Raw genomic sequence first — 51,767 nt, forward strand, 5'->3', positions numbered from 1 at the left:
TGCAAAATAGGGTATGAATGTGTCATTTATGGTGGGATTGTTGATGACTGTTGGGAATAGAGTGGAAAATGTGACCGTTGGAGCATAAATCGGAGAAAATTTTTAAATTTGATTGTCATAGCAAAAACTAGCGGTTGAAAATCAATGACCAACCGTCGGTTTTTGAGGGGTAGTTTCATCCACTTGAATACTAACAATCGGATCGCTGTTTTATTACTTTTTTGATAATTTCTCAAAAATTATTATATTTTTAATAATTATAAAATAATATATTATATTTTAAATAAAATTTTCATTTATGTATGGATCAACTCCTCTATATATGTAAGATTTTCAAAGAAGAAAATCAAGAAATCCAAGAAGTCCTATATGGTTCCACGTTGACGATGTGATAAGGGTATAGAGAACTTGGAGATCATCAAATTCAATCGAGTAAGGTACTATTTAAGTGGAATCGTCATTCGCAACAAATTGACTCAATGGCGGCAACTACAATTCCAGGTAGGTATCCAAAAACCTTTGGATAATTGTAGGTAAATATTCATCAATTAAAGAATCGATCCGTAATCATTCTAAAGTAGCCAATCGATTTAAATTATGCATAGTAATTTTGTGTAATTGTGTTAAAGATTATGTGAGCACGTGAATGATGAAACGAATTAATGCTTACACTTTAATCATTGACTAATGAATATATATATTTATTCCAAAAAAAAAAAAAAATGGTTAAAAAGAGAGAGAGAGAAGCTAAATATGGTTTAAAATGTTCGATGAGGCTAAAAATCAAAAAAGAAAATTTTGTTTAAGAAACTAAAGTTAAAAATGAAAAAGTAATTCTTAAATGCTGTTTTTCTTATTTATTTATTTTGAAAATTAAAGGAGAGTTAGGTAGACCCCCAACCAGATAATAGAAGACCTTTACATTCTTTCATAAATGTGTTAGTAGGCATCCTTACCACAAGGTGAAAAAAGCTCAAATTTGACAGCTCTGGGCTGTCAAATTTCATAAAATTCGATGGATAAAATGGTCAAATTGGCATCGAATTTTTCATTGTCAAATTTTCTTTTTAGACAAGTCGTAACTGTCAAATTAATGTAGGATGGGAGAAATTTGACAGCTCTAAACCATCAAATTTGAGAATATTTAGAATTTCGACGGTCCTAGACCATTAAATTTTAGTTTTTTAAAATCGTGGGCCTTGGCCTGTCAATTTTTTCTATCGAATTTTCTAATTTTCACGTAGTGTACATATGATCGTCTTGAGGAATTTTCTTAAATGGAGACTAATTTTAATTCTTAAATGCATTTTTAGAGTCTAGATTAATTGAAACTTGGTCCCCACCTTCAAAACCCATCCTCAATTGATGAAGATAATTTCAGGGTTTTCATGTCCACTACACTTTAAAAATGTAAGAAGAGCTTGGTCCCAAAAATTTACATCTCAAATATATTTAAAGCACGCATACATATATAATCAGGTGAGACCTTTTTTTATTATTAAATAACACCGACACCTTAAATTGTTTTTTTATTCCAACTAGCGTTATTAAGATAGTAAAGAAAAAAAAGGCCTTATTAAGTATCATCCACCGTCAAAAGGCCCCAAGATTTGTAAAATAAGTCCTCTTCTCAAGGTCTTTTTGAGGCTTAGTAAGGTCTTTTTCCACATTTCTCTGTTTTTTATTTATTTAATTTTATTAGATCCAGACCATTAATTCGTCCTCTACATTTACCAGAAACAAGCCAAATAAGTGACATAAAATCTGATGTTTGGTTGGATACTGAACTAACTAAAATAAACTAATAAAGATTATTATTAAACTATAAAACAAAGAAAGAAGAAATTTACGAGGCGACTATTATCTTGGGGGGTGGATCATGGGACATATGTAAAAAACAATGGTTTTTCAAAATATGGGTTAGAGGTTTTGGATTGAGCTGATTTTTTGTGAGGATGGTCTCTATGATGAGATGATCATCCACATAAAAAATCAGCTCAATCTGAAACTAGTAAGTCCATCAAAAGTGATTTACAAATTATTGGTAAAAAATCATATTTTTTGTGGCTTTTGAGATTAAACTGGATTTAGTGCTACGATTTATGTTTGATAACAAAAACATGCTTTAATTTTATCCACTATTGACCGCGACTTTTACAAGTGGGTTATAGCAGCTTTTTACCATTGTGTTTGTGAGAGAAGTGAAGACCATAAAAACAGTTCAAGTGAAATAACCTTAATATCCTTCATCAAATAAAAAGTTTACAAACTACGTCCCAAGGCCTAAAACCCAAACCAAAGGCTCATTTGTTGTTTCAATAAATTTCCTTCAACAAAATCGAAACACAGTGAAGTCCCACCGATCGACGACATTGATGAAAGAATCTCCAATCGATGGCATTAACGAAGGCGATCTCTGATCAAGTATGTAATGTGTTGTTCTAATGTATTGTTTGCGATTTTTGTTACCGTTTGAAATGAAACCCTAACTCTAATTCATGTTAAATCTGTGATTTTTTTAGATTTTTTGTGTTATTTTTCAATTCATGTTTGATTCTTGAATTTAGAGAATTTCCTCATGTTTGATTTCATAAGTAAAGATGTTATTGAAAAAATGACAAGGAGTCCTCAAGGCAAAAAAAAAAAAAGCAATGGGAACAAAGAAGTAACACAAAGTAACTACTCCTTAATTGCATTTTCTCATCTAAACAAAAAGTCTTCAAAAAGCAAATCCTTAAATTCTCTAAATCACATTTGCATTGCTAACCATGAGAACATGATGCTATTAAAATATGGTCCAGTCACCAAATCACCTTGAAGCATCCGATGATGTTTTTTGGTAAGGGTAAGGGTGAAATCCTTACTAACTTAGTAAGGCTAGTCGAACATGAGCAAAATGACTCTTGGTAAGTTTTAAAATCTAACTAAATTAGTAAAGAGCGTGTTAGTGATGTGCTGATCTATTTGAGCTCAAGGACCCTTGGTAAGAATGTAAGAGTTCAAATGTTACATTCTGACTAAGGAAACCCCTTAAAGTGACCCATGTGTTTATTTCAAATAAATTAATTAACTACATTATCATAAAATAGTTTTAACAAAAGAAATAATACAGTACTTATAAAAGAAAAAGATAAAGAAAAAGAAATACAGTAAACTAATTTACTGTTTTGGTGCATGGATGATGATGATGATAATAGAGTATCCTAATTTACTGTTTTCAAATAACAAATAAAATTAGCAATATTGCAAAAGCATCGCAAACAAAACTATGTTTATTGTCTTTGACATTTTTTGAGTTGGACTAGATAACTAGAATTTATCCATCAAAATCTATATTTGAGGATCACAATAACATAACCAAAATAACATAGGAACGCAACAGTGCAAAACTAAAGCACGGGGTACAAGAGCATCTCTTTCAACATGACCAACCCTTATTTCCAATTTTGGTACAAAGTGGTGATACCAACGTGAACCCTCTAGCTTGTTAGCTACAAACCCGACACAGAATAACCAAAATAACTAAAGTGTCGCTAAAAATTCATTTTCACGTAGAGATAACTTTGAATTGTTCAATTTATAAGGAACGCAGAACATAATCATGAAAAAAATCCAAAACATTAAACAAATGTAATTCATGTTGGTATACTCCAAATACTACTCATACATAACAACCTATAAATTAAGACCAAGTACCACACTAGTACCATAAATGTTCTTAATTAATTTTTATCCAACCTCTAGATTTCATCAAAATAAATAAAAAAAACTAATAAGAACATTAACAGCTCCCATACACAGAGATTTGAAATCAGAAGTTCCACGCATTTGTACTTCTTGAAGAGTCCCTTCAGATGCAACCTGTAGAATTCAAAGGTAATCAATTAATTACTAAAATTATAACAATTGAGAACCTCATGACCTACTTATGAATCATCTATCATATTAATTTTAATGGGTAAATTTGACTCAATGGTAGAACCATCCAATTTAGAACTCAACTTGTTTCCAAAATTAGTTCTTAGTGTTTTACGAACTGGTTTGAACAAAAGTATCAACTTCAACGAAGTCGGTCTGATTCACAGAGCCATAATTTTTTAAAGAACTGTTGATTTGTTCAACCACTGGTCCAAGTTATTCATTTTAAATTTATAAAATTCTAAATTCTCTTTTCCAAATAAGAATTTGGAAAAGAAAATATGATTTCATCAACGAATGATCCTTTAATAATCAAACCTCATTAATATATATTTAATGTCGTATTTTAGGAGCTTAAATGAAGATAAAATTTTGTGATTAAAATTTGCACGATCTTTTTCAATTTCTAATAAATATGAATTGATCAACAAAAATTGAACTCGGATGCCACAGTCAGTCCCCCCCCAAGTCACCTTGAAATCTCAATGATCGAGCCGACTCTAGTCAACTCAACAAGTTTCAAAACTAAGGTTACAACTTCAAACTATGTCAAATCTGTATTTTCAGCCATACCTGTTGAGAACCGCTTGCACCAACACTTGAGGAATTATTATCTTCTGAAAAATCCAATAAATTCCTGAAAAAGAAAATTATTAGCTTCTAGAAATGTTTAAAATATTGTATCGATTGAATGTGAAGTTAATGAAATAACCAATACGATATCAGCCGATACATTTGATACAAATTAATACATTCACAGAAAATTCATTCTTTCGCTGTCAATGTTTCGTATTGGTCTTGGCTGATATCGGTACGTGTCGACCGATAAATTTTGATATTTTAAACCATGGCTTCCAGTGTAGCTAATGACATATGATCACTAGAAAATTTAAAAGATTAATGATATATGCAACTCATGACTGTAACCATTCTTTGTCTAAATCAAAAGTTAGAATTTAGAATTTGAAAAGTTGAAGAATGGAAAGTGGTATAATTTAATTAAAAATAAATAAATAAATAATCAAAATTATTGCAAAAAAGTTCAGATCTGATTTTTCGTTATGTCCACAAGTTGATATAAGAGTAATTAAGAAAGAAAAATATGGTTCCAAAAAGAATGGTTTGAATCACAAGCTTAAAACTCTGATTTGACCCGAACTTCCACCAAATCAAGTAAAAAATATATTAAATTATAATATCAAAAAAATATTTCTTAATATCTTAAAATAAATAAAATATTTATTTTTTGTTTTCCTTAAAAATATAAGTTGATTCCATCGAGTTTGGAGCTGAGTTTGGCAAGTTACAAAATCATATTATTCACAGGGATAATAAATGTTACAAATTATACGCAAATTCGATAAAAAGTGATTTTGAAAAATAAGAGTCTTTTTTTTTTTTTTGAGCTGAGTTACAAAATCATATTATTCACAGGGATAATAAATGTTACAAACTATTTGTAAATTCGATAAAAAGTGATTTTGAAAAATAAGTGTTTTTTTTTTTTTTTTAAAAGAAAAAGAAAAGAATTAAAGGTTTTAAGGTAAAATTGTGATTTTGCCCGTACTGTCCGTTAATGCGCATAGATAATTAAGGGGTGTTTAGGGTATCTTAGTATATTAAAAAAAAAAAAAGACATACCGTTCTTAAGTTGGGGATGTATGATATCTTTGGCCAATATTCGCCACTCTCCTTTTTACATTGTTCCGCTAGCAATGGACATCTGCGAATGCAGAGAGTTTGAAGCGTGGTGGGCAGTCCCTCCTTCATAAAAGGATAAGAATTAAAGGTTATAAGGTAAAATTGCGATTTTGACCCTATTGTCCGTTAATGCGCATAGATAATTAAGGGGTGTTAAGGGTATTTTAGTGTATTAAAAAAAAAAAACAAAAGGCATACCGTGTTTAAGTCGGGGATGTATGATATGTTGGGCCAATATTCGCCACTCTCCTTTTTACATTGTTCCACTAGCAATGGACATTCGCGAATGTAGAGAGTTTGAAGCGTGGTGGGCAGTCCGTCCTTTGGCAAGGTCGCGAGGCTTTTACAATGTTCGGTAGACAATTCTTTAAGGGAGATGAGGTTTTTCAATCCATCTGGCAAGAATGTGAGTTTAGGAAGTTCGAAAATAGACATTCGTTGAAGAGATACTAGGTATTGTAGACCCTTATCTGGTAAAACCATAAGTTCAGGACAATGACTTATCTCTAAATGTTCCAGAAAGGGGAGGTATTTGTAGTCTTCATCATCCTCTACCAATGATACCAACTCTTTACACTCAGAAATAGTAAGTTTTTTAAGTGCTTTTAGGTTCTTGAAAGACCCACTGGGTATTACCTTTAGATTTTTAAAAGAGAAAATTGTCAAGGAGGAGAGAGAGGTGAAGTAAGACGGAGAGCTAAATATCCTCTCATTGCAGTTCGTCAACGATAACTGACGAACAGATGTTAAAAATCTTGGAAGAGTAATCAAACTCTCACAGTTATGAATTTGAAGTTCACCAAGGCAAGGGAAACAATCTTCTTCTTCTTCTTCTTCTTCTTCAATGCCACCGCTCCATTCTACTAAATTTGGGAATGAAGTGATAGAAAGTTCTTCCAATGATGGAAAAACAACCTTAGTAACCATGATGCTATCAACAGTAAAACCAATTAGACTAAGTTTCTTGAGGGAAGGTAATTGCCAGAGAGGAGGGAGGGTTTGGCATGATGGACAATAGAATAAAGTAACATCCACCAGTTTGGAGAATGAAGGATACCCTATCCAGCTCGGAAATCTTTCACCATTGTAATAACTGATATTTAGGATTCTGAGATTATGGTGAGGTTGGAGCCTTTCAAGTACTTCCTCCGCAACACTTGGATCCATAGCATCATAATCATCACCACGAGTCTGCTGCCACGAAAGATCCAGTTCCTCAATGTATTCTTTATTCTTCAATATGGCCTCTTTTGCATTGACCACATTTTCAAGCCCTGAAATCCACAATCCACCTCTGAGGTTAATCAATTTCATCAACTGCCCTATCTCATGCCCATTCTCTTTACCAACAATGAATCTTGACAGTGTTCGTAGACATGTTAATCCCCCAATTCCCTTTGGTGTCGAACTAATCATACTGTACTCCTTTTTCAAGATAAGATGCCGTAGGTTAATCAAGTTTCTTGTGTCTTTTGGTAACTCAACCAAGTCACCACAGTAACTAAGATCTAATGTCTGCAGATTATGAAGGTTGCTCACTGATTCAGGTAATCTTTGTACCCGGGTATAAGAGAGATCAAGGTATCGTAGGTGTTTCAAATTGCCAATTGAATCAGGCAACTCTCTGATTTTTGTATTATTCAAATCCAACACATGGAGGAATTTCATTTGCTGGAATAGGTTAGTGGGGAAACTTATAGTTCCAGCTGCTCTCTTGGATACTAGTAGAGTGTGTAGCCTTTCGCATTGAAGATACAGCTCAAAGATTGTTAGATCATTTTCATTATGAATGATGCATGAAGAATACCGAGCCTTTTCAGAAAAATGATTTAATTTTTCGTCCTCTTTTCTAAAACATTCACCTTCCGAAAGTGACTCTGCTAGATCATGAATCAGATCATGCATCTTGTACCTCCATCTGCCAAACCAATTTTTCTCATACTGCTGGAAGAATGATCTCCATAACAAATCATCAAAGTAATCACTACCCACATCTTCCATTGCCCTTTGCCCCACCTCGGATGTAATAAAACCTTCCGCCATCCACAATTTGACTAATTTATCCTTGTCAAATTCATAATCCTTGGGAAATATGCTACAATACAGGAAGCACTGCTTTAGATGTGAAGGCAAATGATGATAACTCAATCTCAGAGCAGGTAAGATATCATATTTTCCTCCTTGTGGTAATTTCCATATTTCACTCCTCAAAATGTCATTCCATTTCGTTTCTTCTTCTGTATCTTGTAAGAGTCCTCCGAGTGTCTTGACAGCTAAAGGCAAACCCCTGCACTTTTTAGCAATTTTCTTGCCAACCGCAACCAAATCTTGATGTTCATCCCAGGTACCCTCAGTTGGAAATGCCCATTTTCCCAGCAATAACCAACAATCTTCATCTGACAAAAGTTTCAAGGAATAATCATGAATAGTGCCCATGATCCGAGAAACTTTTTTACTTCGAGTAGTGACAATAATTTTACTACCCTTTGCTCCACATCGCAAGGGAGCTCTGAGGATTTCCCAATCGTTGGGATCTTCGTTCCATACATCATCTAATACGAGAAGAAATTTCTTCCCACTCACTATTTTCTGAATTTCTTCAGTGAATGGGTTTAATTTCTCAGAATCAGGTGATATATTGGAAGTACTCGCTATAATGGCCTTTGACAGTCTTTTCAAATCAAAATCATCGGATACACAAACCCATCCTCGTAGTTCGAAATGCTTCTTAACGTTTTCGTCGTTGTAGATAAGCTGAGCAAGGGTTGTCTTACCGACTCCACCCATACCGACTATGGGAATAACAGAGAGTTCCTTTGAAACAGACCCATCAGATACCAACATATTTATTAACTTCTCCTTATCTTTTTCTCTACCGAGAACATCTGATTCATGAACCAAGGAGATAGTTTCCGGTTTCTTCCTGATCACTTCTGATTGGCGCGAACCTCCATCTCCATCTCCATCACGAAGATGAAGATCCTTCCTTTCTTTTGCAATCATTTTTAATTTCTCATTGATGTTCTTTATCTTACGACTTATCTCATATCGAAATTTCAGCGATTTTAAACCCAAACATGACAAGAAGAAATTGCATACCTGTTTCCACTTACTATTTTGATTTTCATCTTCCTCCAATAATTTAGATCGTAAAGCTTCTGTTGCAAACTCGTCCAATACGTCTTCGGCATCGTAAGCGGCATCTTTAAGCTTTCTCATCCAATCTCTCACCTGGTATGAGTGGATTTGCTTTTCCTCGGCATCCTGAAGAACGGATTGGATTGCTGACAAGTAACTCGAGAATTTGTACAACTCGTCCTTCACACCCCATACCAATTCAAACTCTTTTACAATTTTTGAGCCAAGCAGCTGAAATACAGGTTTTAGGAAAGCAGATGCAGCAGATTCTGCCATGTTCAACATTATGTATCTTTTTAAGGAATCTCTCAAACAGATAGCAAGTGACAACTGATGATGCTTAAGAAGAAGAAGAACAAACTGATAGCAAGTTGCAACTGATGATGTTTAAGAAGAAGAAAGAAAGAGAGAGCAACAGCAGCTTTTGACTTGTTTTGGTGGGTTGCATGTGCTTACTGAATGATGAAGGAAAGTAACACCTTAATAATTTAGGTGGTTTTTCTGGTTGGGGGTCTGCCTAACCCCCCATTAATCGAAAAAAATAAAATATAATAATAATAATAATAATACTTTAGGTGGTGGTGGGATATAGTATAGTATACCATCAATTATTGAGAGTTATTCTATTGGCACCCCAGATTTTATTTATTACAATTCAACTAAATTAAATAAGCTAATGATAGTAGAATTCTCACTTTAAGAGAGAAATAAGTCTGATATTTTTCTCCCTTTCCTATAAAGAAATTGATAAGAGAAGAGCACAACATCATCATCATTAAGTTTTTGGAGAATTGGAGTAGATGGACGATTCACGTTGGTTGATGTTCTCTCTTATATGATTGTTGTTAGTGCTATTTTTTTTTTTTTTTTCTGTCTTGTACCATTTTAATCTATTAGTGTATTAAGAAAACATTATGATGTGGAAATGTTATTAATTGTAATTTTAAATAGCGTGTTAGGTTGAGTTGTATATGATAAATAATTTAGATAATTAGAGTGTAAGAAGTCGAAGTTGGAGTGCCAATAGAAATTCCCATTGTTAAAAATCTCATTTTTATAGTCAAGAGTCAAGAATAAGACCACAGTTTTAAAAGTTAAAACTCGTGTCGGGAAATGACCAAAATCAGGTCATGAAATAAGCTTAAAGCGCTTATATTAGTTTTATTTAATTAAAAGTTTGAAAATAATTTTTTAAATATTATAAATAACAGTTATACATATATATATATATATATATATATATATATATGGGAAATATTTAGCAACAAACATTTTGGCAAAACATTTTTCAAAACATAGGTTAGAGGTTTTGAAATGGGCTGATTTTTGGTGAGGATGATCTCTACGGTGAGGAGATCATCATCACCAAAAATCAGCCCATTCCAAAACTTCTAACCCCATCAAAAATGATTTACAAAAAATGGACGATTCACGATTTTTCAACTTGTAAATTGGGGCTAGAAGATTTGGAATGGGCTGATTTTTGGTGAGGATGATCTCCTCACCGTAGAGATCATCCTCACCAAAAATCAGCCCATTCCAAAACCTCTAACCCATGTTTTGAAAAATGTTTTGCCAAAATGTTTGTTGTTGAACGGGACCCTATATATATATATATATATGGGTCAGGTTCAAGGGCCATCTGAGAAACCGTCTAAGAAAACTTTCGTCGGTAAAAAAAATTTTAAAATATGGGTTAGAAATTTTGGATTGAGCTGATTTTTTGTGAGGATGATCTCTATGATGGGAAGATCATCCAAAAAAAAAATCAGCTCAATCTGAAACTTCTAACCCCGTTAAAAGTGATTTAGAATGTGGACCGTCGATTTTTTACCACTTTTTATCACTAATTTGTAAATCACTTTTGATGGATTTACAAGTTTCTGATTGAGCTGATTTTTTGTGAGGATGATCTTCTCATCATAGTGACCATCCTTGCAAAAAATCAGCTCAATCCAAAACCTCTAACCCTTATTTTGAAAAACGAAAGTTTTCTTAGACGGTTTCTCAGATGGCCCTTGAACCGCCCCCTATATATATATATATATATATATATATATATATATATATATATATATGGATCAGGTTCAAAGGACAACCATTTCAACACACATATAGACAACGTGTTTTGTCTTATATGGGCAAAAATGTTTGGAATGGACTGATTTTTTGTGAGGATGATCTCTGTGATGAGGAGATCATCCTTGCCAAAAATCAGCTCATTATGAAACTTCTAGACCGTCCAATTTTTGTTGAAAAATTATAGACCGTCCAATTTTTGTAAATCAATTTTGATGGGGTTACAAGTTTTGGAATGGGATGAGTTTTTGTCAGGATGATCCCCTCATCACAGAGATCATCCTCACAAAAAATCAGTCCATTCCAAACATTTTTGCCCATATAAGACAAAACACGTTGTCTATATGTGTGTTGAAATGGTTGTCCTTTGAACCTGACCCTATATATATATATATATATATATATATATATATATATATATGGGGACGGTTCGAGGGACGTCTCACAAACCAGCTGAGAAACCCATGTGTGGGCGTCGTTGGATTTGCTACATTAGATGGCTTGGATTTCGTTTTAAATAAAACGTGCAGCCAGCTGGAAAAAGTGTTTTGTTATTAAAAGAATTAATGTATTTTCAAAAAACTCCCTCAAATCTTTTAAAAGAATTGAATTATTTGCAGAAAACTTCCTCCATTCACCGCCCACCATTGTTTCTCTGCAATTTTAGCGCTTTTTTTTTTTTTTTTTAAATGGTTGGCTGAGGACTCTCTTCTCTCACTCTTCGCTGAAAACAAAGAGTGAAGCCCATCCTTTTCAATCACGAAGGTCGACGTATGATGAAATCCGTTGATTCAGATGACCGTCGCCGAGAGTTGACTCTCTCAAAATTGATGGAAACCAGAAGAAGAACAATGAGAGTGACGCTATCAATCGAGAGAGAGAGTGAGAACTCGAGAGAGTCTTGTACCTGATTCAGATCACTTGCTGCCCAATTTTGAAGATGAGATTTGAGTAAAAACTGGGTTTAGGCCATGTTTTGAGGCTTAGAATAGTTTTCCCTAAAAACAAATTTCGACTGTTTTTTTAATATTTAAATTTCCTTGCTTTATAAGGGATAAAAATATTAGGATTCCATACAGGATTGAAGAATCTGAATGGATCATTAGGCTTGAATGGATAAGCTCAAAGTGGGTAAGAGAAAAATAATGGAGAAGAAAATATCTTCATGGATTTTCATTTTGAGTAGGAGCTGAGTTCTAGAAGGGAAGAGTTGTAGGAATATAAACCAATTGTAGTGGCATGATGATGATGTGCAGTGGCAAATAAAAAAAATGATTCGGTGTAGATGGGATACACCTTATCAAAAGCACACATTTTCCCATGAACAAACCTCCTTGATTGGGAATGAATTGATGCTTCGCATGATGTTGGATTTGGCATACAAAAGGCTTTGAGGAAAAAGATTACAATGACAGTTACAACAACAATGGTCACCATATGAGAAGTGGAAGAAAGGCAACAACAAAGATGCTTAGTTTCTTTTGTCTTTCTTCCTCTTTATTTCTTTCCTCTCTTTCTTTTAAGGTGTTGTGCAACATGTTCACGAAGATGGAAGGTTTTAAAAATGCATGGAAGGTGTTTGTTGAATGAACCCAATGATTGGATATGGGAGCAGTGATGAGATCTTCAATACAGTGAGAGATATTGAGATTTTATTTAAGTTAAAAAAAGAAAAAATAAAGAAGGAAGGAGGTATTTGGAAATACCTCAAATATTTCGCTTCGTCCCAGCTGTCTCACAATTAACTCGAATAGGTAATCCAGGCCATTAATTCCCCCAGATCCAACGACGCTCACACATGGGTTTCTCAGCTGGTTTGTGAGACGTCCCTCGAACCGTCCCCTATATATATATATATATATATATTAAATAAATATTTAATATCGAGGAATTTAACAATCCAAAAAAGAAAGATTTCTATTTATCAAAAAAAGAAAAAGAAAGAAAGATTTCTAAATTACCATGGCAGTACGCATCTCAAAATATTTATCAAATCGTTTTTTATAAGATGGGATGTGAAATCAATTAGATACCAGATTGGACTTTTGCCGGATCAGGCTTTTACTACAATCTCAATATTAGGATCTTATAAAATCGGATAAGATCTAGATTGGATAAAATCCGATTTTGATATATAAAATCTAAATAAACTTCAAATATTAATATAGTTTATGTATTTTCTCACAATTTATTGGATTGGAATATGGTTGATCCAAGATCAATCTTATAGTTATAGGATCTGCCTTAGTGGATTGGGGATCTTTATCGGAACCCAAATTCTCAATCCATATTCAAAGTTATTGGATTGAAATGGGTTGGATTTTGGGTCTGATCCAGTCCATTGGCAGTCTTACTACACCAAAAGTCAACATGATTGGTGATTTTAAGCCATTGGATTTGAGTGATTATAACAAGTAGATTAAAAAGGCAAGATGGAAATTCGTTGAATCCAAGGGTTAGAAATCACCATCATGATATGTATATCAATCAGTGGGCCTTAAAGATTGTGCCACGTGGCAATAAAAGGGGATTACTTCTGACTCCTGATGCCTTCTGGGAATTGAGATCTTGTATACGTTTGTTCACATTTTTGCTGCTCAAAACCACTCCTGCCATCTATCGACCAATTTTTTACTCCTAATATAAAGGATTATGGCGAATGCGTTTAGAGGCAAAAGTGAACCCCCAACAATTTCAATTTAACTGATTAAAAAGAATTTTTTTACTAAGTGGACTATCATGAGAAGCTCTAATACTTAGGGCCTAATTAGAAAGAAATCCCTCCATCATAGACCTTTAAGTAATTTTTTCTAAAAACATATGATGGTTCTTCGTCACATTTTTAGTGGCTTTTGCTGTTAAAACCCAATTTAGTGCCACAATTTATGTTTGAGAACAAAAAACAGTTCAAGTGAAATGACTCTAACATCCTTCATCAAATAAAAAATTTACAAATTATGTCCCACAACCTAAATCCCAAACCAAATGCTTATTTGTGGCTTCTGAAAATTTTCTTCAACAAAATCGAAACACAATGAAGTCCCACCGATTGACAGCATTGACGAAGGCATCTCCGATCGATGGCATTAATGAAGGCGATCTCCAAACAAGTATGTAATGTGTTGTTCTTATGTATAGTTTGCTATTTTTGTTACCATTTGAAACGAAGCCCTAGCCCTAATTCATGTCAAATCTATGGGTTTATTTTGCGATTCTTTGTGTTATTTTTCATATTCATGTTTGATTTTTGAGTTAAGAGAAGTTTCTCATGTTTGATTACATATAATTTTTTTATTCATGTTTGATTCTTGAATTTAGAGGTTCAACAAGATGAGGATTTCAATAAAAAAAATATCAAAATTGACCATCCCATTGACGTCTTAAGGTTCAACAAGATGAAACGAGAATCATTTGGAATCAAATCATTTGAAACATGTGCTCATGTTTGTAATGATCTTTACCAATTATTCTTTAAGATTTATTTATATGTTGGACGACCATGTTGTTTTGATAAAATGTATTAATTTGTTTTGAGTATCCTAATTCGTACCCAATGGATTTATTGTTATTGTTTGTGTTTGTTTATGAAATCGATTTTGAGGGTAAGATTTTTTTATGGTAATTGTGTATGATATTTGATGAATTATCTTATGTATTGTGTACAATTGTTTGATGAAAAATATATCTTGCACACATTTGTTGGATGCATATTTTTATTTATTTCAATTCTATTTATTATATTAGCTATTGTTATTATATTTAAATAATGTCAGAATATAAATGAGATATTATGTGGATGTGTTATATATATAAGATGTTATGTAAATATTGGATTGTTGTATTATACATGTTTTTTTTTTTATCAAAAAAATTTCATATGTCCATTTTTAAGAGGAGATGTTGTCAAAATTTCGATAGAATTATAAAATTTATAAATTTATTTAAATTAAAATAATTATTTTTATAATTTTTTAATATAAATTTATTATATATATATAGGGAAATGTTCGGCACCCTACTATTTACCCTACACTTTGCCCAATGTGTTTTGTCCTACATGGTTTAGAAGTTGATGGGCTGATTTTTTGTGAGGATGATCTCTACGGTTAGAAGATCATCCTCACTAAAAATCAACCCATTCCGAATTTTCTAGCCCCATATTTACAAGTTGAAAAATCGTGGGCCGTCCATTTTTGTAAACTATTTCTTATGGGGTTATAAGTTTTGGAATTGACTGATTTTTGGTGAGGATGATCTCTATGTAAACTATTTTTGGTGGGGTTAGAAGTTTTGGAATGGGATGATTTTTAGTGAGGATGATCTCCTCACCAAAAATCAGCCTATTCCAAAACTTCTAAACCATGTAGGACAAAACACGTTGGGTAAAGCATAGGGTAAATAGAAAGGTGCCGAACGGCCCCATATATATATATATAGGGGGCGGTTGAAAGGACATATGTTAAAACAATGGCTTTTCAAGATATGGGTTAGAGGTTTTGGATTGAGCTGATTTTTTGCAAGGATGGTCACTATGATGGGAAGATCATCCTCACAAAAAATCAGTTCAATTTGAAACTTTTAAATCCATCAAAAGTGATTTACAAATTATTGACAAAAAATCAATGGCCCACATTCTACATCACTTTTAATGGGGTTAGAAGTTTCAGATTGGACTGATTTTTTTCCCCATATGATCTTCCCATCATAGATATCATCCTCACAAAAAATCAGCTCAATTCGAAACTTCTAACTCATATTTTGAAAATGTTTTTACATATGTCTCTTGATCCTGACCCATCTGTCCATATATATATATATATATATATATAGGGTAGCGTTCAATGGCCAACTTTTTGGTAAAACATTTTTCAAAACGTGAGTTAGAAGTTTTGGAATGGGCTGATTTTTGGTGAGGAGATCATCCTCACCAAAAATCAGCCCATTCCAAAACTTCTAACCCGTGTTTACAAGTTGAAAAATCGTGGACCATCAATTTTTTGTAAACTGTTTTTTATGGGATTAGAAGTTTTGGAATGGGTTGATTTTTGGTGATAATGATCTCCTCACCGTAGAGATCATCCTCACCAAAAATCAGCCTATTCCAAAACTTCTAACTCATGTTTTGAAAAATGTTTTGCCAAAAAGTTAGCCATTGAACGCTACCCTATATATATATATATATATATAGGGTCCCGTTTGCCACCATTAGTTTTACCACACACTTTAACAAACGCGTTTTGTCTTACATGGGTTAGAAGTTTCGGAATGAGCTGATTTTTGGTGAGGATGATCTCTATGGTGAGGAGATCATCCTCACCAAAAATCAGCTCATTCCAAAACTTCTAACCCCATCAAAATTGATTTACAAAAAATGGACGGTCCACGATTTTTCAACGTGTAAACATGGGGCTAAACATTTCGGAATGGGCTGATTTTTGGGGAGGATGATCTTCTAATCATAGAGATCATCCTCACCAAAAATCAGCTCATTCCAAAACTTCTATCCCATGTAGGACAAAAAACATTTGTTAAAGTGTGTGGTAAAACTTAGGGTGCTGAACATTTCCCATATATATATATATATATATATATATGGACAGATCATGAGACATAGGTAAAAACAATGGTTTTTCAAAATATAAGTTAGAGGTTTTGGATTGAGCTGATTTTTTGTGAGGAAGATCTCTATGATGAAAAGATCATCCTAAAAAAATCAATCCAATCTAAAACTTCTAACCCATCAAAAGTGATTTAGAATGTGGACCATTGATTTTTTATCAATAATTTGTAAATCACTTTTGATGGACTTACAAATTTCAGATTGAGCTGATTTTTTGTAAGGATGATCTTCTCATCATAGTGACCATCCTCACAAAAAATCAACTCAATCCAAAAGCTTTAACCCATATTTTGAAAAACCATTATTTTTACATATGTATCATAATCCACCACCTATATATGTAGTGTAATTATATATTTATTAGGATATTATGGTCATTTTTAGTGCATTCTTGATGCATTATTAACATTAAGAGTATTCTGATCATTTTATCAAAATACAGTAGAATCCAGTTACTGTATCAAACAATAATTATCAAATATTGGTAAACAGCATAACACTTTTACAAGACTATAAAATAAAAACTTTTCTTTGTTCCAACTTTTTACAACTATTTATAGTCATAGAATCTAACGATGTGATAAGGGTATAGAGAACTTGGAGATCATCAAATTCCATCGAGTAAGGTACTATTTAAGTGGAATCGTCATTCGCAACAAATTGACTCAATGGCAGCAACTACAATTACAGGTAGGTATCCAAAAACCTTTGGATAATTGTAGGTAAATATTCATCAATTAAAGAATCGATCCTTAATCATTCTAAAATAGCCAATCGATTTAAATTATGCATGGTAATTTTGTGTAATCGTGTTAAAGATTATGTGAGCACGTGAATGATAAAATGAATTAATGCTTACACTTTAATCATTGACTAATCAATATATATGTTTATTCCACACACACACACAAAAAAAAAAAACTGGTTAAAAGGAGAGAGAGAGAGAGAGCGAGAGAGAAGCTAAATATGGTTTAAAATGTTCGATGAGGCTAAAAACCAAAAAAGAAAATTTTGTCTAAGAAACTAAAGTTAAAAATGTAAAAGTAATTCTTAAATGCTGTTTTTCTTATTTATTTTGAAAATTAAAGGGGGGTTAGGTAGACCTCCAACCAGAAAAAAGAAGGCCTTTACGTTCTTTCATAAATGTGCCCGTAGGTATACTTACGTGTGATGGTCTCGAGGAATTTTCCTAAATGGAGACTAATTTTAATTCTTAAATGCATTTTTGGAGTCTAGAATTGGAACTTGGTCCCCACCTTCAAAACCCATCCTCGGTTGATGAAGATCATTTCAGGGTTTTCATGTCCACTATACTTAAAAAAAGTAAGAAGAGCTTGGTCCCAAAAATTTACATCTCAAATATATTTAAAGCACGCATACATATATAATCAGGTGAGACCATTTTTTATTATTAAAATATAACACCGACACCTTAAATTGTTCTTTAAGTCCAACTAGCATTATTAAAAAAAAGGCCTTATTAAGTCTCACCCACCGTCAAAAGGCCCCAAGTTTGGCAAATAAATCCTCGAGATTTGTAACAAATCTCAAGACCTTCTCAAGGTCTTTTTCCACACTTCTCTCTTTTCTATTTATTTAATTTTATTAGATCTAGACCATTAATTCGTCCTCTACATTTACCAGAAACAAGTCAAATAAGTGGCATAAAATCTGATGTTTGGTTGGATACTGAACTAAGTAAAATAAACTAATAAAGATTATTATTAAATTATAAAACAAAGAAGGAAGAAGAAATTTACAAGGCGACTATTATCTCGAGGGGGGGGGGGGGGGGGGGGAGAGAGTATGGGTTAGAATTTTTGGATTGAGCTGATTTTTTGTGAGAATGGTCTCTATGATTAGAAGATTATCCTCACAAAAAATCAGCTCAATCTGAAATTTCTAAGTCCATCAAAAGTATTTACAAATTATTGGTAAAAAATCATATTTTTTGTAGCTTTTGCGATTAAAACTTGATTTAGTGCCACAATTTATGTTTGATAACAAATACGTGCTTTGATTTTATCCATTATTGACCGCGACTTTAACAAGTGGGTTGTAGCAGCTTTTTACAATTGTGTTTGTGAAAGAAGCGAAGACCATAAAAACAGTACGAGTGAAATAACCTTAATATCTTTCATCAAATAAAAAGTTTACAAACTACGTTCCAAGACCTAAAACCCAAACCAAAGGCTCATTTGTTGTTTCAAAAAATTTCCTTCAACAAAATCGAAACACAGTGAAGTCCCACCGATCGATGGCACTGATGAAAGAATCTCCGATTGATGGCATTAACGAAGGTGATCTCCGATCAAGTATGTAATGTGTTGTTCTTATGTATTGTTTGCGATTTTTGTTACCATTCAAAATAAAACCATAACCCTAATTCATGTTAAATCTGTGATTTTTTCGCGATTCTTTGTGTTATTTTTCAATTCACGTTTGATTCTTGAATTTAGAGAATTTTCTCATGTTTGATTTCATAAGTAAAGATTTTATTGAAAAGATGACAAGGAATCCTCGAGGAAAAAAAAAACAGTGAGAAAAAAGAAGTAACACAAAGTGACTACTCCTTAATTGCATTTTCTCATCTAAACAAAAAGTCTTAAAAAAGCAAGCCCCTAAATTCTCTAAACCAGATTTGCATTGCTAACCATGAGAACATGATGCTATTAAAATATGGTCCAACCACCTATCTATTTGATATTTTATTTTTGGTTGTTAGGGAGAGAAAATTGATAAAAAAAAGTTCATAGAATTTTTGTCCTCAAACCACCATGAAGCATCCGATGATGTTTTTTGGTAAGGGTGAAATCCTTACTAACTTAGTAAGGCTAGTCAAACATGAGCAAAATGAGCCTTGGTAAGTCTTAAAATCTAACTAAATTAGTCAGGAGAGTGCTAATGATGTGCTGATGGACCCTTGGTAAGAATGTAAGAGTTCAAATGTTACATTCTGACTAAGGAAACCCCCTTAAAATGGCCCTTGTGTTTATTTCAAATAAATTAATTAACTACATTATCATAAAATAGTTTTAACAAAAGAAATAATACAGTACTTATAAACGAAAAAGAAAAAGAAAAAGAAATAAAGTAAACTAATTTACTGTTTTCAAATAACAAATAAAATTAGCAATATTGAAAAAGCATCACAAACAAACAAAAATGTACAAAAAATACACAGATAAAATTTGCACTGTGTTTATTGTCTTTGACATTGTTTGAGTTGGACTAGAAAACTAGAATTTATCCATCAAAAACAATATTGAGTATCACAATAAGATAACCACAATTACATTGGAACACAACAATGCAAAACTAAAGCACAGGGCACAAGAGAATCTCTTTCAACATGACCAAGCCTTATTTCCGATTTTGGTACAAAGTGGTGATACCAACCTGAACCCTCTAGCTTGTTAGCTACAAACCCGACACTACCACCACATTACAATCTACAACAAAAGTATGGTAACTTACTTTTCAACACAGAATAACCAAAGGAACTAAAGTGTCGCTAAAAATTCATTTTCATGTAGTGATAACTTTGAATTGTTCAATTTATAAGGCACGCAGAACATAATCATGAAAGAAATCCAAAACATTAAACAAATGTAATTCATGTTGGTATACACCAAACACTACTCATCATACGTAACAACCTATAAATTAAGACAAAGTACCACACTAGTGCCATAAATGTTCCTAATTAATTTTTATCCAACCTCTAGATCTCATCAAAATAAATAAAAAAACTATTAAGAGCATTAACAGCTCCCATACACAGATTTGAAATCAAAAGTTCTACGCATTTGTACTTCTTGAAGAGTCCCTTCGGATGACAACCTGTAGAATTCAAAGGTAATCAATTAATTACCAAAATTATAACAATTGAGAACCTTATGACCTACTTATGAATCATCTATCATATTAATTTTAATGGGTAATTTTGACTCAATGGTAGAACCATCCAATTTAGAACTCAACTTGTTTCCAAAATTAGTTCTTAGTGTTTTACGAACTGGTTTGAGCAAATGGATCAACTTCAACGAAGTCGATCTGATTCAAATAGAGCCATAATTTTTTAAAGAACTGTTGATTTGTTCAACCACTGGTCCAAGTGATTCATTTTAAATTTATAAAATTCTAAATTCTCTTTTCCAAATAAGAATTTGGAAAAGAAAATATGATTTCATCAGCGAATGATCCTTTAATAATAAAACCTCATTAATATATATTTAATGTCGTATTTTAGGAGCTTAAATGAAGATAAAATTTAGTGATTAAAATTTGCACGATCTTTTTCAATTTCTAATAAATATGAATTGATCAACAAAAATTGAACTCAGTATTTTCAACCATACCTGTTGAGAACCACTTGCACCAACACCCGAGGAAAACATCAATGTATATCATGAATATCCAATCATTTCTGAAAAAGAAAATTATTAGCTTCTAGAAATGTTTAAAATATTGTATCGATTGTATGTGAAGTTAATGAAATAACCAATACGATATCGATACGTGTCGACCGATAAATTTTGATATTTTAAACCATGGCTTCCAGTGTAGCTAATGACATATGATCACTAGAAAAATTAAAAGAGTAATGATACTGTAACGATTCTTTGTATAAATCAAAAGTTAGAATTTAGAATTAAGTTGAAGAATGGAAAGTGTTATAATTTAATTAAAAATAAATAAATAAAAAATCAAAATTATTGCAAAAAAATTCAGATCTGATTTTTCGTTATGTCCCAAGTTGATCTAGGAGTAATTAAGGAAGAAAAATATGGTTCCAAAAAGAATGGTTTGAATCACAAGTTTAAAACTCTGATTTGACCCGAACATCCATCAAATCAAGTAAAAAATATAATAAATTATAATATCTAAAAAATGTTTCTTAATATCTTAAAATAAATAAAATCTTTATTTTTTGTTTTCCTTAAAAATATAAGTTGATTCCATCGAGTTTGGAGCTGAGTTTGGCAAGTTACAAAATCATATTATTCACAGGGATAATAAATGTTACAAATTATACGCAAATTCAATAAAAAGTGATTTTGAAAAATAAGTGATTTTTTTTAGCTGAGTTACAAAATCATATTATTCACGGGGATAATAATTGTTACAAACTATTTTCAAATTCGAGAAAAAGTGATTTTGAAAAATAAGTGTTTTTTTTTTAAGAAAAAGAAAAAAAATTAAAGGTTATAAAATTGTGATTTTGACCGTACTGTCCATCAATGCGCATTGATAATTAAGGGGTGTTTAGGGTATTTTAGTGTATTAAAAAAAAAAACATACCATTCTTAAGTTGGGGATGTATGATATCTTTGGCCAATATTCGCCACTCTCCTTTTCACATTGTTCCACTAGCAATGGACATTCGTAAATGGAGAGAGTTTGAAGCTTGGTGGGCAATCCCTCCTTTGGCAAGGTCGCGAGTTTAGGAAGTTGCCAAATAGAAATTCGTTGAAGAGATACAAGGTATTTGTAGTCTTCTTCATCATCCTCTACCAATGATACCAACTCTTTACACCTAGAAATAGTAAGATCTTTGAGTGCTTTTAGGTTCCTGAAAGACCCACTGGGTATTACCTTTAGGTTTTTAAAAGAGTCAATTCTCAAGGAGGAGAGAGAGGTGAAGTAAGACAGAGAGCTTAATATCCTCTCATTGCAGTCACACAAATCTAACTCACGAACAGATGCTAAAAATCTTGGAAGAGCAATCAAACTCTCACAGCAATGAATATGAAGTTTACGAAGGCAAGGGAAACAATCTTCTTCTTCTTCAATGCCACCTCTCCATTCTACTAAATTTGGGAATGAATAGATAGAAAGTTCTTCCAATGATGGAAAAACAACCTTAGTAACCATGATGCCATCAACAATAAAACCACCACTTTCTAGATTTAGTTTCCTGAGGGAAGGTAGTTGCCAGAGAGGAGGGAGGGTTTGGCATGATGTACAATCCCATAAATTAACATCCACCAGTTTGGAGAATGAAGGATGCCCTATCCAGCTCGGAAATCTTTCACCATTGTAATTACTGATGTTTAGGATTCTGAGATTATGGTGAGGTTGGAGCCTTTCAAGTACTTCTTCCGCAACACTTGGATCCATAGTATCATCATCACCCCCATGATTCCGCTGCCATGAAAGATGCAGTTTCTCAATGTATTCTTTATTCTTCAATATGGCCTCTTTCGCATTGACCACATTCTCAAGCCTTGAAATCTCCAATTGACCTCTGAGGTTAATCAATTTCATCAACTGTCCTATCTCACGCCCATTCTCTTTACCAACAATGAACCTTGACAGTGTTCGTAGACATGTTAATCCCCCAATTCCCTTTGGTATCGAACTAATTTGAGAGAAGTGCGCCGAGAAGATAAGATGTCTTAGGTTAATCAAGTTTCCTGTGTCCTTTGGTAACTCAACCAATGCAGAACACTCACTAAGATCTAATGTCTGCAGATTATGAAGGCTGCTCACTGATTCAGGTAATCTTTGTATATTAGTCCAGGAGAGATCAAGGTAACGTAGGTGTTTCAAATTGCCAATTGAATCAGGCAACTCTGTGATTCCTGTATTACGCAAAGCCAACACATGGAGGAATTTCATTTGCTGGAATAGGTTAGTGGGGAAACTTATAGTTCCAGCTGCTCTATTGAATACTAGTAGAGTGTGTAGCCTTTTGCATTGAAGATACGGCTCAAAGATTGTTAGATCATTTTCAATCTGAATGATGCGTGAAGAATACCGAGCCTTTTCAGAAAAATGATTTAATTTGTCATCCTCCTTTCTAAAACATTCACCTTCCGAAAGTGACTCTGCTAGATCATGAATCAGATCATGCATCTTGTACCTCCATCTGCCAAACCAATCGTTCATCTCATACTGCTGGAAGAATGACCTCCATAACAAATCATCAAAGTAATCACTACCCACATCTTCCATTGCCCTTTGCCCCACCTCGGATGTAATAAAACCTTCCGCCATCCAACACTTGACTAATTTATCCTTGTTAAATTCATAATCCTTGGGAAATATGCTACAATACAGGAAGCACTGCTTTAGATGTGAAGGCAAATGATGATAACTCAATCTCAGAGCAGGTAAGATATCATATTTTCCTCCTTGTGGTAATTTCCATATTTCACTCCTCAAAATGTCATTCCATTTCGTTTCTTCTTTTGTACCTTGTAATAGTCCTCCGAGTGTCTTGACAGCTAAAGGCAAACCCCTGCACTTTTTAGCAATTTTCCAGCCAACCGCAATCAAATCTGGATGTTCATCCCAGGTACCCTCAGTTGGAAATGCCCATTTTCCTAACAATAACCAACAATCTTCATCCGACAAAAGTTTCAAGGAATAATGAGGAATAGTGCCCATGATCCGAGAAACCTTTTCACTTCTTGTAGTGACAATAATTTTACTCCCCTTCGCTCCACATCGCAAGGGAGCTCTTAGTTGTTCCCATTCTCTGGGATCTTCGTTCCATACATCATCTAATAAGAGAAGAAATTTCTTCCCTCTCACTATCGTCTCAATTTCGTCAGTAAGTGAGTACCATTCCTCATTCAAAGATGGTTTCTTGGAAATACTCTTTATGATTGCCTTTGATAGTCTTATCAAATCAAAGTCAACAGACACAGAAACCCGTCCTTGTAGATCGAAATGCTTCTTAACGTTTTCGTCGTTGTAAATAAGCTGAGCAAGGGTTGTCTTACCGACTCCACCCATACCGACTATGGGAATAACAGAGGGCTCCTCCTTTGAAACAGACGCATCAGATACCAACAGATTTATTAACTTTTCCTTATCTTTTTCTCTACCGAGAACATCTGATTCATGTACCGAGGAGATGCTTTCCGGTTTCTTCCTGATCACTTCTGGTAGCTGCCAGCCTCCATCACGAAGATGAAGATCATTCTTTTCTTTTGCAATCCTGTCTAATTTCTCATTGATGTCCTTTATCTTATGACTTATCTCACGTCGAAATTGAAGGGATTTTAAAGCCAAAGGATTTTCATGTTCATAAAGTAACTTTAAACCCGAACATGAAAAGAAGAAGTTGCATACCTGCTTCCACTTACTCGTTTGATTTTCATCTTCATAAAGTGATTTTAAACCCAAACATGAAAAGAAGGAATTGTATACCTGCTTCCACTTACTAGTTTGATTTTCATCTTCCTCCAATAATTTAGATCGTAAAGCTTCGGTTGCAAACTCCTCCAAGACGTCTTCGGCATCCCAAGCGACATCTTTAAGCTTTCTCATCCAATCTCTCACCTGGTTCTGGTTCGATTGGATTTGCTTTTCCTCGGCATCCTGAAGAACGGATTGAATTGCTGACAAGTAACTCGAGAGTTTTTCCAACTCCTCCTTAACACCCCATACCAATTCAAACTCTTTTACAATTTTTGAGCCAAGCAACTGAAATACAGGTTTTAGGAAAGCAGATGCAGCAGATTCTGCCATGTTCATCATTATGTATCTTTTTAAGGAATCCCTCAAACGGATAGCAAGTTGCAACTGATGAGGTTTAAGAAGAAGAAAGAAAGATAGAGAGCAGCAGCAGCTTTTGACTTTTTTGGGGAGTGCATGCAGGGGCGGAGCTAATGGCCAAAAGAATTTTGAGACACCCCTATATCTTCAGCTAATTACATGCCCTTACACCCTCACCTCCAATTTTTTGACCCCTTCAATTTTTTTTTTTTTTTGTTGACGACATTGCCTCTTGACCGGGCCTTCTGATATATTAATTAAAAATGACTTTAAATATCCTTTTCTTCAACTTTTAATAAAAAAATCACTGAATTCCTCCCTAAAATCATTAGACTTTTAATTAGTCTTAGTCTTCTTCAACTTTACAACTAACCATAATTTGCCCCCCTCTATTAGAAAATCCTGGCTCCACCAATGATAAAGGAAAATAAAACCTCAATAATTGAGGTGGTGGCGGGACATAGCATACCATCAATTATTGAGAGTAATTCTATTGGCACCCCAGATTTTACTTATTACAACTCAACTAAATTAAATAAGTTGAATGATGCTAGAATTCTCACTTGGTCAGATATTTTTCTCACTTTATTACATCATCATCATTAAGTTGTTGGAGACTTGGAGTAGATGATTCACGTTGGTTAATTTATTAGTGTATTAAGAGAACATTATGATGTGGAATTGTTGTTAGTTCTAATATTAAATAACTTGTTAGGTTTAGCCGTATATGATAAATAATTTCAATAATTGGAGTGTAACTAGTAGAAGTTGGGGTGCCAATAGAAGTTCCAATTATTAAAAATCTCAATTTTATGGTCAAGAGTCAAGACTAAGACAATAGTTTGAATAGTTAAAACTCGTGGAGTCCAATCGGTTGGTAAATGACCAAAATCAGGTCATGAAATAAGCTTAAAGTTAAAGCCCTTATATTAGTTTTATTTAATTAAAAGTTTGAATTTTTTTTTTTAAACATTATAAATAAATGTTATATTAAAAAAAAAAAAATTAAATACTTAATATGGAGAAATTTAACAACTCAAGAAAGAGAGATCTCTAAATTACCATGGCAGTACACATCTCAAAATATTTACCAAATCGTTTTAGATAAGGATCGGATCTAAAATCAATCAGATACCAGATTGGACTTCTGTCAGATCAAGTTTTTATTATAATCTCAATATTAGGATCCAATACAATCGGATCAGATCTAGATTGGATAAAATCCAATTTTGATATATAAAATCTAAATAAACTTCCAATATTAATATAGTTTATATATTTTCTCACATTTTATTGGATTGGAATATGGTTGATCCAATATCAATCTTATAGTTACTGGATCTGCCTTATTGGATTGGGGATCCTTATCAGAACCCAAATTCTCAATCCATATTCAAAGTTATTGGATTGAAATGGGTTGGATTTTGGGTCTGATCCAGTCCATTGGCAGCCCTACTATACCTAAAGTCAACATGGTTAGTGATTTTTAAGCCATTGGATTTGAGTGGTTAATTTACTGGTCTTCATAACAAGTAGATTAAAAGGGCAGGATGGAAATTGGTTGAATCCAAGGGCTAGAAATCGCCATCATGATATTTATATCAATCAGTGGGCCTTAAATATTGTGCCACGTGACAATAAAAGGAGATTACTTCTGACTCACGATGCCTGGTGGGAATTGGGATCTTGTATATGTTTTTTGTGGCTTTTGCAGTTAAAACTCGATTTAGTGCCACGATTTATGTTTGATAACAACAACGTGCTTCCAATTTACCCATTATCAACAGACCGCGATTTTTAACAAACGGGTTATAGCAACTTTTTACAATTGTGTTTGTGGGAGAAGCGAAGACCATAAAACAGTTCTAATGAAATGACCCTAATATCGTTTACCAAATAAAAAATTTACAAGCTATGTGCCATGACCTAAAACCCAAACCAAAGGGTCATTTGTTGTTTCAAAAAATTTCCTTCAACAAGATCGAAACACAATGAAGTCCCACCGATCGACGGCATTGACGAAGGCATCTCCGATCAAGTACATAATGTGTTGTTCTTATGTAGATTTTTGTCACCATTTGAAACGAAACCCTAGCCCTAATTCATGTTAAATCTGTGATCTTTTGCGATTCTTTGTGTTATTTTTCAATTCATGTTTGATTTCATATAATTTTTCGATTCATGTTTGATTCTTGAATTTAGAGGTTCAACAAGATGAGGATTTCAATAAAAATATCAAAAATTGACGTCTTAAGGTTCAACAAGATGAAATGGGAATCATTTGGAATCAACTCATTTGAAATGTGTGATCATGTTTGTAATGAACTTTACCAATTATTCTTTAAGATTTTTTATATGTTGGATGACCATTTTGTTTAGATAAAATGTATTAGTTTGTTTTGAGTATCCTAATTCTTATCCAATGGATTTATTGTTTTAGTTTGTGTTTGTTTATGAAATTAGTTTTGATGGTAAGATTTTTTTTATGGTAATTGTGTATGATATTTGGTGAATTATTTTATGTGTTGTATACAATTGTTAGATGAAAAATATATCTTGTACATATTTGTTACATGCATATTTTTCATGTTTTTATTTATTTCAATTTTACTTATTATATTAGCTATAGTTATTATATTTAAATGATGTCAGAATATAAATGAAATGTTATGTGCATGTGTTATGTACATGGGTGGGGCTAGTAAGGAGATGGTGGGGGCAATTGCCCCCATAGAACTTTGAGACACCCCTATATTTTGAACTAATTACATCCCCCATTTGTCGCCACTCCCTCACCTCCCTCAAATTTTTGCCCCCATGGAACTTTGAGACACCCCTATATTTTAAACTAATACCATGCCCCATTTGTCCCCATTCCCTCACCTCTCTCCCCATTTGCCCTTACAGCCTCACCTCCCTTCAATTTTTGCTCCCACAGAATTTTGAGACTTCAACTAATTACATGCCCCATTTGTCCCCACTCCCTCACCTCTTCATTTTTTTGTTGATAACATTGCCTCTTGATCGGGACTTCTCAAATATTAATTGGAAATTACCTAAATATCATTTTCTTCAACTTCTAACTAAAAACCTCTTAATTTCTCCTTAAAACCATTCATCTTCACTAAACAACTAACCATAGTTTGCTCCCACTATAGGAAAATCCTGACTCCGCCCTTGGTTATGTATATGAGATGTTATGTGGATGTTGGATTACTGTATTATGCAGATATTTTCTTTATCAGAAAAATTTTATATGTCCATTTTTAAAAGTAGATGTTGTCTAAATTTTAATAGAATTATAAAATTTATAAATTTATTATATATATATATATATATATATATGGGAACGGATCATGGGACATATGTAAAAACATATATAAAAACAATGGTTTTTCAAAATATGGGTTAAAGGTTTTGGATTGAGCTAAATTTTTGTGAGGATGACCTCATGATGAAAAGATCATCTTAAAAAAAATCAATCCAATTTAAAACTTCTAACCCCATCAAAAGTGATTTAGAATTTAGACCGCTGATTTTTTACCAATAATTTGTAAATCACTTTTGATGGACTTACAAGTTTTAGATTGAGCTAATTTTTTGTGAGGATGATCTTCTCATCATAGTGACTATCTTTACAAAAAATCAACTCAATCCAAAAGCTCTAACCCATATTTTGAAAAACCATTGTTTTTACATATGTCCCATGATCCTCCCCCCCTTATATATATAGTAATTATATATTTATTAGGGTATTCTGGTCATTTTAGTGCGTTCTTGATGCATTATCAATATTAAGGGTATTCTGATAATTTTATCAGAATACAATGGACTCCATCAACTGTATTAAATAATAATTATCAAATTCTAATAAATAACACAACACTTTTATAAGACTCTATCAAACAAACTTTTCAGTGTTCTAATATTTTATAGTTGTTTTTAGTTGTAGAATCTAACAGCAAAAATTGATAGCATTATCAAACGGGGCCTTACAGAAACCAAATCACATGCGTTACAATTTTGAGCTCACATGAATGATTCTAACCGAAATTGGACATAATCAGTAATCACAACTCACAAGCAAACCCAGTTTCTACTTCAATCTTGATTCTTGAACTAGTAAATGAAAAATAGGTTTTATGTAAGGTTGGCAATGATGAGAAATATAATCGATGTTGGAACTGATTCGATTCGAAAAAATATGAAAAATCGAATTTTTAAATCAAATTCGGATCTACCCAATTCGATTTGAATATATGTTAATAATTTTTTATTATTCTTAATTTCATATAAATGCACATAGATAAAACATTTTAGTCTTTTTTTTATTTTTCTCTATATTTGTAGTTGGAAGGTAGATTTTTAGAAATTTTATATGATTTATATTTTTAAAATTTTTTGAACATTGATTATTAGAAAATAAAGCATGTGTTTTGATCGGATCGATTTTCGGATTAAGGATGAAATGAAAGGGATCGGATTCAACTCACATATTCATTAATCCGTTCAGACCGGAGATTGGATTGCAATGGTACTGAACTTATCCATTGCCAGTCCTAGTTTGGTTAACATGTGTCCTAAGGACACACGTTAAGATGAATTAAATACACCTCCAAAAATTATTTTCCTACCAAACATGCCCTCAAAATATTATTTTTTTCTACCAAAAATTGACCACGAATGTTTTGCTTCAATGCCTTCAAGACAAAGCTCTAAAAATCATGGATCTAACAACCAGAAATCATCAATGATCCTTCTTAAAAACCATCAATATTCCAAGGACTATAAATAAGATAAACTTGCAATAGCCCACCTTCCCCCCTTTAAAATAATCAAATAGGAGAAAAAAAAAATTATTGTTTGTAGGTCCACTAAGAGATCGGCCAAAGATCCAAGGTGGAGTGACTAAGACATGTAGTCTATCGGCCAAAGATCCAAGGTGGAGTGACTAAGACATGTAGTCTATGTGAATGGAAGATGGGAGACTTAGTAGGATTTATATCCTCCACTAATGTCCAATTTATAAATGTGATATGGACCCAAATACTGTGGGTCCCAGAACAGTCTCATTAAGGAGTTGAGGGCCCACTGATCCATGTGCATTTGGCACATCTGTGGTGGGCCTTCGTTCATCTTTGCATGCTCTTTTTGGTCATCTTCTACTATTAGAAATTGAGAATATCTTAGACTTGTTTGTAGACAAGATCTATATCTAATGGATTGTGCAATTATGGTAATAAATCTCTTAAATTAAATAATTAATTATTGCATTTAATATATATTCGAAATGTAGATTAAAGTTTTTAAAAATTCTGCGAGATCCATGTACCTCCTTCAAAGTTCCTATGTTTGATTTTAAAGTTGTGTTGATATTTTGGTAGCCCATCATTTGATATATTTTATTATTTATTAAATTTTGGCTAGTTTAATTTTTATAAAATATAAGTTATATAAGTTTGGACTTATAGATGGATATAGGGCTGTCACTGAGTGGACTCAAGCCAGGTTTGATCAAGTCTTAGTCCAACCCTAAGTCCCTAGAGGGCCCGAAGTAGACGTGCCCTAACCTTGCCCAGAGTTTCGATAAAAACTCCATTTTAATCCTTCACAAAATGAATCTGACCCAAGACTTAGATATTGGAGTTCTATTAGTGTGGTGTAAAATTTCCTCCATGCCCGGATATGTCATACCCTAGTTAAGCCTCCTGACTCTCTTGTATTAATAATTTTCTCCATCTCCAAAAGATCGATTTTTTGGAGTAGCTGGTTGATGGGCATGGTATCAGAGTGTTTAGTACATATAGGTCACGAGTTCGATTCTTTCCACTCTTATGGGTGAGGGGTGGTGTTGAGTATGATCAATGATGGAAAACACAACATTCAATTCGAAAGTTTCCATGTAGGCCATCCTCAAGGTCAAAATCAATTAAATTGGATCAATCGTAGCTGTTGAATAGTTGTTGAGAAAATGCCATAAATATTTACATGATAAATATTATATTATATTTATTTAGAGCATGTTTTTTTTTAATCAAAATGTATCTTGCCTTTCGTACCAATTATTTTTCTTGATTAACAATAATTGTTGTTATCATATATGAGTTTGGATTTGTAGTTTTAAAGTGGCCTATTTGGTCTGAGGTGTATTGATACTTGCTTTTAGAAAAAAAACTGGGAATATACTTTCTTGTTGCGGGGATAGCTTAGTTGGGAGAGTGTCAAACTGAAGATCTGAAGGTCACGTGTTCGATCCACGCTCACCGCATTTTGATGTTTTTTTTTTCCTTCTCCATCATTTTTATCCTGTAAGAAAAAATGTAAATTCTTTGATCGAGATTCTTTCTTGTTAAAGGTAATATGTAGATTATAATAAAATTGGTACATTTACGATCTGTTAATATGTATGATTTACTTCGATCGAATCACTTGGGAATGGGCTTTTCACAAATCTTTCAATTTTCTACCATTAACATCTGTGAATTGAAAGCTTATATTTAAGAATGTTGAATTGTTGCTAGGATTAGTTGTCTTTTGTGAAGATATCTGCCACTAAATCTTGTGTGGCAATGTATCATGTTAGGAAGTTGTGGTATTGAGCACACAATTACAACTGAAGTAGAAAAGAAAATAAAAATGAAAATGATGAACACTAAAATTTAACGTGAAAAACCTCCAAAAATTGGAGTAAAAATCAAGGGCAAACTGTAGAAAGATTTCACTATTGCAAAAGAAATACAACTCTTTCTCTCCATAAATAAGGAGAGCACAATTGACAAGACCCTCTCTCTTATCATATGAGAAAATACATTCTCACTCTCTCTAACAAAGGAAAGGATATGAAGATTAGGAGAAACCTAACATTTTTCTATCTAAACTTTCTTTCCCTCTCACTTAGTTAGGATGAGATTCTAACATAAGATTGGGATAATCTCATAAGAAGAGGGGTCATGTATTTAAAAAGGGAGATAGGTGGTTATCCAGTCATCAAATTTGACTCATCAAATCGTCAAATTTGACTTATCCAGTGGTCAAATTTGAGCTATTCAGTCGTCAAATTTGACTTTTATTAACCGCTTTCAGGCAAAAAAAGTAATTTTATTATCTGACAATCTCCCACTTAAAGTCACTTTTACAATTCTTCTATCCTTTCTACTTGCCATTTTCATGCTATTTATGTTTCTACTAGGCCAATAGAAGATCGACACCAACTAAATTTATCATTGTTGATCGGCTTTGTTAACATATCAGCTAGGTTGTCTTTAGTATGGATTTTATATATATCCACACTTCCTTCTTCCACCTCTCAAGAAAGAAGTGATACTGAACTCGTATGTGCTTTGTCTTTGAATGAAATGCTGGATTTTTTGCTAGATACAAAACGCTATGACTATCACAAAATAGAGCAATCTTCTTTTATTTGTGTCTGAGCTCTTCTAGTAGCATTTGAAACCATATTGCCTCTTTGCTAGTTTGTGTAGCTGCGACGTATTCTGCCTCTGTTGTAGAAGTAGCCACAATAGACTACAGTTTCGAAACCTAGCTTACAACTACTCTAGCAAGAGTAAACATATAACTTGAGGTGGACTTGCTCTTGTCAAGATCACCTGCATAATCTGAATCAACATAACCTCTGACAATAAAGTCTGATCCTTTATAACATAATACAGCATTTGAGGTAGCCTTAACATATCTCAAGATCTTCTTTACAGCACTCCAATGCTCTTTACCAGGATTCGTCATATATCGACTAACCACTCCCACTGCTTGTGCAATGTCTGGTTTTGTGCAAACCATAGCGAACATTAAACTTCCCAATGGTGATACGTACAGTACTCGAGACATTTTCATCATCTCTACTTCATTGCTAGGGCTCATCTTTGAGGATAACTTGAAATTAATAGGAAGAGGGGTAGAAACTGGCTTACAATCTTGCATATTGAAGTGTCGTAAGATTTTCTTCAGATAGTTTTTCTGAGAAAGCCATACCTTCCTATTACTTCTGTCTCGATAAATTTGCATCTCTAGAATCTTGTTTGCTGGTCCCAAGTCCTTTATTTCAGACTCCCTAACCAACTGTGCCTTCAACTCTTTAAGACGATTTTTGTTGGGGCCTGTTACCAACATGTCGTCAACATACAACAGTAGAATAATGAACTCATTATTACCAAATCTCTTATAGTAAGCACAAGGATCTGAACTAAGTCTGTTGTATCCAAGGCTCATGATGAAGTAATCAAATCTCTTATACCAACATCTCGGCGCCTGTTTGAGACCGTACAGAGATTTGTTCAACTTGTAAACCAAGTTCTCTTTTCATTTTTCTTCAAAACCTCCTGGTTGGAGCATGTAAATCTCTTCTTCAAGTTCTCCATGAAGAAATGCAGTTTTCACATCCAACTGCTCTAAGTACAAGTCAAATGTAGCACACATCGCCAGGACTATTCGAACTATTGTAAGTCGAACAACAGGAGAGAATATTTCATTCAAGTTTATGCTTTCTTTCTAAGTAAATCCTTTCACCACCAATCTAGCACGATACCGCTCCACTTGGTCATTCTCATCTCGTTTGAGCTTGTAAACCCATTTGTTCCCGATGGCCTTCCTTCCTTGTGGTAGTGGAACAAGATCTCATGTCTTGTTTTTATGGAGAGCTTCAATTTCTTCTTGCATTGCTGCCATCCATAGAGAAGCTTCTTGACTTTTCGTAGCCTCATGGAAAGTTGAAGGCTCTCCATCCTCTGTTAGTAGACAATATGCAACATTTCCCTCCATAATGTACTCTGAGTGCCAAGCTGGTTCTCTTATCTCCCGAGTTGACTATCGAACTTGTGGAGTTGCAAACTCAGCTTGCTCTTGTTCTTTGTGCTCTGGTGCTGCTTCAGAAGAATCAGGAACTTCTTGTTCTTGTCTTTCTTCAACTTGAACTGTAGTAATCTCTGATTTCTCTTTTGAAGTGTTATCATTTTCTTTTCCTTGTACTTTATCTTCCTGTAAATATCACATTTCTGCTGATTATCACCTTGCGGGCAGTGGGATCCCACAGGTGGTACCCCTTAACTCCATTAGCATACCCTAAGAAAATGCATTTTCTGGATTTTGGATCCAGCTTTGATGTTTCTTAGGCATTGTACATAACGTACACAGGACTTCTGAATGTATGTAAGCGAGAATAATCAGTTGGTTTACCAGTCCACATCTCCATTGGCATTTTCAGATCAATTGCGGTTGATGGTGATCGATTGATCACATAACAGGCGGTCTTGACTGCTTCTGCCCAAAATGGCTTGGCCATCCCTGTAGTTCTCAACATCGTTCTTGTCCGTTCTAACAAGGTTCTGTTCATCCACTCTGTTATTCCATTTTGCTATGGAGTATATGCCACTGTGAACTACCTCTTAATACCTTTTTGTTGACAGAAGTTATCAAATTCATCATTGGTATATTCTCCTCCATTGTCCGTCCTCAAACACTTGATCTTCTTCTCAGATTCAAGCTCTACTCGCGCTTTAAACATTTTAAAAACTGGAAATACGTCTGCCTTCCTCTTGATTGGATACACCCAATACCTCTTGGAGTAATCATCAAAAAAAGATACGTAGTATCTTTGCCCCTCCTAGGGATAGAACTGGTGCTTACCAAACATCGGAATAGATCAGTTATAAGATAGCTTTGCTTCTATCATTAGAATTGCTAAACTTTAATCTGTATTGCTTACTAGTAACACAGTGCTCACAAAAGGGTAATCAAATATTTTTGAGCCCTAGAAGAAGCTTTTGTTCAGCAAGAATCTTCAAGCCTCGTTCCGACATATGGCCAAGTTTATCATGCCACATCATCGTTAATTCTTTCGTCGAACTTGCTGATACAGAAGACGCTTCTCCTTCTTGTTGTGTTTCTCTTTTAAGCATGTACAAATTCGCAGCTATCTTTTCCGCTTTCATCACTACAAGCGCGCCTTTGACTATTTTCATGATCCCATCTTGAACATGGGTTTTGCACCCACTATTATCTAATTGTCCTAAAGACAATAAATTTTTCTTCAAGCCCTTCACGTACCGTACCTCCTGGATGGTGCGAACTATACCATCATACATCTTCAATTTGATGGTACCAATACCAGTAATCTCCAAGGCATGATTATTTCCCATGAACATAGATCCTCCTGGGATAAATTCATATTGGTGGAACCATTCTCTCCGGGAAGTCATATGCCATGTTGCTCCTGAGTCCATAAGCCAGACATCAGCGAATTTTCTTTTGCCTTCTGCAACTGTTGTTGCCACGTTGTATAAGATTTCGCCATCATCCGAGGTGCTTGCTACACAACCCTGAGCGTTTGACGACTCAAGACCTTTTCCTTTTGCTTCTTCGATCTTCTTAAGATACCAGCACTCCTTTTTGTAGTGCCCTTTCTTGCCACAGTGAGAAACTATTCCCATTGAATTTTTCATAAATGAGAAATTATTCCCATTGAATTTTTCTATTTCGTACTCCGTTGTCATAATTGAAAATGCCTCTTTTCCACTAACTGGATCTGACTGTAGCACGAAAAACCGACCATAAACCTGGCGTTCTGATACCACTGTTAGGAAGTTGTGGTACTGGGCACACAATTACAACTGAAGTAGAAAAGAAAATAAAAATGAAAATAATGAACACCAAAATTAACGTAGAAAATCTCCAAAAATTGGAGTAAAAACCACAGGCAAACTGTAGAAGGATTTCATTATTGCAAAAGAAATACAACTCTTTCTCTATATAAATAAGGAGAGCACAATTGACAATACCCTTTCTCTTATCATATGAGAAAATACATTATCTCTCTCTCTCTCTAACCAAGGAAAGACTATGAAGATTAGGAAAAATCTAACATTTTTCTCTCTAAACTTTCTTTCCCTCTCTCTTAGTTAGGATGGGATTCTAACACAAGACTGAGATAATCTCAGAAGAAGAGGGGTCATGTATTTATAGAGGGAGATAGGTGGTTATCCAGTCGTCAAATTTAACTTTTCTTAACCACCTTCAGACAACAAAAGTAACTTTATTATCTGACATATCAAACATCAAGAGCATTGCTAACAACTTGCTTATGAACATAATGGTAATCAACCTCATATGTTCCATTTATGTATAAAACATAGGGTTTGATACTAAAGATATGGCGGTTATATTATTACACTAAAAAAGGCTCTTCGAGGTAATATACATGCTTATTCCCAAACTGTATTTATTGCACTTTAACGTGTATCCTTGATGCACATAAAACCCATAAATAAATCTTCATGTTTTTTGTGTGTTGCATCTTTGTTTATCTTTTCTATATTATTCTTGATTTTCTGACGCCCTCCTCTAACACACTCACCCTTGTCGTACATCAATTAATGCCACTCCAAGATGTGTGTTTATTTGGTGGCATTAACAAAAGGTGGTATGGCAATAGAAGCTCTGATCTGATTGAGTTTCGAGTGGACTCCAATAATTTTAGTATAGATGGTTCAAATTGCTAGCAAATTTCACGAACCAATCCCTTCCACTCAAATAAAATAAAAACAAAAGAGAGCCGCTATTAACACACTAAGTCTTATTTATAGCACACCAATCCATACACAAACTACTAATTAATTTCAAGGGGTGAATCTCTATTTCGTGAGCTGACTATGACGAAATTCCGAATTAGGTAGACTTCATTTTAATTCCCCCATAAGTGATTTTTATACCAACACTCATGAAAATTTCGTTACTTTTAATATCTAAGATTTCATAAATATACTAATGAATTTATTAATTATAAAAGTGTGAATTCAGTATAAATGCATGTTTTGAGAATTAAAATGAATAGTGTGCCGAAACTGAAATTTCGACCTAAGTTGCGCACGTATTGGGAAAATTACCTAATTTCAAAAGGATTGGTGTGTTCTAAGTAATAGTTGGTTTGAAAATAGAATTTCTAAAAACAAACTCATAAAAATTTACCAATCCTTATGTATATAACAAATAAAATAAAATAAACTGAAAACTTACCAAGAGATGAGAAATGGGTCGCTCAAGTAGTTGTAAACACTGATAATCAAGTTATCTTTTGTAACAGAATCGACTCTAAGACCTGGAAATTACCCATTTATCAAGATCCCCTGCACCATTTCCACACACATTATCTCACCAAACATTCTCTTTTTTTTCACCAAAAAAACTTGATTTTAAATCTTTTTACCTGTTGTTGGACACCGAGTGGGTAAATATCACCATAAGTAACCTTCCATGTGAAGAACCTATAAGGATCTTCGCCATTAATGCAAGAAACATGAAAGAAGAAGAAAAGAAAACAGAGACCACCCCTTTTAAATCTCACTTCCTAGTTTGGGTTTGGTTCCTTCTATGTATATTTTTTTTTTTTTAACTTGGAATTGGGTTAACAAAGAGGGAAAGATCTAATGATGGGCAGAGCTTCTAAGGCGCCATTGAAGGAGTTGTAAAGAATTCTGCACAAGAAAACAAAGAAACAAGAATGGGTCTCTCTCTCCCTCTATCTATCTATGTTTCTGGTTTTGGGTTTCTTCTGTGATTGGATTTGGTGGAGTAGGAAAGGTCGATCTCTTGAGGGAACAATTGCAGCTTTATGTAAGAAAAGAAACAACGAAGAGAGAAAAAAAAAATTACTAAAAAAATCTTTTTTACTGAGAGTACAAAAATTGCTCCTTTTCTTTGTACAGAGTTCACGTGCAATCAGTACTACCACTTATGGATGCTTTATTCTCTCTCTTCTCTCTTTTGTCGTCCAATGATCCATAAAATTGGTGGAAATATTGAAGTGGAAATCCTGAAAACGTACTAAAGAAAATGGGTCGGGTTCAAATTATTTTATCCTTCACGGGCTAAGAGTTTCGGAATAGGTGGATTGTTTGTGGGGATGTCCTATTCAGTGTGTTGAGATCATCCTAAAAAAAAATGAAAAACAAAAAAATAAAAAATCAGCTCATTTTCAAATTTCTAATCCCAATTTATAAATTGAAGAATCGTATATCATCAATTTTTTTATCTTCAATTTATAAATCATTTTTGATGAGTTAAAAGTTTCGAAATGGATTATTTTTTTTGTGAAGATGATTTCTTTATCATAGAAATCATCATCACAAAAATCAATTAATTGCGAAAATTTTAAATCATATAGAACAAAGGTTTGGCTAGGACTTAGCTCCCATTTTGACAACCAAACGTTGTCCAAAGAAAATATAAGATCGAATGGTCTCCTAATAAGACATGTAAGTATTTTGAAATCTACTTTACATAATATTGTTATTAGTGTCTCCTTCAAATGAGACATAGTCCTTTCACATTTCGAAAGTCATGATGTGATGGTTGACCTCTTACAGATAAAAAATGAAAATGATTGGTCATCATCATAACCAAGAGATTGAAAATGATTGTATGAAAATTTAGAAAAAATAAATAAATTAAGTCACTGATGACATCATTTTATCTAGGGTTCATTCAATAGCCAACTTGTTTTGTCTTATATGATTTAGAAAATTTAGAATAGGCTGATTTTTGGTGAGATGATCTCCAACTCATGTATGACAAAACACGTTGGCCAAATAGTTGATTGTAGAACATCACTCTTTTTATATATATCATAAAATGCAACGATAGAGCCCACTTGTGGGGATAGACGTCCCCTCATTTACATTGGTGCATTTTCTTTTCACCCATTTCACTTTTATTATCTTTCATCTCCTCTCATGTATGACAAAACACGTTGGCCAAATAGTTAATTGCGGAATATGACCCTTTTTATACATATCATAAAACACAACGGTGGAGCCCACTTGTGGGGATAGACGTCCCTTTTTATGTTTACTTTTTCATTAATAAATGTTACTTACAATTTATAGAATATTAACAAACTATAAAACAGAACCGAACCAAACCAACTTTAATTCAGTTTGGATTAGTTTGGTTCTAATGGAATTTGATTTGGTTCTAATTCTTATTTAGTAGAGCTAACCTATGTTGGTTCGATTCTAATTTGACCTCAAATTGAATCAATCTGAACCAAGTTGCACCCCTACTTGGCATAGCTTGAGGTCTAGTTCATTATTGTTCAAGTTCGATCGAAGGAGATTCGACTAATTTCTATCCCTAGGTTTTATTATTATTATTATTAGTAAGTCTGTTTTTAATGAATTCAATAAGTCAATACCAACGGGATTTGAACCCAAGTCTGTGAATCCAAAGACTTTACCAACTAAGTCAGGTGTCAAGACCTAGATTTGCATGTTTAGTTAAAGGCTTAAAATATGAAGTGTTGTTAAAAGATACCGAGAAAGAGTTCTTGTTGAACTACATTGGCATTTGTAAATCATGGAAAGAGTTGCTACGTGGGCGGAAGCTAGGATCATTGTTTGTTAAAAACAACTTCCAACTACTAGACTTTGGCAAAGTATACAAAACGTTCTTATCTGCAAAACGAAGTAACAATTGATATTTTTAGCTTTCTAAAATCGACTACTATGTCTTGAACTACTGGTTGTGGGATCTATAAATAAAATAATAAAAAATTATAATTGTACACACAAATTAAAAAAAAAAAATTTATATATATATATATGGGGACGGTTCAGCAGCCCTAAAGTTTGCCAAGTTTGGTGCCAAACATTTTTGAAAATATGGGTTAGAAGCTTTGGAATGAGCTGATTTTTTGTGAGGATGATCTTTATAGTGAGGAGATCATCCTCACAAAAACTCAGCCTATTCCAAAACTTCTAACCCCATCAAAAGTGATTTACAAAAATTTGATGGTCCATGATTCTTCAACTTGTAAACTAGGGTTAGAAGTTTCAAAATGAGCTGATTTTTTGTGAGGATAATCTCTTCACCGTAGAGATCATCCTCACAAAAAATCAGCCTATTCCAACACCTCTAACCCCATCAAAAATGATTTACAAAAAATGTTTGGCACAAAACTTGGCAAACTTTAGGGCTGCCGAACCGCTCCCTATATATATACATATATATATATATATATATATATATGGTAGCGGTTCGGCAGCCCTAAAGTTTGCCAAGTTTTGTGCCAAACATTTTTTGTAAATCACTTTTGATGGGGTTATAAGTTTTGGAATAGGCTGATTTTTTGTGAGGATAATCTCTACGGTGAAGAGATCATCCTCTCAAAAAATCAACTCATTTTAAAACTTCTAAGCCTAGTTTACAAGTTGAAGAATCATGGACCGTCTAGTTTTTGTAAATCACTTTTGATGGGGTTAGAAGTTTTGGAATAGGCTAATTTTTGGTGAGGATGATCTCCTCATCATAGAGATCATTCTCACAAAAAATCAGCTCATTCCAAAACTTCTAACCCATATTTTGAAAAAAGTTTGACATCAAACTTAGCAAACTATAGGGCTGCTGAACCGTCCCTATATATATATATATATATATATATATATATATATATATATAGGGGTGGTTTAAGGCCATATGTAAAAACAATAGTTTTTCAAAATATGGGATAGAGATTTTGGATTGAGCTGATTTTTTGCGAGGATGATCACTATGATGAGAAGATCATCCTCACAAAAAATCAGTTCAATCTGAAACTTTTAAATCCATCAAAACTGATTTACAAATTATTGACAAAAATTGATAAAAAAAATCAACGATCCACATTTTAAATCACTTTTAATGGGGTTAGAAGTTTCAGATTGAACTGATTATTTTTTTCCGGATGATCTTCCCATCATAGAAATCATCCTTACAAAAAATCAGCTCAATCCAAAACTTCTAACCCATATTTTGAAAATTTATTAATGTTACATTGTTTTTACATATGTTTTTTCATATGTCCCTTGATCCTAACCCCATATATATATATATATATATATATATATATGGGGGCGGTTTGGTAGCCCTAAAGTTTGCCAAGTTTTGTGCCAAACTTTTTTTGTAAATCACTTTTGATGGGGTTAGAAGTTTTGGAATAGGCTGATTTTTTGTGAGGATGATCTCTACGATGAAGAGATCATCCTCACAAAAAATCAGCTCATTTTAAAACTTCTAACTCTAGTTTACAAGTTGAAGAATCGTGGACCGTCCAATTTTTGTAAATCGCTTTTGATGGGGTTAGAAGTTTTGGAATAGGCTGATTTTTAGTGAGGATGATCTCCTCATCATAGAGACTATCCTCACAAAAAATCAGCTCATTCCAAAGCTTCTAACCCATATTTTGAAAAATGTTTGGCACCAAACTTGGCAAACTTTAGGGCTGCTGAACCGTCCCCTATATATATATATATAACCAATGACAAACGTCCAAATGATAATTTGCTAAAACAAATCAACATTATGTTGTACGTACGAGTTAATATATATATTAAATTATAATATAAAAGATATAAAGTATATATATTTATAATTTATAATATAAAGTATAATTTATATTAAATTATATATTAAATTATATATTAATATTATATATAATAGTATAACAAATTCTAATTTATATTAAAATAAGATTTCTACATGTTTTTTGATCAGTTAATTACTACATGTTAATAGATATATTAAATTATAAATCATATAATAAATTATAAAGTATATAAAGTGATATTATGTATTAAATTATAATATAAGTGCATAAAGTATAATATAAAATTTTGTTATAATATATTATTGAAAAATAATAATAATAATAATAAATAATTTTTAAATAGAATTTTTACATATTAATCTGTTATGTCCAATGGCTTTACAACGACTACAACGCAATGATCGTGCATCTTCAACATCAGTATTTCATCTATTAGACTTACATCATCAGGACAATGTCGAATTAATGATGCAAATATTGGAATTTCTCTTTCTGCATGATTTTGTAACTTGAACAATGTAATCTTTGACGTTACCTTTAAAATTTGAATACTACCACTAATACACGTTAGATATTCACAATAATCTTCGTATCTACATACAATCATTTTACGAGCAGCTATCTCAAAAATTAAAATTTTTCTAATAAAATATTGAAAAGAGTATACCAATTTTTAAGAGAAATTAGGAAGTTAGAAAGCATGGGGATTAGTAAGTATAATTGCTTGTAAGTTTTGTGCAAAATAGGAAATGAATGTGTTTTTATAGTGGGATTGTTGATGACTATTGGGAATAGAGTGGAAAATGTGATCGTTGGAGCATAAATCGGAGAAATTTTTTAAAATTTGATTGTTATAGCAAAAACTAACAGTTGAAAATCAATGACCAACTGTCGGTTTTTGAGGGGTAGTTTCGTCCACTTGAAAACCGACAATCGGACCGCTGTTATATTACTTTTTTTATAATTTCTCAAAAATTATTATATTTTTAATAATTATAAAATAATATATTATATTTTAAATAAAATATTCATTTAGGTATAGATCAACTCCTCTATATATGTAAGATTTTCAAAGAAGAAAATCAAGAAATCCAAGAAGTCCTATATGGCTGCACGTTGACGATGTCATAATGGTATAGAGAACCTGGAGATCATCAAATTCCATCGAGTAAGGTACTATTCAAGTGGATTCGTCATTCGCAACAAATTGACTCAATGGCAGCAACTACAATTCCAGGTAGGTATCCAAAAACCTTTGGATAATCGTAGGTAAATATTCATCAATTAAAGAATCGATCCTTAATCATTCTAAAATAGCCAATCGATTTAAATTATGCATAGTAATGTTGTGTAATCATGTTAAAGATTATGTGAGCACGTGAATGATGAAACAAATTAATGCTTACACTTTAATCATTGACTAATGAATATATATATTTATTCCAAAAAAAAAAAACTGGTTAAAAAGAGAGAGAAGCTAAATATGGTTTAAAATGTTTCGATGAGGCTAAAAACCAAAAAAGAAAATTTTGTTTAAACTAAAATTAAAAATGTAAAAGTAATTCTTAAATGCTGTTTTTCTTATTTATTTTAAAAATTAAAGAGGGATTAGGTAGACCTCCAACCAGAAAACAGAAGGCCTTTTCATTCTTTCATAAATGTGCCCATAGGTATCCTTACGTATGATGGTCTTGAGAAATTTTCCTAAATGGAGATTAATTTTAATTCTTAAATGCATTTTTGGAGTCTAGAATTGGAATTTGGTCCCCCACCTTCAAAACCCATCCTCGGTCGATGAAGATCATTTCAGGGTTTTCATGTCCACTATACTTAAAAAAACTAAGAAGAGCTTGGTCCCAAAAATTTACATCTCAAATATATTTAAAGCACGCATACATATATAATCAGGTGAGACCATTTTTTATTATTAAAATATAACACCGACACCTTAAATTGTTTTTTAAGTCCAACTAGCATTATTAAGATAGTAAAGAAAAAAGGCCTTAGTAAGTCTCACCCACCGTCAAAAGGCCCCAAGTTTTGGAAAATAAATCCTCGAGATTTGTAACAAATCTCAAGACCTTCTCAAGGTCTTTTTCCACACTTCTCTCTTTTTTATTTATTTAATTTTATTAGATCTAGACCATTAATTCGTCCTCTACATTTACCAGAAACAAGTCAAATAAGTGGCATAAAATCTGATGTTTGGTTGGATACTGAACTAAGTAAAATAAACCAATAAAGATTATTATTAAATTATAAAACAAAGAAGGAAGAAGAAATTTACAAGGCGACTATTATCTCGGGCGGGGGGGGGGAGTTTTTGGATTGAGCTGATTTTTTGTAAGAATGGTCTCTATGATTAGAAGATTATCCTCACAAAAAATCAGCTCAATCTGAAATTTCTAAGTCCATCAAAAGTATTTACAAATTATTGGTAAAAAATCATATTTTTTGTGGCTTTTGCGATTAAAACTTGATTTAGTGCCACAATTTATGTTTGATAACAAATACGTGCTTCGATTTTATCCATTATTGACCGCGACTTTAACAAGTGGGTTGTAGTAGCTTTTTACAATTGTGTTTGTGAAAGAAGGGAAGACCATAAAAACAGTACGAGTAAAATAACCTTAATATCTTTCATCAAATAAAAAGTTTACAAACTACGTTCCAAGACCTAAAACCCAAACAAAAGGCTCATTTGTTGTTTCACAAGATTTCCTTCAACAAACTCGAAACACAGTGAAGTCCCACCGATCGATGGCACTGATGAAAGAATCTCCGATTGATGGCATTAACGAAGGCGATCTCCGATCAAGTATGTAATGTGTTGTTCTTATGTATTGTTTGCGATTTTTGTTACCATTCGAAATGAAACCATAACCCTAATTCATGTTAAATCTGTGATTTTTTTGCGATTCTTTGTGTTATTTTTCAATTCATGTTTGACTCTTGAGTTTAGAGAATTTTCTCATGTTTGATTTCATAAGTAAAGATTTTATTGAAAAGATGACAAGGAGTCCTCGAGGAAAAAAAAACAAGGGGAAAAAAGAAGTAACACAAAGTAACTACTCCTTAATTACATTTTTTCATCTAATAAACAAAAAGTCTTCAGATAGCAAGCCCCTAAATTCTCTAAACCACATTTGCATTGCTAACCATGAGAACATGATGCTATTAAAATATGGTCCAACCACCTATCTGTTTGATATTTTATTTCTGGTTGTTAGGGAGAGAAAATTGATAAAAAAATTTCATAGAATTTTTGTCCTCAAACCACCTTGAATCATCGGATGATGTTTTTTGGTAAGGGTGAAATCCTTACTAGCTTAGTAAGGCTAGTTGAACATGAGCAAAATGACCCTTGGTAAGTCTTAAAATCTAACTAAATTAGTAAAGAGCGTGTTAATGATGTGCTGATCTATTTGAGCTCAAGGACCCTTGGTAAGAATGTAAGAGGTCAAATGTTACATTCTGACCAAGGAAACCCCCTTAAAATGGCCCATGTGTTTATTTCAAATAAATTAATTAACTACATTATCATAAAATAGTTTTAACAAAAGAAATAATACAGTACTTATAAAAGAAAAAGAAAAAGAAATACAGTAAACTAATTTAGTGTTTTGATGCATGGACGATGATGATGATAATAGAGTATCCTAATTTACTGTTTTCAAATAACAAATAAAATTAGCAATATTGCAAAAACATGACAACCAAACAAGGTACAAAAAAATACAGAGATAAAATATGCAGTGTGTTTATTGTCTTTGACATTTTTTGAGTTGGACTAGATAACTAGAATTTTTCCATCAAAAGCAATATTGAGGATCACAATAACATAACCAAAATAACATTGGAACACAACAATGCAAAACTAAAGCACGTGGTATAAGAGCATCTCTTTCAACATGACCAAGTCTTATTTCCGATTTTGGTACAAAGTGGTGAAACCAACGTGAAGCCTCTAGCTTGTTAGCTACAAACCCGACACTACCACCACATTACAATAACCAAAGTAATTGAAGTGTCGCTAAATAGTCATTTTCATGTAATGATAACTTTGAATTGTTCAATTTATAAGGAACACAAAACATGATCATCAAAGAAATCCAAAACATTAAACAAATGTAATTCATGTTGGTATACTCCAAACACTACTCATACATAACAACCTATAAATTAAGACCAAGTACCACACTAGTGCCATAAATGTTCCTAATTAATTTTTATCCAACTGCTAGATTTCATCAAAATAAATAAAAAAAACTAATAAGAACATTAACAGCTCCCATACACAGAGATTTGAAATCAGAAGTCCCACGCATTTGTACTTCTTGAAGAGTCCCTTGAGATGCCAACCTGTAGAATTCAAAGGTAATCAATTAATTACCAAAATTATAACAATTGAGAACCTCATTACCTACTTATGAATCATCTATCATATTAATTTTAATGGGTAATTTTGACTCAATGGTAGAACCATCCAATTTAGAACTCAACTTGTTTCCAAAATTAGTTCTTAGTGTTTTACGAACTGGTTTGAACAAATGGATCAACTTCAACAAAGTCGATCTGATTCAAATAGAGCCATAATTTTTTAAAGAACTGTTGATTTGTTCAACCACTGGTCCAAGTGAATCATTTTAAATTTATAAAATTCTAAATTCTCTTTTCCAAATAAGAATTTGGAAAAGAAAATATGATTTCATCAATGAATGATCCTTTAATAATCAAACCTCATTAATATATATTTAATGTCGTATTTTAAGAGCTTAAATGAAGATAAAATTTAGTGATTAAAATTTGCTCGATATTTTTCAATTTCTAATAAATATGAATTGATCAACAAAAATTGAACTCGGATGCCACAGTTAATCCGTCTCCCCCCCCCCCCCCCCCCCCCCCAAGTCACCTTGAAATCTCAATGATGGAGCCGACTCTAGTCAACTCAACAAGTTTCAAATCTGTATTTTCAACCTGTATTTTCAATCATACCTGTTGAGAACCACTTGCACAAACACTTGAAGAAAACATCTTTGTATATCGTGAATATCATTAAAATTTCTGAAAAAGAAAATTATTAGCTTCCAGAAATGTTTAAAATATTGTATTGATTGAATGTGAAGTTAATGAAATAACCAATACGATATCGGCCGATACATTTGATACAAATCAATACATTCCCAGAAAATTCATTCTTTCGTTGTCAATGTTTCGTATTGGTCTTGCTGATACGTATTGACCGATACATTTCGATATTTTAAAGCATGGCTTCCAGTGTAGCTAATGACATATGATTACTAGAAAAATTAAAAGATCATCGATACATGCAACTCATGACCGTAGCCATTCTTTGTATAAATCAAAAGTTCGAATTTAGAATTTGAAAAGTTGAAGAATGGAAAGTGTTATAATTAATTTTTTTTAAAAATCAAAATTATTGCGAAAAAGTTCAGATCTGGTTTTTCGTCATCTCCACAAGTTTGATCTAAGAGTAATTAAGAAAGAAAAATATGGTTCCAAAAAGAATGGTTTGAATCACAAGCTTAAAACTCTGATTTGAGCCGAACATCCACCAAATCAAGTAAAAAATATATTAAATTATAATATCTAAAAAATATTTCTTAATATCTTAAAATAAATAAAATATTTTTTTTTTTTTTCCTTAAAAATATAAGTTGACTCCATCGAGTTTGCAGCTGAGTTTGGCAAGTTACAAAATCATATTATTCATAGGGATAATAAATGTTACAAATTATACGCAAATTCGATAAAAAGTGATTTTGAAAAATAAGTGTTTTTATTTTTTTAGCTGAGTTACAAAATCATATTATTCACAGCGATAATAAATGTTACAAACTATTTTCAAATTCGATAAAAAGTGATTTTGAAAAATAAGTGTTTTTTTTTTTAAAGAAAATGAAAAGAATTAAAGGTTATAAAATTGTGATTTTGACCGTACTGTCCATCAATGCGCATAGATAATTAAGGGGTGTTTAGGGTATTTTAGTGTATTAAAAAAAAAAAGCATACCGTGTATAAGTTGGGGATGTATGATATCTTTGGCCAATATTCGCCACTCTCCTTTTCACATTGTTCCGCTAGCATTGGACATCTGTAAATGGAGAGAGTTTGAAGCGTGGTGGGCAGTCCCTCCTTTGGCAAGGTCGCGAGTCTTTCACAACCTTCGATAACCAATTCTTTAAGGGAGATGAGGTTTTTCAATCCATCTGGCAAGAATGTGAGTTCAGGAAGGCTCTTAATCATCATTCGTTGAAGAGATACTAGGTATTGTAGACCCTTATCCGGTAAAATCATAAGTTGAGGACAATCCTCTATCCGTAAATGTTCCAGAGAGGGGAGGTGTTTGCAGCATTCATCATCATCATCATCCTCTACCAATGATACCAACTCTTTACACCTATAAATAGTAAGATCTTTGAGTGCTTTTAGGTTCTTGAAAGACCCACTGGGTATTACCTTTAGATTTTTAAAAGAGTCAATTTTCAAGGAGGAGAGAGAGGTGAAGTAAGATGGAGAGCTTAATATCCTCTCATTGCAATCATACAACCTTAACTCACGAACAGATGTTAAAAATCTTGGAAGAGCAATCAAACTCTCACATCTACTAATTTGAAGTTTACCAAGGCAAGGGAAACAATCTTCAATGCCACCTCTCCATTCTACTAAATTTGGGAATGAATGGATAGAAAGTTTTTCCAATGATGGAAAAACAACCTTAGTAACCATGATTCCATCAACAATAAAACCACCACCCCATAAACTAAGTTTCCTGAGGGAAGGTAGTTGCCAGAGAGGAGGGAGGGTTTGGAATGATGTACAACTCCTCCATAAAGTAACATCCACCAGTTTGGAGAATGAAGGATCCCCTATCCAGCTCGGAAATCTTTCACCATTGTAATTACTGATTTTTAGGATTCTGAGATTATGGTGAGGTTGGAGCCTTTCAAGTACTTCTTCCGCAACACTTGGATCTATATCACCATCACCACACCGCCACCACGACCACTCAAGATCCAGTTCCTCAATGTATTCTTTATTCTTCAATATGGCCTCTTTCGCATTGACCACATTTTCAAGCCTTGAAATCCGCAATCCACCTCTGAGGTTAATCAATTTCATCAACTGTCCTATCTCATGCCCATTCTCTTTACCAACAATGAAACTTGGCAGTGTTTGTAGACATGTTAATCCCCCAATTCCCTTTAGTGTCGAACTAATCATACAGTGCTTGTCGAAGATAAGATGCCGTAGGTTAATCAAGTTTCTTATTTCCTTTGGTAACTCAACCAAATCATAACACTCACTAAGATCTAATGTCTGCAGATTATGAAGGCTGCTCACTGATTCAGGTAATCTTTGTACCTTGGTACTAGAGAGATCAAGGTATCGTAGGTGTTTTAAATTGCCAATTGAATCAGGCAACTCTGTGATTCGTGTATCTTTCAAATCCAACACATGGAGGAATTTCATTTGTTGGAATAGATTAGTGGGGAAAGTTATAGTTCCAACTGCTATCTTGGATACTAGTAGAGTGTGTAGCCTTTTGCATTGAAGATACGGCTCAAAGATTGTTTGATCATTTTCTTTATGAGTGATGCATAAAGAATACCGAGCCTTTTCAGAAAAATGATTTAATTTGTCATCCTCTTTTCTAAAACATTCACCTTCCGAAAGTGACTCTGCTAGATCATGAATCAGATCATGCATCTTGTACATCAATCTGCCAAGCCAATCGTTCATCTCATACTGCTGGAAGAATGACCTCCATAATAAATCATCAAAGTAATCACTACCCACATCTTCCATTGCCCTTTGCCCCACCTCGGATGTAATAAAACCTTCCGCCATCCACAATTTGACTAATTTATCCTTGTCAAATTCATAATCCTTGGGAAATATGCTACAATACAGGAAGCATTGCTTTAGATGTGAAGGCAAATGATGATAACTCAATCTCAGAGCTGGTAAGACATCATATTTTCCTCCTTGTGGTAGTTTCCATATTTCACTCCTCAAGATGTCCTTCCATTCCTTTTCTTGTTTTTTAAATTGTAAGAGTCCTCCAAGTGTCTTAACAGCTAAAGGCAAACCCCTGCACTTTTTAACAATTTCCCAGCCAACCGCCAACAAATCTGGATGTTCATCCCAAGTACCCTCAGTTGGAAATGCCCATTTTCCCAGCAATAACCAACAATCTTCATCTTTCAAAAGTTTCAAGGAATAATCATGAATAGTGCCCATGATCCGAGAAACTTTTTCACTTCGAGTAGTGACAATAATTTTACTACCCTTTGCTCCACATCGCAAGGGAGCTCTGAGGATTTCCCAATCATTGGGATCTTCGTTCCATACATCATCTAATACGAGAAGAAATTTCTTCCCACTCACTATTTTCTGAATTTCTTCGGTGAATGGGTTTAATTTCTCAGAATCAGGTGATATATTGGAAGTACTCGCTATAATGGCCTTTGACAGTCTTTTCAAATCAAAATCATCGGACACACAAACCCATCCTCGTAGTTCGAAATGCTTCTTAACGTTTTCGTCGTTGTAAATAAGCTGAGCAAGGGTTGTCTTACCGACTCCACCCATACCGACTATGGGAATAACAGAGAGCTCCTTTGAAACAGACCCATCAGATACCAACAGATTTATTAACATCTCCTTATCGTTTTCTCTACCAAGAACATCTGATTCATGTATCAAGGAGATGGTTTCCGGCTTCTTCCTGATCACTTCTGGTAGCCGCGAGCCTCCATCTCCATCACTAAGATGAAGATCCTTCCTTTCTTTTGCAATCCTTTCTAATTTCTCATTGATATCCTTTATCTTATTACTTATCTCAGATCGAAATTGAAGTGATTTTAAACGCAAACGATTTTCATCTTCGTAAAGTGATTTTAAACCCAAACATGACAAGAAGGAATTGCATACCTGCTTCCACTTACTTGTTTGATTTTCATCTTCCCCCTCTAATTTAGATCGTAAAGCTTCGGTTGCAAACTCGTCCAATACGTCTTCGGCATCCCAAGCAACATCTTTAAGCTTTCTCATCCAATCTCTCACCTGGTTCGATTGGATTTGCTTTTCCTCGGCATCTTGAAGAACGGATTGGATTGCTGATAAGTAACTCAATAATTTGTCCAACTCGTCCTTCACACCCCATACCAATTCAAACTCTTTTACAATTTTTGAGCCAAGCAGCTGAAATACAGGTTTTAGGAAAGCAGATGCAGCATATTCTGCCATGTTCATCATCATTATGTATCTTTTTAAGGAATCTCTCAAACGGATAGCAAGTTGCAACTGATGAGGTTTAAGAAGAAGAAAGAAAGAGAGCAGCAGCAGCTTTGACTTTTTTGGGGGAGTGCATGCAGGGGCGGAGATGGTAAGGAGCTGGTGGGGATAATTCCCCCTATATTTTCAACTAATTACATATTTCTCACCTTATTACGTCATCATCATTAAGTTGTTGGAGACTTGGAGTAGATGATTCACGTTGGTTAATTTATTAGTGTATTAAGATAATATTATGATGTGGAAATCTTGTTAGTTCTAATTTTAAATAACTTGTTTGGTTTAGCTGTAAATGATAAATAATTTCAATAATTGGAGCGTAACAAGTAAAAGCTAGGGTGCCAATAGAAGTTCCAATTATTAAAAATCTCAATTATATGGTCAAGAGTCAAGACTAAGACCATAGTTTTAATGGTTAAAACTTGTGGAGTCCAATCGGTTGGGAAATGACCAAAATCAGGTCATGAAATAAGATTAAAGCCCGTATATTAGTTTTATTTAATTAAAAGTTTGAAAATAATTTTTAAAATTAAATATTTAATATCGAGAAATTTAACAACTCGAGAAAGAGAGATCTCTAAATTACCATTGTAGTACAAATCTCAATCAAACACCAGATTGGACTTCTGTCGGATCAGGTTTTTATTATAATCTTAATATTAGGATCCAATACAATCGGATCAGATCTAGATTGGATAAAATCCGAGTTTGATATATAAAATCTAAATAAACTTTAAATTTTAATATAATTTATATATATTTTCTTACATTTTATTGGATTGGAATATGGTTGATCCAAGATCAAATCTTATAGTTATAGGATCTGCCTTGTTGGATTGGGGATCCTTATCAGAACCCAAATTGTCGATTCATATTCAAAGTTATTGGATTGAAATGGGTTGGATTTTGGGTCTGATCCAGTCTATTGGCAGCCCTACTGCACCAAAAGTCAACCTGATTGGTGATTTTTAAGCCATTGGATTTGAGTGGTTAATTTACTGATTTTTATAATAAGTAGGAGGATGGAAATTGGTTGAATCCAAAGGTTAGAAATCACCATCATGATATGTATATCAATCAGTGGGCCTTAAAGATTGTGCCACGTGA

The 51,767-nt window shown here is 33.3% G+C and overlaps 3 protein-coding genes, 1 long non-coding RNA gene and 1 other non-coding gene across 7 annotated transcripts; 1 reads left to right on the forward strand and 4 right to left on the reverse strand.

The window, feature by feature from the left end:
• Window positions 1-3,602: 3,602 nt before the first annotated feature.
• LOC147391943 (putative disease resistance protein RGA4) lies at window positions 3,603-9,210 on the reverse strand. Of its 2 annotated transcripts, XM_086459799.1 has the most exons (4): window positions 5,818-9,210; window positions 5,560-5,682; window positions 4,492-4,555; window positions 3,603-3,861 (listed from the first exon to the last, which is right to left on the reverse strand). In XM_086459799.1, the coding sequence occupies exons 1-3, from the start codon at window positions 9,040-9,042 to the stop codon at window positions 4,529-4,531; spliced, it is 3,375 nt and encodes a 1,124-aa protein (XP_086315925.1). In that variant the 5' UTR covers window positions 9,043-9,210; the 3' UTR covers window positions 3,603-3,861; window positions 4,492-4,528. The 2 variants fall into 2 exon arrangements, with proteins under 2 accessions (XP_086315925.1, XP_086315926.1); XM_086459800.1 differs by lacking the exon at window positions 5,560-5,682 and having other exon boundaries at window positions 5,818-9,209.
• Window positions 9,211-19,644: 10,434 nt separating this feature from the next.
• Window positions 19,645-25,060, reverse strand: LOC147391944 (putative disease resistance protein RGA4). The gene is made up of 3 exons (XM_086459803.1): window positions 21,761-25,060; window positions 20,818-20,885; window positions 19,645-20,299 (listed from the first exon to the last, which is right to left on the reverse strand). Exons 1-2 carry the CDS (start codon window positions 24,947-24,949, stop codon window positions 20,880-20,882), a joined length of 3,195 nt encoding a protein of 1,064 aa, XP_086315929.1. The 5' UTR covers window positions 24,950-25,060; the 3' UTR covers window positions 19,645-20,299; window positions 20,818-20,879.
• Window positions 25,061-28,506: 3,446 nt separating this feature from the next.
• On the reverse strand, window positions 28,507-37,572 carry LOC147391945 (uncharacterized). Its single transcript, XR_015170325.1, has 3 exons — window positions 37,182-37,572; window positions 36,992-37,101; window positions 28,507-31,273 (listed from the first exon to the last, which is right to left on the reverse strand). It is a non-coding gene; the product is annotated as an uncharacterized LOC147391945 (long non-coding RNA).
• Window positions 31,163-31,235, forward strand: TRNAF-GAA (transfer RNA phenylalanine (anticodon GAA)). Its single transcript has one exon. It is a non-coding gene; the product is annotated as a tRNA-Phe (tRNA).
• A 7,795-nt stretch (window positions 37,573-45,367) lies between the features above and the next one.
• LOC147391947 (putative disease resistance protein RGA4) lies at window positions 45,368-50,733 on the reverse strand. 2 transcript variants are annotated; one of them, XM_086459761.1, is made up of 2 exons: window positions 47,373-50,733; window positions 45,368-45,698 (listed from the first exon to the last, which is right to left on the reverse strand). In XM_086459761.1, the coding sequence occupies exons 1-2, from the start codon at window positions 50,622-50,624 to the stop codon at window positions 45,648-45,650; spliced, it is 3,303 nt and encodes a 1,100-aa protein (XP_086315887.1). In that variant the 5' UTR covers window positions 50,625-50,733; the 3' UTR covers window positions 45,368-45,647. The 2 variants fall into 2 exon arrangements, with proteins under 2 accessions (XP_086315887.1, XP_086315888.1); XM_086459762.1 differs by lacking the exon at window positions 45,368-45,698 and adding an exon at window positions 46,379-46,403.
• Between the last annotated feature and the right edge of the window lie 1,034 nt (window positions 50,734-51,767).

Source organism: Akebia trifoliata, chromosome 11 (genome assembly GCF_017979445.1).
Source record: "Akebia trifoliata isolate Shusen 1 chromosome 11, ASM1797944v1, whole genome shotgun sequence".
Taxonomy (NCBI): Eukaryota; Viridiplantae; Streptophyta; class Magnoliopsida; order Ranunculales; family Lardizabalaceae; genus Akebia; species Akebia trifoliata.

Bases quoted from the DNA above. Each gene is read 5' to 3' on its own strand.
- LOC147391947 (XM_086459761.1), bottom strand. From the start codon at position 50,624: ATGATGATGAACATGGCAGAATATGCTGCATCTGCTTTCCTAAAACCT. The intron at 45,699-47,372 runs GTATGCTTTTTT...TGAATTCTACAG, and splicing joins ACATCCCCAACTTATACACG to GTTGGCATCTCAAGGGACTC.
- LOC147391944 (XM_086459803.1), bottom strand. From the start codon at position 24,949: ATGATGAACATGGCAGAATCTGCTGCATCTGCTTTCCTAAAACCTGTA.
- LOC147391943 (XM_086459799.1), bottom strand. From the start codon at position 9,042: ATGTTGAACATGGCAGAATCTGCTGCATCTGCTTTCCTAAAACCTGTA. The intron at 5,683-5,817 runs GTATGCCTTTTG...CCTTTTATGAAG, and splicing joins ACATCCCCGACTTAAACACG to GAGGGACTGCCCACCACGCT. The intron at 4,556-5,559 runs GTATGTCTTTTT...TTTCTTTTTCAG, and splicing joins ACATCCCCAACTTAAGAACG to GAATTTATTGGATTTTTCAG.